This window comes from Pistacia vera, unplaced genomic scaffold (assembly GCF_008641045.1).
Source record: "Pistacia vera cultivar Batoury unplaced genomic scaffold, PisVer_v2 Contig825, whole genome shotgun sequence".
In the NCBI taxonomy this organism is placed as follows: Eukaryota; Viridiplantae; Streptophyta; class Magnoliopsida; order Sapindales; family Anacardiaceae; genus Pistacia; species Pistacia vera.
Window position 1 is genome coordinate 144,874 of NW_022196696.1, and position 72,089 is coordinate 216,962.

Sequence of the window (72,089 nt, forward strand, 5' to 3'; positions counted from 1 at the left end):
AGTAGAATACAATCATTTTGACATGCATGAATCTTCTCATATTCTAATCCTAATGTCGTCATGACCTTTGCCTCGTACATTGACTAGGCATTGAATTCTCATCCGGTAGGACATCATGGAGGGTACATAACAAATCCAAGAAACTTGTGTCTGACCACCGATATTTCCTTTCAAATATTGGAATTTCATCAACCCACTAAGCTTACTATAATTACACCCATTATACAATAGCTTTTCACAATAATCTAGAAGTGTTTTCAATGTATCTGGATCTTCTTTACAATACTTGTGAGCATCATGAACCATATCCTTTGTAAAATCAAAGTCTTAAATGTTGATTCATTGGGATATGATCATTGATGTTCCTAGAGTCATTGTCATCAACCTCTTCTCCATGGAAAACCCAAATCCTATAACTTTCGTCAAAACCAACACAAAACAATGATCACGGACATCCTAAATTGTATGATGAGACATATTTGCACTTTTATGCATGGACATGGAATCTTATATAAATCATGGACCGTGTTTTTGCAAACTCCAAAAAGAAAATCAACACCATCTTCATATCTTTAGACAATCTATCTAAAGTAATCCAAGATTTTTCCATTTGAATACGATGGTAAACCCTGGACAAACCATTATTACATGCTTAAAATTGTCTCGACAAAATTTAATTTCAAAATTTTCATTAAATGGATTGTGAAACATTATTCCTAGATGTTGTTTGACTTGGTTAAAGCTTTAAACACAACTATTTTGAGTTGGAATGTTGAGGCAACTTGTATGATGAATTTTAATTTTAAATTGAGTTTCAATAGGAGGGAAACAGATTCATGTTCAAATCTTCTAATTAGTTTGCAGATGCAGATGCAGATGATTTGAATTATCAAGGAGCTGAACTAATGATTAATGAGTATTAGGTTATGTCTTAAGGATGAAGACCTTTGATTGGCGATTGAACTCTGACAACAACCATTTTTAAGATAACTAGCTACTATCCTAAGTCCTAGCCCTGAAAATGTTGAACCCTTTGGAACATCAGTCATTGTTCTATGGCTAAGGTTACTCTTTGTTTATGTTTCATATAGTTCTTTTTGTGAAATTAAGTACCAATAGTTCAAGAGACATGCAGTGTAATTCTTACTTAAGTAGGAGCTTAGGAATATGGTAGTATTAGATTCAAATGTATTGCACATGAGGGGGAGTTTACACTTGAATACTATTGTTGTAGTTTTACCTAGCTTAATTTGTTTTGGGTCAAGGATAAACTGAACACCATATATTTGTAACCTTGTATGCATCCTGAATCTAGTAATTTTGTGCAATTATATATATTTGTCAATAAATGAAACATATCGACATGAATTAATGCTACAAACATATAATAAACCACCAAAAAATATTACCTTTTAAGTAATTAACTACTACTGCTACTGTAAGGGCTCGACGATGAAGCCTCTTGTCTTGGTTATCTCAGATACCAAAGAAGCGTTTTGGCCCGCAAAAAAAAAACAAAAAAAACAAAGAAAAAAAAAGGCCAACCTAAAATCAACAGTTCATGAAGTGTAAAAAGTCCCTAAATAATCTGCTTTGAGCAGAGATTCCCTTCCTACATCTTCACATGTTCTCACTTATTATTCACTCCCCATTTGCCATATTTTGCACATAGCTAACAAGTGATGCTATACACCTTACTTTTCAACTGTTTATCACATAAGATAAATCACACTGCTCCACCACTTAAAATTTCTCCCTTGAACTGAAAACTTAGAAATGAACTCAATAATACTCTAAACAAACCATTCCCATAGAGCTCAATGAAACAGAATATTGAAGCGCATAAGTTACTAGAAGCTAAATAACTATTAATAAGGTATAGGATCATTTACTCTGTAGCATCAAAACAATTCCACTTATATTCTAACATCAACACAACACACAAAATTCCCTAAATAATCTTTGAGCACAGATTCCCTTCCCTACATCTTCACATGTTCTCACTCTATATTCACTCCCATTTACCATTTTTGCACTAGCTAACAACATCAACGAAATACCTTTAACATCAACAACCAAAGAGCTTTTATTTATGTGTGATAACAATATCAACGAAATACCTGCAAGTGACAGTTTGTGATGGCAGAGGACGAAGAAGACAACTACAGGTGATGGTTTGCAGTGGCTGAGGCAGCAAAGAAGACGACGGATAGTTAATTGGTGCTACCAAGACTGAAGAAACAAGGGATAATGTGTTAATACGGGTTGCAGAAGACAAAGAAGAATTAGGGTTATGAGTCTAATTGGTGGAAGACATTTGGGCAAGAATGGGTTTTTTGTGGAAGAAATGGGATTTCTCTAACCCAGGTTTCACTTAGTTGAAAATGGGTTATGGGCGCGAATGGGTTTTGGGCGGAAAATTTGCGATGGGAAGCCTTAGGGCAAATTTTTTTTTTGTTTTTTTAACTTAATCCTGGACAATTAAACACTATCAAGGATTAATACTATACCCGTAAAGGAATGAAGTTCATCTGTACAAAATGCTTGATAGTCGAAAACTGTCAAAAGATTAAGCCTATAACAGTCAATGAATGAAATTTGTATAACTCATTTTTACCAAATCCTTGACCATTAATAACAGTCAAGGATTTGGTAAACAGTCAAAATATCTCAAATTTTTGACAGTTTATAAACAGACAAGGATTAAAGTTATTGACTCTGTTTTAGAACAGTCAAGAAATTCTGTCAAATTTCCTGTCAAGGAATGCCTTTTTCTTGTAGTGAAACAAACAAATCAGTTTGATTTTAGAGCTCTTATAAGTTCAGACAAATACCCACAATTTCATTTTTATGCATTAAAAAGTAGCACAAATTCTGTGAAGAACCAAAGCTCCCGATTTGATATAAGACTATTTAGTATTTTGTTATTCGTTCCCATCCAATCAAAAAAGAACTCTTTTTGGTTGGATGGGTTAATTTCTTCATTTGATGAATTGTAAAATAAAAAAGACCTTTCTTATAATTTCATCAATTATTTGATAATTATCTGTTCCAATCTTAGTATTTTGATTACTGTTGGTACCAGTATCCATATCAACCAAGATTGAATATCGATCTATTTCTAAGACAAAAATTGAGAATCCTCCAATCAAAATATTTTCTATTCGAAATTTTCTATACTAAGTCTTTCCATGGAAAGTAGGACTATATGCAAATGATGTTGCTCCCTAGTTGCCACATTAGACGAATGGAATATGTCTAGCTTGATGTTGATTTCACTAGGTAAATAAGATATCCAGCTACTTCAGTTTCAATTTGAGCAAGTGGCTATATTCACTTTTTGTATTGCTCTTGCCACTGTTTTTTGCTTCTTGGAACTGTAAGTTAATTAACAAGAATTCTAACTTCACTCAATCAATCAATGTAAATATAATTCAATCAAAATTGACAATATCCCAAAAATAATAGCACATAGATTATGGCATACTAAATTAATTGTATGTGCCATGATTTTTTTTATCTTGAATTCCTTATAGAAGAAGCGACAGGTTTTCAGAAGCGACAAAAAGAGTAAGTATTCCTTTCAATAATGCAAGTTAAAATGATGACTTCCAAAATGGGTTTCAGTTATCGGATGCATTTGGAAATGAGACTTAGCCAATTTAATAATAATTTATTGAGCCTCTCATTAAAGGCCCAATAAACCCTGAAGCCCACACTTTGTCATTAGTCTAGATTAATCAAATGAAGTGAAATGGGCAATATGATCACATTAAGCCAATTAGGATATGTCAGTGGATATACATTTACCCACAATTAGGAAATTTTTTAGCGTTCTCACACTTGGACAACATTTATTATTTACTTTAATTAAGAAAATAAAACAATTTTGACTCCTAGAAAAAAAATAACTTTTTAACTTTAAAGTGACTACTATTTAAGAAAAAACAACACTAAAAAAAAAAAAAAAAAAAAAAAAAAAAAAAACCTCTAATTCTTTACAGTTATTAACCGTCAAGAAAGAGTCTTGACAAATTCTTGATAATTCAAAAAGTGTCAAAGATTTAGCCTAATTTTAACCAAATCCTTGACAGTTTTTAACTGTCAAGTATTTGATTGATTTTTCGAATTTTAACCAAATTCTTGACAATCCTAAAGCTGTCAAGATTTTTTTTTTTTTTTTGTAATTTTTGTAATTAGTTATTTTCCTGATTATTACCAATTAAATTATGGAATATAGTGGTGTGCTTTTGGAAGAGGTGTTCCAGCAATCATTCATCTATGTCAAAAATATTTACATGCTATAATCTGCCCAAAACTGAAGAAATAAAAACAAAATGAAGAACTTTTTCACAAAAAACCCTGCCAGGATTTCTACTTATCTCCACATTCATTAGAGACCCTCTCTTCTTGTGTTCTTTCTAATTACAAAACAAGTTTCTTTCAGCAAGCCACAAACTCTATCATCTTTAAAATTTAAAAAATGTATGTTAGAGGGAATGTAACAGAAAGCTGTCCCTATAGTTGATGAATGTGGCTATAACTTGCTCGAGCTTGGACGAGGATGTGTGCTGCAATTAGGGGGATTCACTTTCCAGCTTGCTTTCCAGGTCCCTACTTCTGAAGAAGAAAAGTTCCGTATATAATTGTAAAAAAGCCGCATAATTGTGTCACAATCTGTGATGCATTTTGTGAGTCCCAATCTGTATTTGAAATCAAACATAGCGGCAACAAAACACCAAAAGATGCTGCAACCAGATCTATTGCATCTTCGAGGTATGTTATCAATCAAATTACACACTAACTATGAAAAATAGAGTTTATTTGTATGTTCAAAAATTTCAGCCTTGGAAACATTTCTGTTATGTATCCATATATGGACCAAAAAGTTTGAACTATCAGAGAGGAATGGCGTTGTGACAAGAATTATTAAATACTTTTAAGCATAAGATTAAAAATTCGCGATACAATACTTGAACATGATCATGCTAGCAAGAATGGTAAGTGTTGTAAAGTAACATAGTAAACTGGAGATATAACAGATGTTTTGAAGGTGTACAGAGCCTGCAAATTAATTGATAATAATAACATCTAGATTAAGTATTTGTCAAAGAACAGTCTGGAGAGAAGCTTTTAGACTATATTGAATGCGTAACATAGTGAGTTCAGCAATACTTGTTATGAGATTCTAGACTTGGAAATGCGATAACATATAGCTATAAGCGATCCTGTCGTAAAGTTTTAGAATGTTGATAGTAGTTTATCGAACAAGCTCTGGCTACAACCGATTTTCTAATAAAACTAAGAAAAAGGGATGTCAAGATTTTTGCAGGAATGGAATATTATTCAAAGAAGAAACTAAACTCTTACACAGCTTGAACAATGGTAGTTAGTAGAGAAGTTCAGCCTCTTAATCTTCTGAAAAAGCATGATTTAAGTTGCAACATTTACAATCACATGTCCTAATTTACTCCACTAAGTTGAGAATCCATTTCAGCTAGGTAGATGGTGGGCTGAGTTGAGAGCTATTGCTCTATATTATTTTAAATAAATAAATAAATTGCGTACTGAAATAGCTTCAAATACAAATAATACTCACATTTCAGAATGAAAGTGTGTATCTTGTCTTGTATGTCAAAATTTTTTACCCGTCAAGTAGTTGATTTGCATTACACAGCAAACAGCCACAACCACAGTAAAAAGCCAAGTCTGGAAGTAGATAAATTGATTCATTCCAGAAAATGGTAACTTCAAAGCAATTCCAGTGCTTTTACACTCATAAAGAATTTAAAAATAGTAGCACAATTAATGTTTTCATCACAAAAACAAGTTGAAAGATAAGATACAGACCATAGAGAGCCCTGAGAGAGCAAATTCCAACATATACTATCATATGCTGTTAACCGTAACAAGCTTCAGCTCAAGCAGGTGAAATTGTTCAGATGTCAACACGTTTTTTTATTTCATTTTCAACAAGCTACAAGTGGACGGAAAATTAGTTGAGCAAGTTGACAAGTTGCGGTGGAAGGGGAGCAAGTTGACAAGTTGCAGAATTTTGTTATGCAAATTGACAAGTTGCATACAAATTGCATCAAGAAAAATAATCCAATGGTTAGAATGAAGGCTTCTATACTTGAGCGGTTGAGATGATTGTATACAAGTATCAATCCTGATTCATTTTTCTATAAATTGTAAAAGTAGGGACAGTTGACAAGTTGTGAAAAAACATTACTTTCACAACTTTTTTTTTTTTTTTTTTTTTTTTGCCTGCTCTTGCTCTCTATTTTTCTGAAATTTTCATGGTATCAGAGCTGAATTTGACAAACGTCAAATGGCTGATCCTAAGTCTCCTACTTCAACTTACATCAATGCTGATGGAAAAATTTCAAGCTCGGTTTCATCCTTTCCTCTGGCAAATGCTCTTCCAAACATTACTGTCAAATTGGGAGAGAAGAACTATGCCTACTAGAAATCGCAAGTGCTTCATGAGTTGGAACTTGAAGGATTTGTTACTGGTGATAAACCATCTCCTCCAACTCTCATAATCTCTACTGATGATAACTCTAGGAAGATTGTCAATATAGAACATACTATGTGGAAGAAATTAGATCAATTCTTGTTTGGCTGGTTGATATCCTCTATTTCTAAAACAATGTTTAGACTTGTAGCAAATTGTGAAAAAACCTTTGATATTTGGAAACCCCTAGAAATGCATTTTCTCTCTAATTCAAAGGCCAGAATATTGCATCTGCAAAACCTTCTACAGACCACTAGAAAAGAAAATTTAAGCATCAATGATTATGTACTAAAAATGAAAGAAGTTGTTGGATCTTTAATTGCCGGTGGAGTGGTTGTTAATGATGAAGAACAGCTTATGTATATTCTTGATGGCCTGGGAACTGAATATGACGTGGTAGTAGCAAATTTAACCTCTCGAAGTGGAGATGTTTCTCTACAAGAAGCGCAATTCCTGTTACACAAGCATGAGATGAGATTGGAGAAACAACAGTCTGCTTATATAGGATTTCAAGAAGTGGCAGCTTTTCTTGCAAATAAGCCGTGTAAATTCTCAACCACATCAACCAAACTTCAATGCATCAGCTTTTTAATCAAACCAACTTGTGCATGCATTATCTCAAGGGTAGATAGAGTCACGAAATTTCTACTCAACTGGTCAGGATGTACACTTAATAAATTGAGGTTTTGGAAGAGGCCGTGGCAGAGGTCGAAATTTCCGTAAGCCAAGAATGATATGTCAACTAAGTGGGAAAACAGGCCACATGGCACTTCAATGCTATCACAAGTTTGATACAAACTTCCAAGGTGCTCAAAACCATAGGTATCAACCTGCACCAAACAATAACACTTCTACACCAAACTTCACTTCCGCACAAGCTTACTTTGCAAATACATATTATGCACCTTGTTATACAAACCAATCCACTATGGTTCCCATGAGTATAATAAGTTGTAACAACTACTGTAAACTAGTAAAATGCTTGCATAATAATAATAAAAAAATGGGCCCGAAACTTTTCTTTCTATTATAAGTAATAAGTCTTTTATACACAAAGAGTATTATTTTACAAAATGCCATTTAAAAGACAAAAACAGGGGAAACAGTGTAGCTATTGCTCCTCGCTTGCCGACGCCCCTCCGACTGCATCATCACCTAGATCTTGCATCCACAAAGGAAAAATAACGGGGTGAGCACAAAATAATGCTCAGTAAGTAAACCCTCTATTTGCTTATCCCCGTAACTATTTTTCGTAATTCCTTCCTCACACTTTCTTTCTATTGTTTTCTACTAACGTTATGGCCTCATCTTACCGGAGGTACGGCCGGATGGTGTTCACACAACACCATCTCACTCTTCATGACTGTCGGGTAGAGTTCACATAGCACCAACCTGCTCTTAGTGACTACCGAGTGGGGAGCACAAAGCATCTACCCGGTTTTCATAACTATAGGGTGGAGACCACAAAGCACCTACCCGTTCTCATGACTTTTGGGTGACGATCACAAAGCATCAACCCGTTTCTAATGACTATCGGGAGACGATCACAAAGCATCAACCCGTTTCTAATGACTATCGGGTGACGATCACAAATCATCAACCCGTTTCTACTAAATATCGGGTGACGATCACAAAGCATCAACCCGTTTCTAATGACTTTCTCTACTCTAGCACTTCTCATTCTCTCCACCCGTAGAGTAGTTGCATTCACAAAGTTCTCTACTCATAAAGCAAGTGCATACACAAAGTTTTCTACTCTTCTTAAGTCACTTCGCAATGCACAAATAATGCATATGGATGGTTCATCTCCACTAATGCACTTATGAAATGCCAACATGCAATGTTGCAAGAATTAAGGTTCACTACTCATACTCAAACCTCTATCAGGCATTTCATCAAACAACTCAAGTGCATAACAAGACTCTACTATAACAATAATTTTATGTCTTTCTCTAGCCATCCAAAATGGGAGAAAACTCCCCCACATAGCCATAAATCCTGCCATAGAATAACGCTGCCAAAAAGGATTTCTCAATATCCTTCAATTCCATCTCAAACTACATTCTCAACCCACATCTCACTTCTCATAATTGAAGTGTATGAACAACCATAAAGCAATAATTATCTCCATTTAAATCTTAATAACATAGCATATCACATGTATATATATACACACATAATTGCTATTAACTCTCTATTCAAGAAAGTTCTCAAATCTCTACTTGGGTTGGCGTTTACTTACCTTGTGATTGAGAGATCTCACTAGCTCTTCCTTTCTCTTGGTTTGCTTGATTTTTCTCTACCCTTTAAACAATTAAAAAATTCAACCAAAAGACCTCAATATTCAAATATACATAAAATCTCACAAAACTTCACATCCAAAGCAAGAATCCTTACCTTAGGATGCCTTAGATTGATTTTCTACCCCAAAATCACTCCAAAAGCCCTCTAAAAATCCTTGAATAATTGGAAGAGAAATTGAGAGGAAGTAAAAAGGAGAGTGGCGGTGGAGAAGAAGAATAAAGGGTTTGCAATGACTTAATTCCTTTTAATACAATTTATGCACAAGCATTCCCATTTTGCCCTTACTCTTCCTTAAGAATTCCATCTATATCCTTTGATTCATTACCAACACATCCCCATATTAACATATTCTCCAAGCAAAATCCTTACATTTTACTCCCTACTTTTCCTACTAATTAGGGGTAGAATGGTCAAATTGCCCTTAGGGAAGAAAATATCTAAAACTTAACAAATATTTTGGTCGGCCCGTCGCAGTGGCTAAGAAGCTTCTGTCGCCGCGGCGAAACTGTCTAGCAGCTTCCCCGGCTTCAACACCTCTTCGCCCCGGCGAAGCCTGAAACACTAAACTTCTTCTATTTTCAACCAATTTCAAGGCAAGTATTCAACATACCACTCAATCAAAGGCCAACCAAACAATAATACTAATAAACCGACTCAAATAAGAGCAAAAGAAGAAACATTAGCTACGTACCTCAAGTGGGGCGTTACATAAGTGATCAACCTTCATCCCTGAAGTATCAATCAAATGCGTTAAATTCACAGCAGCAGCACTCTTCAGGATCAGTTACACATGGTTTTGAAACAGTCTTTGATAATCATCAGAAAGAAAGTTCTGCAACAAATTGTTCTTCACAAGTGACTTCACCTCTCATAGTCACGGATCCAAATTGGTTCATTGATTCAAGAGCAACTCACCACATCACCCTGACTTACAAAATCTGTCCCTCAAAAGTCAGTACAACGGCCCAAAAACTCTACAAGTTGGAAATGGACAATGCCTTGGCATCTCTCATACAGGTTTGACTACTTTTCCCTCAAATTGTCTTAATAAGTCCATTTATCTTCGAAACATACTTTGTGTGCCTCATGTAACAAAGAATCTTCTTAGTATTTCTAAAATTACAAAAGACAATAATGTTGTTGTGGAGTTCTCTACTGATGGATATATTATTAAGGACAAGCTATCTCAAGAAATTATGTTTCAAGGATTTCTGAATAATGGACTATACTAGCTTGCAATGCCAACTACTGGATGTGTTGCAACTAAATCCTATAGAGCCTCTCTGCACATCTCTCTCTGTCAACATTCTTATCAGTCTATTGGAATGTTTCCTTAGCCATCCTTGCATGTTAGCTCTTGTAGTTTAGGTAAGAATAACTTTGAAAATAACGCCACTAAACTAGCAGAAAGTTCTCCAACTGTAATGGTTGATAATGCTATTTTACTGTGGCATAGAAGATTAGGCCACCCGCATTATTCTGTTCTTAGAACTGTTGTGAATAATATGAATGTAAAACATCATGCTGAAATCAATAAAGTTCACTTTTGTGAAGCTTACCAATATGGAAGACTTCATCTGAATATTCAGCCTTCGTCTTCTTCTCAATCTCTTAAACCTTTCAAATTGGTGTTTGCGGATGTTTGGGAACTAGCTCCAATTGCTTCAGCTTCTGGATTTAAATATTATTTACTGTTTGTGGATGACTATACAAAATATACCTGGATCTACCCTCTAAAGTTTAAGTCTGAAGTTTGTGCCACTGTCATTCATTTTATCAAATTAGTAGATCAATAATTTGGCAAGAAAGTTAGATCCTTTCAATCTGATTGGGGTGGTGAGTTCAGATCCCTGGCTGCTTAGTTTACTCAATAAGGCATTCATTTTCGCCATCTATGTCCCCACATTCACCATCAAAATGGCAAGGTAGAACGCAAGCATCGCCATGTTACTGAAATTAGACTTACACTACTAGCTCAAGCTTCCATGCCACTTCGCTACTGGTGGTTCGCATTTCATACAACAATTTATTTGATTAATTGACTTCCCTTAGCTACCTTGATGCATATCAATCCATTCCAGATGTTATTCAATAAAGCACCTGATTACACAACTCTTAGAACCTTTGGGTGTCAATGTTTTCCTTTTATCAGGCCTTATCAGAAGCAGAAATTTTCTTTTCATTTTGAGGAATGTGTCTTGTTGGGTTATAGCTCAAATCACAAGGGCTATCTATGCTTAAACAATCATGGTAAAGTTTACACTATACAAAGTATGAAATTCAATGAGAGTTGTTTTCCTTTTGCTCACAATTTTTCTGACACAACTTCTATCCCTTCAGATGCATCACAATCAAATCCCACACACACATCTTCCTCTTGGCAACTTTCTATACTCTCTACCTTCTCTAAAACCTTTTCCAAACTACCTCAGAATGATACCATTCCCATATCTTCTACTGATAACCTTTTACCAGATTCCACCTCCAATTTAACATCAGTTTCCTCTTCCACACACTACTCCTCTATATGTTTGGAGGTTGATCTTCGTCCAAAAAAAAAATTTCAACTTCTGCACACCCTACAACACTAGTAGCAATTCTTGAACTTACTGTTCCAAAAGTTCAAAACTTTCACCCTATGATTACAAGAGCAAAGGTTGCTACTCTTCTCAGCTCTACTATAACCGAAACACTTATAGAACCCTCATCAGTTTCAACAACCTTACAAGATCTTCTTTGGCATGCAACAATGACATCTGAATATGAAGCTTTACAGAATAACACCACCCGGTTTCTTGTTCCCTACTCTCCTGATATGACATTGGTTGGCAACAAATGAGTATTTTGAACAAACACAATGCTAATGGCAGCTTCCAAAGATGTAAAGCACGGTTTGTTGCTTAGGGATTTCATCAAACCCCTGGTGTTGACTACTTTGAGAACTTCTCCCCTGTTGTCAAGGCCTACACCATAAGAGTTATTCTTACCTTAGTAGTTCATCATGGCTGGAATGTGTAGCAAATGGATGTAAACAATGCCCTTTTTAATGGAAATCTCTTTGAATCTGTTTACATGACACGGCTTGAAGGCTTTGTCAACAAAAATAATCCCACCTATGTTTGCAAATTACATAAGGCTCTATATGGATTAAAGTAGGCACCTAGAGCATTGTTTGATAAACTCAAGGCTGCCTTACTGCCTCACAGCTTCCACAACTCCACTTCTGATTCCAGTCTCTTTTTCTACCATCAAGGTACAACTAAACTCTACATTTTAGTATATGTGGACGACATAGTACTAACTGGCAGTGATCCAAAGTTAATGCAACAAGTTGTTCATGATCTTGACAACACCTCTAGTCTTAAAATTCTGGGTAAGTTACACTACTTCTTAGGCATTGCTATTCATCACACTTCGTATGGCTTACTCTTAAATCAAAGCACATATGCTCAAGATCTATTAGTCAAATATGGAATGGAAAATTGCAATTCTTGCTCCACCTCAATGATACTTGGTTCTAAATTGGCATTTGAAGATAGTCCACTTTTTGATCACCCTTCAACCTATAGGAGTCTTATTGGTGCACTCTAGTACCTTACACTCACACGTCTTGACCTGTCTTTTGTGGTCAACAAACTCAGTCAATTTCTTAAAGGTCCAACAGTGAATCATTGGCAAGCTTGCAAGCATATTCTTCGGTATGTTCAAGGCACCCTTCATCATGGTTTAACCTTCAGCAAGAGTGACACCATGCAACTGGAAGGTTACGATGATGCTGACTGGGCAAGCAACATTTCTGATCGCAAATCCACCACCAAATATTTTATCTTCCTTGGTTCCAACCTCGTTCAATGGAGTTCCAAAAAACAATCAGTTGTGGCCTAGTCCTCCACTGAAGCCGAATATAGAGCTCTTGCCCAAGCCTCCACTGAAATTGCTTGGCTTCAAAATTTGTTTCAAGAGCTGTGTATTTCTCTCCCGGGAATTCCTGTTCTATGGTGCGATAACACCAGTGCGGGAGCTTTTGCTTCAAATCCTATTTTCCATGCTCGCACACAGCACATCGAAATCGATGTTCACTTTGTTCATGAGATGGTCTGTTCTAAACGACTTGTTGTCCAGTATGTTGCTACTGCTTTTCAAGTGGCTGACATTCTGGCTAAACCTCTTCTAAGTTCTCATTTTTGTGCTCTTCGTGATCAACTTCACTTAGCTTCCTCTATTCCCTCTTCTTGGTTTTTGTTTGAGAGACAGTCAGAATTAAGGCAAGCTACAAACTTCGAATTAAGGGATGATCAGGAAGATAACAATTGATGTTAGGCTAGCCAATTTTTAAACTACTTGAAATACACCTTTAATGAATTCCTCCCTTGATTTTTTATTTTATTTTATTGTTTTGCTTGAACTTCATCTTGAGGGACAATGTTAACTGTAACAAACTTCAGCTTAGGCATATGAAATTGTTCATATGTCAACACACTTTTTATTTCATTTTTAACAAACTACAAGTGGATGAAAAATCAGTTGAGCAAGTTGACAAGTTGCGGTGGAAGCTGTTACGCAAGTCGACAAGTTGCAAAATTTTGTTATGCAAATTGACAAGTTGCAATGCAACTTGCATCAAGAAAAATAATCCAATGGTTAGAATGAAGGCTCTGCTATACTGATTGAGCAGTTGAGATGATTGTATACAAGTATCAATCCTGATTCATTTTTCTATAAATTGTAAACGTAGGGACAGTTGACAAGTTGTGAAAAATACAATACTTTTAAACTTTTTTTTTCCCTGCCTGTTTTTCTAAAATTTTCATATGCGTATGCCCATGGCTTGCTTCAAATCGAAACATTAGGATACAAACCACTATCAAAACTATCCCACCATATACAAGAAAACCTGCCATAACCAAATATTTCATAATCAGCTTTGAAGAATATCAACTTTTAAATGTGTTTACCAAACACTTTTTGCTTATTATCTTAAGTTACAGTAATCTAAAATTGAGCCTAAAATTAAAACCCATATGAAAGATAGCTTATACTCATAAGCTCTAACTTATGAAAACTCTGTACAATATTACAGTAGAACTCAGCATACTTGTGGCCTGAAATTCTATTTTGATGATGTTAGAGTTGTCAACTACTTCAGCATTAATGGGTTACGTAGACGCATTCAAGGTGGTTTGGACCTTTTCCATGTATAACCGCTGTAGGATTGCTTTAAGTCATTAATTCCTTATTGGGTTTGACCTTAGGAATATGAATCCTTATAAAACTAGGTTTTGTCACTTTAAACCTAGTATATAAACATATTTTTCTCAGTTGGACGTGATAGCAATCATAGGGCAATTCATTCATTGTAAACGAGAGAGGTGAGGAAGTATTGCAATAACATTGACTCAGCTAGACGTAGCCCATATTGGGTGAACTAGAGTAGATCGCACGTGCTATATTCTCTTTGTTTACTGTCCGTGATTTGTTTTATTGTTGTATTGGTTTCTTTGTTGTCTCTATTTCGTTCATATGAAACATATATATGAAAATACAAATTAGACAATCACCTTCACTTTTTCTTCTTGTATACCTAGGTGTGTAGTAAGGTGCCATACTTCTTTAACAGATTCAATACTTCTTTCATGTAGAGCATGTAAAATTGAAAGTTTTAATTCCTTTACCAAATGAATTAAACTTAAGCGGAAAGGGTTGCTAAGTTGAATTTAAGAGTCCTTTTAACATAAACATAGAGCAATCAAAATGAACCAAAGTAAACAACTCCAGGTTTTTCCATGGTTCGGCAAAATGCCTACATCCATGGGACCAAGTCCAAAATGAAGCTAATCCACTAGGTGTCTTTTCAGTTTAATTACAAAGCCAAAGATTAAGCCTCAATTGCAAGAACACCCCTGTTTTACAACGCTTCAATCTCTACCCTTTGGTCAAACAATGTACTACCATAGCTAGCTCCAAGTACACAAAACCACCTAGCCAGGCTTGAACTCCTCTCAAAGTAAAACAATGAAGATGCACTTTGGTTGAAGAAGCTCAGCAAGCTTCATACATCCTCTATGTAACCAAACGTAGAGATCAAGGATGAGTTCTAGGAACTTTAAAAAAGGTATTTTAAAGCTTACCTAAGCATAGAAACCTGACAAAAACAAAGGAAAACTTTAGAGAATTTCATAGTACTTTTCAAGGATAATATCAGGCTTAAAAACAATTGCATTGGAGAAGAGTTTACACAAGCAAAAACCAGCTAATGCAAAGGACAAGTGGCTAACAAGAACTTTATGATTTAACTTTATAAAAAGTTGATTCCATTATCTTGGGACCACTGATCAAAGAGAATAAACTTCCAGCACATTGAATAACAATTTGACAAGTGTTATGGACCACACAAATATCTCATAAGAGAATAATGATAGCTCATTGGAATTTAGAAATACAATATGTGTTAACCAAAATATTTGCCAGATGCATTGTGACAACTTTGACTCAGAGGTGCTCACATGATGTAACAAGCAAACAACTTAATAGAAGGTAGTCACTTTAACACAAGGTGGTCGCACTGGAAATTTAAACAAAACAATTGTGCTAAAGACAAAGTGAGGTGTCATACCATGACTTAGTGTTGCCACACTAGATTCATAAATTGGAAATAACTTTTTTGGATTGTTTGTTTTTGTTGAATTTTTTACTTAAACGAGTGATCACTTTAAGTTGTGAAATTTTCATTAGATGAGATACTCCAATGCATTTCTTTCATAGGTTGAGAAATGATTTTTGTGTCTTCTAATTAGATCAGTGTCACTTGTCTCTTTAAATCTCATGAAATTTTTGTCTAATCTCATTACCATTTTTTCTTTTTTATCTTTTTAGTCTGCTGTCTTTGTGTTTGTGTCACCACTTTAAGTATTCATGTGTTAACCTGCTTGCTTCATGGTGATCACATTAGTCTTTTCAGTCACCACCCTTTGTTACGTTGTTCTAAATTGTAAAATTGAATCTTGAATGTTCACCTTGACATTTGTGTCACCACCTAATGGTTGAAATTGCTTATCTTCTTATAATGTGTGACCACTCCTCAAGTGAGGACATCTCCTTGACATAGGTGTTGCTAGAGTGTCCACTTTGCGTTTAAGGTGCTCACCATGTTATAAGTGACAGGTTGAATTAAAACCCTGATTTTCTCTAGTGTTTTACCTTATAAAGAGTTACCACTCTAGCTCTTTCTCATTCACTGAAACCTTTGTGCCATCAATCTTTTTCTCTCAAAATTCCTCCATTTTATTTTCCCTCATTGAAAAATCTAACTTGTATGATTTTTCATTCAATGGATCATCAAAAGGCATTCATTACTGATATTCAAAGTGCGGTTGAATCAAAGAAGAGAGCAAGAACAGGCCAGACCTCACGAGCCACCGATGGTGATCACTACGCGTCGTCAGGTGATAACGCTCCAACAGCAACGTAATATGTGTCTAGCTCGTCAACCATGAACACGTCATCCTTTGACAAACAACCAATCAAGCGATTGAAGCAAACAAAGGCATCTCATTCAAAATCAAAGGGCAAATAGCCTCTATCGAAAGCATCAAAAGGCAAGAAGAAAGCAAAAGTTTCTCCTCAATTTGAGGGCATGGCTATATGCAAAACTTTTAGCTCTCCCATTGTTGAATCTAGGTTTAGAAATAACATTCTTTTTAGGTCTATAGCTTGTGAATCTCATGTTGAGTTGTTTGATTTTCCTGAAATGGCCCATTTTATGTCTAAGAGAAAATGAGAAGGAACTGTTGTTCATCCTGTCACTCCATGCCAAGGTTTTGTCCAAGAATTTTATTCCAATTTTAGGAAAGACCTGGACGAACTGAATTTTAAGAAAAATGAAATATGTGTTAGGGGAACTTGGATAGAATTCACTCCTAATGTAATTAGGACTCATTTGAATTCGCCTGTTGTTGAAATGGTTGATGATTTGATTGTCCCTGCTGAGGATTTAGGGAATTTAGCTAGTGAACTCACTAGTGGAGCTATGACCACCTGACCCAAGTATGGTTATATTTAGAGGTGGAACAAATGGGCTGAGTTAGGTGGGTCAACCTTAAACAGACCTGCCTCAACTCAGGTATACCGCACTAGGCAGGCTAGGCCTTCATAGGCCAACCCGACGACCTAGCAGGTTATTTTGTTTTTTTCAAAACTCGTCCAACCTGCTGGGTTAGGGATTTTCAACCCGCTGGGTTGGACAAAATAAATTAAAAAAATTAAATTAAAATTTTTTAGTGTCAGTAGAAACAGACTTAGCATTTATTGGTAAAGGGCAGAATGATGACACAATCGAATTTTGCTGATCACATGCAGGCAAAGGTGTGGGAAAAATAAAGGCAGGAGAAGAGGTATAGGAAGGACATGTTGGTGATAACAAAGAAAAGCTTTTCTACGATGGTAAAAAGGTATTTTGAGCAAAAGGGAATGTAGATTCATCAAATGTAGCACTTAGACAGACATAAATCTTACCATTTGAATCCATACACTTGTATCCCTTGTAATGCATACTAAAGCCAATAAAGGTGCATTGTGTTGTATGAAATGCAAACTTATGAGAGTTGTAGGGTCGAATAAACGGATAGACTGCACAACCAAAAATTTTTATGACTGAATAATCTGAATTTCGTTTGAATAAAACTTGAAAATGGCAGGAATTAGACAACACAGGGGTGGGTAATCTATTTGTGAGAAAGGTTGTTGTTTGGAAGGCATGCCACCAATATTTTAAGGGCATGCTGGCTTGAGCTAGTAAGGTCAACCCCTGCTCAACTATTTGCCTATGTTTGCGCTCAACCCTACCATTTTGCTGATGTGTATAAAGACAAGGATGTCTTACAACAATTCCATGACTAGAAAAGTAAGATGTTAGACTCCTAAACTCACCTCCCCAATCTGTTTGAACACTTTTCAAGGGCTTATTGAACTGTCTCTCTACAAGTTTATGAAACTGTTGAAAAACTAGATTTGTTTCAGACTTGGTTTTTAAAGGGAAAATCCAGGTAAATCTACTATAATCATCCAGAAATTGGATGTAATATTTAAAACCTTCAGGAGAGGAAATGGATGCTGGTCCCCAAAGGTCTGAATGAACCAACTCTAAAGGTTGAGAAGCTCTAGAAGCTGATTTAGGAAATGTAGATTGGTGAAGTTTTCCAAACTGGCAGGCTGTGCAGAATTCTAAAGAGCCTTGAACTAAGCTATTAAGATTCAAGGAATTCATGACTTTAGTAAGGACAGTAGCATTGGGGTGTCCTAATTGTTTATGCCACAACAATTGGTTTTTTTCTACCGGAAATGATTGAAAAACGTTGTCTTTATTAGTATTAGTAGCATCATTACAAGCAGATACAAGATTGGATTGACTAGATAGAGCTGAACTAGAATTAACAGACACTGAACTAGTATTAACAAGAATTGAATCAATAGAATGTTTGACATCATACAAAGAACTAGCAGTATTATTTTGACATGACTGTGAATCTATAGATGGTAAATGTTGCTCAGGTTGTAATGAGCTTGAAGTCTTGGCTGTTGTGTTGAAAGCTGAAGATGAAGAAGAAGGCTGACCAGGAGACAAATTTGAATTTGAAGAGGAAGTTTGGAGTTGATATAGACCAGCTTTAAGCTTTCCTTGAAGAAGAATAGCTTTGGAGTGCTTGTCCTTAACCACACAATGATCAGCAAAAAAATTCAACAATGACATTATTATCTCTTGTGAATTTAGAAATACTTAATAGATTTTTTGTAATAGAAGGCATACATAATACATTTTTCAAATAAAGAGATCTAGACTGACATGAAAAGGAAGTAAACCAGTGTGAGAGATAGGAAGAAGCTCACCATTTCCAACCTGAAGCTGCTCATTGCCAGTGTAGTTTGAGTTCAGTGTGAGTTGAGATACATCAGAGGTCACATGGTCTATTGCTCCAGAATCCATGTACCATGAGACATCTTGAACTATGGCTGGAGTGGCAGTGTAATGTGCTACTGGATTAGAAGCAGGAGGTACATGTGTTTGAGACAAGAAAGCTTGATTCTGAGGATTGTGCTTAGGTGATTGAGTCTGCACTGGAGCTGATTGAGAGCTGTTTAGAAATCCAGCTAAATTAGCACTTGAATAGTTGGAGAAGTCAGGCTGTGAACTCACAGGATTGGGGGTACTGGGATTGTAAGGAACATGTGAAGGATAAAATTGTGACTGTTGTGGCTGAAAATTCTCTAGTGATCTGAGATAATTCTTAGGAAAATGGCTTCTGCTTGGCATATTACTTATTCCAGTAAAGTTAGCATCAAATCGGTGATAACAGTTTAATGCTAAGTGGCCAGTTTTTCCACAGACTTGACACACCAGCCTATTTCTTTCGAAACCTCTGCCTCTACCTCGGCCACCACCAAATTGTGGATAGTAAGATGGGTTAAAACTTGATGAGTTGATAGGGTGATTTGGGTTAATGGGGTGGTTAAGGTTGGGAATGAACTGTGGAGATATGTATGGTTGAGGTGGGAAGCTATGTGTTTGAAAGGCTGGACTGGGAATTTGAGACTGTCCAAAGCTAGACTGCTCAGAGCTAGTTTGTCTTCCAAAATTAAACTTAGGCTGTGATTCATTCTGATACCTTTTATCAGGTTCATTTGTAGATACATTCGCTAGATGCACTGACCCTCCATTAAACTCAGTGTTGATAACAGCACTCATAGCTAAATTTGCTTTCTCTAACCTAAATTCATATTTCTGCAGAATGATTTGTGCTTCCTGAATTGTTAACGGATCTAAGTGGGATTCTAGTCTGGTAGTTATATTCACTACGGCAGGATCATATTCAGAATTTAATCCTTCAAGAATATAGTTCAAAAGCTCCTCATCAGTGACAACAATTCCACTACCAGATAAGACCTCTGCATATCCTTTCATTCTAGCGAAATACTCATGAATATTTAGGTTGTCCTTTTTAGTATTTTTTAACAGATTCTTAACATGCAGAGTTTGGTTCTTGACTCAGTAAGAAACTCTTTTTCTAAGGTAATCCACATATCAGCAGAAAATTGACATTTTGATACCACATTAAACATAGATTCAGAGATTGAGCTAAGAAGCCAGCTTACAAGTAGTTTATCGGTTTTCTTCCACTGGCTGTACTTCGGATTAGTTCTTTTCTCCATGGCTCCCTCCAAGTTTTCAGCTTGAATCTTGACGAACGGAGTTGGGCATGAGACTAATCCTGTGAGGTGTTCTTCCAAATCGTGAGATCCAACTGCGAACAAGACTTGGGATTTCCAAAATCTGTAATTGTCCCTAGTTAATTTGGGGGAAATTACTGGAAGTGCAGAGTAAGACATTGACAAGGAGTTTGCGCAGTCAATTGAACCAGTGGGTACTTTGTAAGCTGAATTAGCTGAATTAAGCGAAGGATTTGTCAGATCAACCATTTTTGACACTAGTCGATGGCTCTGATACCATGTGAATCTTTGAGTAAAAAGAGTAAAGAAAACAGAGAGAGAATGAAGTAAACACGAGTGAAAGAGTAAAGCTGAAATACTTCTTTGTTTTTTTTTCTTAATTTCTTTTTGCTGCACTGTACACCTTTATAGTGTGTTTACATGAGTAAAACTAATCTCTAACTGACCCTGTTACAACTTAACAAATGTCTAACAGAAACATAACCATCTAACAATAATAACCACCAATATTAACAGATTACACTTTCACCCCTTTACTAACACAATTAGACAATAAGAGAAATGAAATAATCATGAGAATGACAGTAGGGAAATACAAAAATTTTTGTGCTAATAAGCTCTAAACATGTTTGAGAAGCTAGAAATATTTTGGTTTCAATAAGAAGATGTTCATGCTAGTAGGTAATGTACCCACAAGTTAAAAGATATGATAACAACTCTAAAACATAAATTATTCTTCCAAACAACTTTAGATAAATATTTTATTTTATCTTAAACATTTAATGTAAGGTATCATACTTTTTTTTTTCAATATACAGATAATTATTACTATATAGAGGCAACTTTTCTTAAGGCGGGAATTAAAAAAAATTATAACTTATTACAATGTGGAGTTTATTCTTATTTATAACTATCCCAAATTGGGAATAAAATTTTTTTATGACTATGTAGAATTTATTCTTATATAGAGTATCACTATAGAGAGGTTTTACTATATAAAATTCCTAAAATTCTATGTGACATCATACATGAAATCCACGTGACGATCAATAGGAAGGGTGAGCTTCAAAATTATATAGATATATAGATGGTTCAAAGGTCAAATAAGTAATGATCCAATATGCTAGCTTTATATGAGTAGTACTGGTTTATCAATTATCATTAAGACAAATATTTCTTGTTTCTTTAAAAAGATTTTAACAAAAGATCGACTCCTAGCAATGGCATGAATCAGTTCATTTTATATTAATATCATTAGTAATTTACAATTCTGGGAGACAGTAGAATAAAAAAAGAAAAGAAAACTATATATATACAGAGGATTATACAATAAGTAACTCAACTCAACTCACACCATAATACTAAGCAATTCCATGAAACGTGCACACCAATGACATTTATTATTAAATTCAATCTAAAGATACGCATTCCTTAACTCCAAAAGTCTTCCCCATCTTTTATCAACGGAAGCAGTATTTTGTGCACCAATATCTGCAAACAAAAGTATTTTAGTGACTATATATATATAAATCTAATAATAATGGTTGGTACATTATAAAATTGAGATCAAAAGCATGTGCTCACATTGAATTTTAGGATCAGATTTTTCACATGACTCTGAACAAGTATCCTGAAGCAACACAGAAAAGCTAATTAGTAAGCATAAGAACTAGAATTATTTCATAGCACTGGGAAAGTTTGATCGAGGTCTTCACCTTAACTGTGGTGGTAAGGCGGATGGTGTCCTGTACCAGTGAATCGAGTTCAGCTTGATATCCTGGTTTAACGTAGATAACCTGCACAATTATCACCTATAATATTGTTAAAACAAAAAGAAAAAGCGTGAACGGAGATTCTAAAAATAAATGAGAGATAGTTTGGAGACTTAATGATGGATCATCGCCACCAATTTCAGGCAGCTGAATATTATTGTTGCGCTTGTTGTCTCTACTTGATAGTAAAACCCAAACGTTAAAGCTTGTATCTATCTGTTACATGAACAATAATTGAACCAAGCAACCATTAGTCTTGACAAAATTCATAATCTTAGTTGCATATTGCTCACTAGCTACCCCATTTAAAAACAGATAAAATTTAAAGAAAAAAAATATTTCTATATATGATAAGAATAGCCAAGAGGTAAAACGTATTTTTTAGTTAAAAAATGCGTACCTCTCTGCAATATGGGGAAGAACAGTTACTACATTTTCGAGTGAAGGAAGAGATGATCCTTCCATCTACTGAGAAGCCAAAGCTGGCATGCTGGAAGAAGAAGACCGAAGAAGAAGAAGAAGAAGAAGAAGAAGAAGATATCAATAAATTAATGATTAATATATATATATATATATATATATATATGATCAGTTTTAGAGTCTCATAATGAATGAGAAAAATATAACCCATTTCGTACGTCAAGAAAACATCTAAGAAATAAAAAGGATAATTAATATTACTTAGAATTGGCCTGAATGAGGTGATGCATCTACAATTACAAATATGTTGCATGAGTGCATGGAACAATTAAATCGACAGAATACAGACAGATCTTAGCTTCCAACACTTGCTCTAAATCTTTGTTAAATAATTAACAAAACTAGATGTTTACTATTTTTTTTTTTTTTCTTTTTAATACAACAGACTTAAAATGGAGGAGTGCTACTCTTGACTCTACAATCATTATTAGTCGCAGAACCATAAACTAAACTAAAATATTGATACGACAAAAATTGCGTCAGTTAACCGAATTGTCTTAATAATAAATGTTAAACTTAGATGAATTTGCTATCAGCTATGACATAATTTTAATTGATTTGTATGAAAGAAAAAAGGAGAAATGACCTTTTGGATGGTGAGGTTGATGGAAACATTTGCATCCTTGTGTTCATCTTCAACCAGATCTTCCAATTGCAAATCCTGCAGAGATACAAGGTACTCAGTACTCCAATTTGTATGCCATCTTCCATCCGATGTTGATATTGTGATCAAACGCCGCGGACTCTTGCTACTCTTTTTCGTAATCTGTCAGCAAAACAAATTGCTCTATATGCATAAGTTCAAAAAATAACGAATTTGATAAGAGTTAAGTAAGTAATACCAGTGAGAAGTCGTTTTTCTTGAAAGCAGCTGGGCAGATTTTGGATGTCTGAAGCTTCGGTGATTTCGTTGGCCATTGTTTGAAAACTTGATTTATATGCCTTGCTGACATAAAATGGATGGTTTCTGCCATTTCTCTCTCACGATGTAATTTATCTTATCTTCTTCAGCTGTTGGCACTTTGAAGATATATGCATTCGGCCCATTAATATATGTGGGTTGTGGAAATATTATTTTTGCTGAGTCCAGTAGAATGTTAGAATAACACTATGGTCCCTATTATTAGTATTAGAGTACCATTGTTGCTTCTCATTAAACTGTAGTCTTCTTATATTAAAATAAAAAAGGGATATATGTATTAAACCTTTATATGTATGACGATTTAGTTGAAACCATCTGCAATTTTCGAAAAAAGGAGGTTTACCCTATCCATTAAATTTGGTCATTAAGTTTGACAGATAAAAAAGTACTTTTGATATTCCTTAATCTAACGAAGGGCATTTTTTACATACACACTAAATATTTCCTCTCTTTTTTTTCTCCTATTTCTTTCCCTGTTCACTTCCTCTTTCCTTGTCCATTGCCTTCATTCTTCTCCTTTTTCTTTGTCTCTTTCTCTTTCCTTCCTCTCCTCCCTTTTCCCACAACTGAAAAAAACCAACGCATTTCAAGGTCGTTGTGCTAGAAAATTTTCTAACTATGGCTAACATTAATTATATTTTGATTTAATCAAATTAGGTAAACATGTAGTCCAATGAGATATCTTGATGGGCTACATATGATATTTCAAGATTGCTCAATACACTTCATTATTGAATAATTTGAGTTGACAACAAGTATAGGCTTCGACCTGTAATACGCTTTAGAGTTTATTGTGCCTTTAATAAAAAGGCCCAATAAATTGTTATTAAATTTGTTAGGTCCTTTTCCAAAGGTAAGAGAACAAATGATCCCCATTTTGAGTCATCATTCGATGCTTTACTGGAAAGAAGGACATGTCGCTTCTATCAGGATTTCAAGAATTCGGGAATCACAGCACAAACAAGTTTTTCTATAATCCTTGACTATGAAATCAGTATTTTATAATCTATACATTGAATTTTGGGAATTGAGATTGAGATTGAATTTTGTGGTTTGTTGATTGTTCATTATTGATTGAGAATTCATTATGAAAATCTTTGACATGTGGTATCAAAGCGTAGGCGTACTAAGTTATAAGATCTGAATTATGGAATTGAAATCAAGATTTGATAATCTTGAATTAGGGATTGAAAATCTAAAATTAGGGCTTGTTTCAAAATTAGGGTTCCTGGTCTAATATTGATAATTTCAATTTTTGGGTTTTTAAATTGAAACCCTATATAGTTAAAATTGAGAATCCTATGTGTGAATTTTTTGTTTTTCGACTAAAATAGTCCTTGATTGCCGCTGATCAACTGATTCTTTCTTTGTTGCGTTTGCGGCGCAACTCTAGGCAGTGGCAAATGGCGCTTTCACTGTCGCAGTGTGAGCCGTGTGCTCACGCCCATTGAACAAAACACATTATCCCAACAATTAGAGCACAGAACTAGGTTGTTTTTAGCCACCGACGGAATCACGATGGCAATAGCCTTTCTAAATCACGAGTCAAAGCCTGGTATTCCCAACCTGGAAACCCGCAAAGTATGAAACCCTAAATCGGTCAAAATTGGTCTAACTAGTCAAAACCGGTCTAACCCAATCAATCCGGTTTGTGTTAGTGTTTGTTATTGTACGCCCTAGAAACCATTTGTGTTGTCAGTTTCAGAGCATTTTGTCTTGTATCAATATATCATAAATAATAGAAGAAAGAGTTCTTCCATTCATATATATAAATTGCTTCCTTTATTCAGTCATGCATTTAAATAAAATATGTATATGAATTGTCTAGATGATTCATTTAATTGGTAAATGAATTTATCAAATAGGTTCCCTATGGAAGCAATATTATTTGGGCAACTATATTGCATAGTAGGCATGTTAGATGCTTTCGAAAGATATCATGAATTGATATAAGTATGGATGACAATGATAGTCATGTCACTGGGGCATTAGTATGGATTAGCAGTTGGTGAATTATTTTTCGAATGTGACCAAATAACGACAAATCACTTAGAAAAGCATGTAGTCAATAATTTATCATTTGGTTATATCAATGCACGATGTAGTCCTTTAACCTGAGACATCGTGGTCAGATCCGATACAAATGCGTATAGTTCATATGGTGTATAAGTATGAGACTACTCATGTTTGAAAGATGGAATGCATGTAGAATGATGCATGTGTATGGTTCATATGGTGTATAAGTATATTCTTATTTTGCAAAAAAATTCAATCAAATTGAAAACAAGTAAGGTATAACTTGTTACCTTAAGTCCTTAGCAACCTTGGAGACTTTTAATTTCAAGAGAAATTAAACAAAAGAGTATCCACACTAAGGTAAAAGAAGAATTAGGCTAAGAGAGACATTTAGGGTTCTTAGCAATTTTGATTTCTATCTCAAAATTGATATATCATTTTCTGTATGTAGCCCTGTAAACAATTCAATAATTATTTTGGAGTTGTAAATAATTCCATAATTATTATGAAATTATTAAACTTCTTTAAATAATAACATTGGATTAACATTTAATCACAATTAACAATTTAACTCTTAAATTGTTTACATAACAATTTAAACCTTAAATTGTTCATATGTTTACAATTACAACCCATTGTTAAATTCAGTTTAATATAAAGAAAATGATTAATTATGAATTGGAATCCCATTTAATTCCAATTAGCAACTTAACTCTTAAATTATACATAAGAACTAACATAACCCTCCATTGAATCTAATTCAATGATAATAATATAAATAACTTTATTACCCTTGGTAGGTGCTAGCCAACCTTGGATAATCAACTCTCTTTGGCTATTTCTTAATTCTTCTTAGTTTTTATGTGTGACCTCTTAAGTTCACTGTAGCCTAGCCGTGGGCCCAATATTACAATCTATTTCGTTATGTTTTGTCATAATTCTTTATGAACAAAACTCCCACCGATTATGGTAGGCATCTAATAATGCTCTATAACCCCTAAGCCACAATGAAGATATACTCCAACGAACCCTTTTATAATCATACGCGCTATATAATCAAATCATTCTGTTGTCTAATCCCAATTAAGAATGAATTCATGGTATGTCAAAATCTTTATCTTAATTTTATATCAAATTGACAATCAATAAATATGAAACGTGTCACCATGAAACAACCTTTCAAGTAACATTTTATATACCCCGGCCGGAGATTTCCCTTTTCCAATATATCTTGACATTTGTCTAGGAACTTGATATCAATCTATACCAAGTCAACGGATCCCATCTTGTCTATCACTTGTCCTCACACATAAACAACACATGGCCAAATCGACTTATTAACACATGACATGATTAGCCTCGTGTTTATACACCATATGAACCATATGCGTTTATACAAAATCCAACCGTGATATCTCAGGTATAAGGATTAATAATACACTAGTACGATCTTATGATGCATCATTGACTACATTTTACATGTCCATGTGATTCATCATAAATGGTCATATTCGATAAACAGTTCACTAATTGCTTATTCATGCTAATGCCCTAGTGATATAACTTTTATAATCGCCCACACTAATACCATCACATGATATTCTACGGAGGCATTCAGCATACCTACTATGTAATATTATTGCCCAATTAATATTACCTATGTAGGGAATACTTTGATGATTTTGATCTTCTAAAGATTTGTATCATCCGGACATTTCACATGTAATACATATAGATAAATGAAGCAATATACCACATGTGAAATAAGAACACTTTCTTCTATTGATTAGATAAAAATGTATATACAAAATATATACATTAACACACACACACACACACACACATATACACAAAACATAATACCTTGGAATCGACGACACGATTGGTTCCTAGGCATTCACTAACAATGTTTCATATGATAAAGCTTATTTGGTCATACGTTGTTCATATGCAGAAACGAACAATGGTCTAGACGGGATCCATTGACTTGGATATATATGAATATGAATACCGCTGACTCCATCTGGATACGAATTCCTAGACGAACGTCGATAAATGTCAAAAACCAAAACCTCTAGCCAAAGTATGTTATTAGTCACACAAAAGTAAGTTCGTGATGACAAGTTCCGAACATGTTGATCGACGATTCGGTAGAAGATCTAGTTTAGGATTTTGACGTTCCATGAATCCATACTCGATCAGGATATATCAATGAAGGGACTTTACCTACATGGTACATATGATCTGAAAAAGGGTTTGATGGAGCTATTCCTTCATCGTGGTTTAGGGGCTATGGCACATTACTAGATGTTTATCATAGTCGTTGGGCCTCCGGACAGGTTTCCGGATTCATCCAGAACCGGCTCACGGCTAATCCACGGTGGACCTACCTGGTCACACCAATAGCCTTGTGGAGTTAAAGAAGGTTGAGAGAGAAATGATTATCTGAAGAGAGCTAGCACCTTCCAAGGGTAATAATGGAATTTCTATGTAAACTTTTACAAGGAAATTGTTCAAGACATTTTAAAGGGTTAAAATGGTTGAATCATAATTAATTGGATTAATTATAATATCTTAAAGTGTTAGGATGAATTATATGGGTTAAAGAGTAACCTTTAAGAGTTAAAGGGTTTTAAATTAATATTGCGGGTCATTAGTGTAACCTAGTGTAGTTTACATGGGTTTTTCAATAATAATGATTATTCAAGGGACATTGTATAAATGAGCCTTCACATGTGGCAACCATGAAGAACATGTAATTATAAAATGACCCTAGCCTATATAAATGAAATGATAGTTCATCTTTGTGAGAGAATTTCATTTTTCATCAAAAAAATCTTTGACATGTGGTATCAAAGCGTAGGCGTATTAAGTTATAAGATCTGAATTATGGACTTGAAATCAAGATTTGATAATCTTGAATTAGGGATTGAAAATCTAAAATTAGGGCTTGTTTCAAAATTAGGGTTCCTGGTCTAATATTGATAATTTCAATTTTTGGGTTTTTAAATTGAAACCCTATATAGTTAAAATTGAGAATCCTATGTGTGAATTTTTTGTTTTTCGACTAAAATAGTCCTTGATCGCTGCCGATCAACTGATTCTTTCTTTGTTGCGTTAGCGGCGCAACTCTAGGCGGTGGCAAATGGCGCTTTCATTGTCGCAGTGTGAGCTGTGTGCTCACGCCCATTGAACAAAACACGCTATTCCAATCATTAGAGCACAGAACTAGGTTGTTTTTAGCCACTGACGGAATCACGGTGGCAATAGCCTTTCTAAATCACAGGTCAAAACCTGGTATTCCCAACCTGGAAACCCGCAAAGTATGAAACCCTAAACCAATCAAAATCGGTCTAACTAGTCAAAACCAGTCTAACCCAATCAATCCGGCTTATGTTAGTGTTTGTTAGTGTATGTCCTAGAAACCATTCGTGTTGTCGATTTCAGAGCATTTTATCTTGTATCAATATATCATAAATAATAGAAGAAAGAGTTCTTCAATTCATATATATAAATTGCTTCCTTTATTCAGTCATGCATTTAAATAAAGTATGTATATGAATTGTCTATATGATTCATTTAATTGGTAAATGAATTTATCAAATAGGTTCCTTATGGAAGCAATATTATTTGGGAAACTATATTGCATAGTAGGCATGCTAGATGCTTCCGAAAGATATCATGAGTTGATATAAGTATGGATGACGATGATAGTCATGTCACTAGGGCATTAGTATAGATTAGCAGTTGGTGAATTATATTTCGAACGTGACCAAATAACGACAAATCACTTGGAAAAACATGTAGTCAATAATTTATCGTTTAATTATATCAGCACACGATGTAGTCCTTTGACCTGAGACATCGTGGTCGGATCCGATATAGATGCGTATGGTTCATATGGTGTATAAGTATGAGACTAGCCATGTTTGAAAATGGAATGCATGGAGAATGATGCATGTGATACTATAACATGTATATTCTTATTTTGCAAAAAAAAAATTCAATCAAATTGAAAACAAGTAAGGTATAACTTGTTACCTTAAGTCTTTAGCAACCTTGGAGACTTTTAATTTCAAGAGAAATTAAACAAAAGAGTATCCACACTAAGGTAAAAAAAGAACTAGGCCAAGAGAGACATTTAAGGTTCTTAGAAATTTTGATCTCTATCTTAAAATTGATATATCATTTTCTTTATATATGTAGCATTGTAAACAATTCAATAATTGTTTTGGACTTCCTTAAACAATTCCATAATTGTTTTGGAGTTGTAAATAATTCCATAATTATTTGAAGTTATTAAACTTCTTTAAATAATGACATTGGATTAACATTTAATCAGAATTAACAATTTAACTCTTAAATTGTTTACATAACAATTTTAACCCTTAAATTGTTCATATGTTTACAATTGCAACCCATTGTTAAATTCAATTTAATATAAAGAAATTTATTAATTGTGAATTGGAATCTCAATTAATTCCAATTACCAATTTAACTCTTAAATTATACATAATAATTAATAACTAATATAACCCTCCATTGAATCTAATTCAATGATAATAATATAAATAACTTTATTACCCTTAGTAGGTGCTAGCCAACCTTGGATAATCAACTCTCTTTGGCTATTTCTCAATTCTCCTTAGTTTTTATGTGTGACCTATTAGGTTCACTGTGGCCTGGCTGTAGGCCCAATATCACAGTCTATTCCGATATGTTTTGTCATAACTCTTTATGAACAAAACTCCCACCAATTATGGTAGGCATCTAATAATGCTCCATAATCCCTAAGTCACAATGAAGATATACTCCAACGAACTCTTATAATCATACGCGCTGTATAATCAAATCATTCCGTTGTCTAATCCCAATTAAGAATGAATTCATGGTATGTCAAAATCCTTATCTTAATTTTATATCAAATTGACAATCAATACATATGAAACATGTCACCATGAAACAACCTTTTAGGTAACATTTTACATACCCCGGCCAGAGATTTCCCTTTTCCAGTGTATCTTGACATTTGTCTAGGAACTTGATATCAATCTATACCAAGTCAACGGATCCCATCTTGACTATCACTTGTCCTCACACATAAACAACACATAGCCAAATCGGCTTATTAACACATAACATGATTAGTCTCATGTTTATACACCATATGAACAATATGCGTTTATACAAAATCCAACCATGATATCTCAGGTCTAAGGGTTAATAATACACTAGTACGATCTTATGATGCATCATTAACTACATTTTACATGTCCATGTGATTCATCATAAATGGTCATATTCGATAAACAGCTCACTAATCGCTTATCCATGCTAATGCCCTAGTGATATAACTTTTATAATCACCCACACTAATACCATCACATGATATTCTACGGAGGCATTCAACATGCCTACTATGTAACATTATTGCCCAATTAATATTACCTATGTAGGGAATACTTTGATGATTTTGATCTTCTAAAGATTTGTATCATCTGGACATTTCACAAATAATATATATATATATATTATATATATATATAAATGAAGCAATAAATCACATGTGAAATAAGAACATTTTCTTCTATTGATTAGATAAAAATGCATATACAAAATATATACATTAACACACACACACACACACACACATATATATATATACAAAACATAATACCTTGGAACCGACAACACGATTGGTTCCTTGGCATACACTAACAATGTTTCGTATGATAAAGTCTATTTGGTCATACGTTGTTCATATGCAGACGAACAATGGTCAAGACGGGATCCATTGACTTGGATATATAAGAATAGGAGTACCGCTGACTCCATCTGGATCCGAATTCCTAAACAAACATCGATAAATGTCGAAAACCAAAACATCTGGCCAAAGTATATTATTAGTCACACAAAAGTAAGTTCGTGATGACAAGTTCCGGATATGTTGATCGACGATTCGGTAGAAGATCGAGTTTAGGATTTTGACGTTCCATGAATTCATACTCAATCATGATATATCAATGGAGGGACTTTACCTACATGGTACATATGATCTGAAAAAGGGTTTGATGGAGCTATTCCTTCATCGTGGTTTAGGGGCTATGGCACATTGCTAGATGTTTACCATAGTCATTGGGCCTTTGGACGAGTTTCCTGATTGATCCAGAACCGGCTCACGGCTAACCCACGATGGACCTACATGATCACATCAATAGCCTTGTGGAGTTAAAGAAGGTTGAGAGAGATGATTATCCGAAGAGGGCTAGCACCTTCCAAGGGTAATAATGGAATTTCTATGTAAATTGTTACAAGGAAATTGTTCAAGACATTTTAAAGGGTTAAAATGGTTGAATGATAATTAATTGGATTAATTATAATATCTTAAAGTGTTAGGATGAATTATATGGGTTAAACAGTAACCTTTAAGAGTTAAAGGGTTTTAAATTAATATTACGGGTCATTAGTGTAAACTAGTGTAGTTTACATGGGTTTTTCAATAATAATGATTATTCAAGGGACATTGTATAAATGAGCCTTCACATGTGGCAACCATGAAGAACATGTAATTATAAAATGACCCTAGCCTATATAAATGAAATGATAGTTCATCTTTGGGAGAGAATTTCATTTTTCATCAAAAAACACAAAGCTCTCACTCTCTCTTAAATCGGCCAAGCTTTCTCTCTCACTAGGTGGTGTTAAAGTGTAGAGAACTCATTCCTTTGGGGTTTGGTTTCATCAAACGAGGCACTTGGAGAAGGTATAATACACCAAACTTAATTCATTTTAAGTTGTTTAATGTTTAAATGTTCCATAACCAACATGCATGTTCCTTTTATGTTTTTCTTGTTTCCACCATGTGTTATTCATCAATCTTTCAGTTTGAACCAGTCAAATCGATCAAATTGAGTCAACTTGATCAACACAGGTCAAAACCAAGTTTTCCCAACCCAAAAACCCGACCCATGTTTCTAACCTAACCCGTTCCAAGTCAAAATCAGGTCAACCTAACCTAACCATTGCGGGTCAACCTAACTCGTGGACCCGACTTGATACTCCAACCAAAGTCCAAACACGCGTGTGGTGCTTAGTGGCAAACGAGATCACTTCAGAGCAAGTGATGGCGCGGGGAGGTCATATAAATTTCATATTTTGTAATTTTGGTACTCTTGCTGTATTAGTATTAAATTTATACTCTTAATTTTGTCATTTGTGTTATGTATGCACATGGTGAGAGTATAGATTCTAAGGATATATTATTGTTCACTAGGTTGAAATGCGAAAATTATTGAATTAAGATTGTTGGAGATAATTAACTATGTATCTCATGAAATCTTAATTATGGTAATGTTATTTTGTATCATTAGAATAATTTTGTGAGTTGTTAGAATGTTTAATTGCCAAAGCAGTGCATTCATTGAAGCTTGCAAAATTTTTCATTTGACAAATGATAAATTCTTTGATTTTAATGCACATAATTTCCTACCCAAAGATGGTTATTATTTGTGTTAAAATTGATGGTAGAGTAACGTAAGTTGAGGAAATACATTGGTCCTGAAAATTCAATACACTTAAAAGTGGTTGATTTTTCAATTGATATGTATTTTTCTATGTGGAGGATGAACAATGGCCTTATTTGCCCAAAGGAGATAGTCTTTCTCGAATGTCATATGTTCACATTTATTATTATTATATAACCTTTTGTTTGGGATCCTAATAGCATGTCATTTTCTCTACCCAAAGGGGAGTTAAAGGTGATGCACCTAGTGTCTCTATGTAAAGTAGCTTATGAGGTTTTAAAGCTATTTTGATTATTTATTACCTATAATACTGATTAGTTGCATTGTTTTGTTTTAATCAGTCTCCATTAGAGTGAATAATAATAATGCCACTGTTGAGGTCCTGACTAGTAGTAACTATAAGAGATGGAAGCAAGATATCGAGTTTGCACTAGGGATTGCAGACTTTGATATGGCCCTACGAGTGAATGAACCACCTAAGCCCACTGAGGAAAGTAGTGCTGCACAAAAAGAATTATATGCCTGATGGGAGAAGTCAAACAAGCTAAGTTTGATTACAATAAAGAAAACCATTGCTAATTATCTCATGAGTGGTTTGCCTGAGACCACTAATGCTAAAGAGTTTCTCACTACTGTTGGTCAAAGGTTTCAGGTTTCTAATAATGCTAAAATTGCTCACTTGATGATTGAATTGATTGGAGCCAGATATGATAGTTACAAGGGAGTCAAGGAGAAATAGTTGATATTCAAGCAAAGTTGAAAAACCATGAGATCCCAATCAACAATAACTTCGTTGCTTATCATACTCTAAACTCTCTACCTATAGAATTCGGTCAGATCAAGATAGCCTACATTGCTCAGAGTCAGACTTGAAGTATTGATGTTATGATATCCAAGTATGCAGTTGAAGAGGAAAAGATGAAAAAAAGGAGAGGATTGAGACTACTAATGAGACTTGGAGTGTTAATGCTATGATTTCCAAGTTGCATAGTCAAAGACCCGCAGTGAGGGAAACTAAAAGAACAAGAAGTTTAAGTCTCATGGCCCAAGGAAATATTAGAGTTTTAAGAAACAGGAATCTGATCAGACTAAAAAGAAAGCAGATATGAAGAATAATTGTTATTTCTATAAGAAGAAAGGTCACATGAATGCTGATTGTCTTAAGTACAGAGGCTGAATAGAGAAAAAGAATAAGGAACAAGGGGTTAATCAATAGAAGTGATCCAAGTGAAAGGGAGTCCAAACTAAAAGTGGGGAATGATGCTGACATTGAAGTTTGTTGTATATGCACAATCAAGTTGATATTAGACTCATGATCAGTTTTTTATTTGGAGAATACATTTTATGTTCCCTATTTTAGAAGAAACTTAATTTATGTTTCATTACTTGATAAGACTAGATACATACTTGTTTTTGGAAATGGAAAAGTTGATTTGTGTTTCAATTTTGAGGTTATTGGATGTTGTGGGTTATCTGATGATTTATATAGAATGTGTTTGGCTCCCAATTAGTTTAATTATTCCCTTAATGTTGAGAATGTTGACCATAAAAGATCTATGATTAAAGAAATGTCTTCACTGTCATGGCAGAAGAGGTTAGGTCACATATGTTTCTAGAGAAAGAGTTAACAGACTGACAAAAGAAGATATTCTTCCTCTGGATTTTCAATATATGGGAACTTTTGTTGACTATATCAAAGCCAAGTTGACCAAGACTAAGAAGAAAGGTTCAACTCAGAGTCAAGAAATTCTTGAGATCATTGACATAGATATTAGTGGACCCTATTCAACCACCTTATGTGGTAGCAGATATTTCAACATTTTATTGATGATTTTTCTTGATATGGCTATGTTTTTTATTATTATTATTATTATTATTAAGGAGAAGTCTAATGCTCTTGAAAAATTCAAAATTTTCAAGATTGAAATAGAAAAACAAACGGGAAAATTCATCAAGGTTGTTAGATTTGATCAAGGTGGAGAGTATTATGGTAGATATGATGATGCAAGACAACAAATGGGGTATATTTCCAAGATTTTACAGGATCGTGGAATTGTCCCTCAGTATACAATGTCTAGAAATCCTAAGTAGAATGGTGTAGTTGAAAGATGCAATCGCTTTCTCAAGGATATGATGAGAAGTATGTAAGCAAGTCTAATTTAACTAAGGTTTTATGAGATGAAGCAATTAAGAGTGCACTATATATCCTAAATAGGGTCCTTAGTAAATATATGCCAAAGACTCCATTTGAACTTTGGTCAGGAAGAAAGCCTAGCTTAAGACACTTTCGAGTTTAGGGATACCCTACTGAAGTGATGGTTTATAATCCCACTGAGAAGAAATTGGATCCTAAAACCATTCGAGGCTATTTCATTGGTCATTCCAAGCATTTTAATGGATATAGATTTTGTTGCCCTTATCGAGGTACCAAAGTGGTTGAATCCATGACTACCAAATTCTTGGAACTTGATGTAACTAAAGGAAGCAGTATTCAACCCATAGAGAACTGTGAAGCAGGTTCGTCAGACATTGTTCCCTTATTCGTTGGGCATTATTGTATTGTTTCGAAAGCTACTATAGAGATGAGCCAACAAGTTCCAGAGACTTTTTCAGAACATGAGACTATGCAGAATGATGTTAATACTGAAGAACCTGTAGTAGATTGTATAGTGGAAGAGATGCATGTGACAAAGACTAATGTTGATGAACCAATTGTTGAGATTCATGTCAAGAGATCAACCAGAGAAAGTTGTTCTGCTATCTCTGATGATTATTATGTCTATCTTGGTGAGGCAGATTATGATATTGGTCAAGTTGTAGACCCAATAAGCCCATAGGGTGCAAATGGATTTACAAGACTAAGAGAGACTGTAAGGGAAGGATTGATAGTTTCAAGGTAAGATTGGTTACTAAGGGCTTCAATCAGAGAGAAGGTATTGATTTCAATGAGACATTTTCTCTTTTATCTACCAAAGATTCATTTAGAATTATAATGGCCTTTGTAGCCCATTTTGATTTGGAGCTATACCAGATGGATGTCAAAACAACCTTTCTGAATGGAAATCTTTATGAGGAAGTCTATATGAAGCAACTAGATGGTTTTGTAGTTAAAGAAAAGCAGCACATGGTATGCAAACTAAAGAAGTCAATTTATGGTTTAAAGCAAGCTTCTCGGTAGTGGTATCTCAAGTTTGATGAGCTTATGACTTCATATGGCTTCACTAGGAACAAGTTTGGTCAATGTGTGTATATGAAGTTCAATGTGAGTAAGTTTAAAGTTTATTTTCCTAGTACTCTATGTTGATGACATCCTACTTGCCAACAGAGATGTTGATTTGCTACATGAGACAAAATTGTTCTTATCTAAGGCTTTTGATATGAAAGATCTTAGGGATACATCATTTTTTCTTGGTCTTGAGATCCTATGTGACAAAGGTTGTGGATTGCTTGGCTTGTCTCATAAGGCTTATATTGAGCATGTACTAAAGAGATTCAACATGTAAAATTGCAAGCCTGGAGATGTACCTATTGTGAAAGGAGATAAACTCAACATCAAGCAATGTCCTCAGAGTGATATAGAAAGGGCAGCAATGCAGGGTATTCTTTATGCTAGTGCCATTGGGAACTTGATGTATGAAAAAGTATGTAAGTGACCAGACATAGCCTTTGCTATAAATGTTCTTAGCCGATATCACTCAAATACGGGTTCTAATCATTAGGTTGCAACTAAGAAAGTTATAAGGTACTTCCAGAGGACGAAATACTTCATGCTTGTGTACAAAAGAGTGGAAAATCTTGAAGTAGTAGGATATTCTAATTCAAATTTTGGTGGTTGTCTAGATGAAATAAAATCCACTTCAGGATACATTTTCATGCTCGCATGTGGGGCCATATCATGTAAAAGTGTTAAGCAGACATTAATAGCATCTCCGACCATGTATTCATAATTCATTGCATGTTATAGGGCAACCACTTAGGCTATATGGTTGAAGAATTACATTTCTAAGCTTCGTGTGGTTAATTCCATCTTGAGACCACTGATGATCTATTGTGATAATAATGCAATTGTGTTTTTCTCTAAGAATAATAAAATTAGTAGCAAGTCTAAGCTGTGGAGATAAACTACCTTACAGTTAGGGACCTGATTAAAAAGGGAGGCAATATTGTAGAGTACATTAGTACAAACTGTATGTTGGCTGATCTACTAGCTGAATGACTTAGACCCGTTACTTTTAAAGGTTTATGAACATGGGTATTTTAGAGTCTTTGATACTCTAGGTTAGTGGGAGTAATGCTAGATGTACAAACAAATCTTACAAAAATTTGCGTTCAAATTGATGTGATAGAAAATGAGTGGAAGAGTAAATACAAAAAGTCAAACTCATCATATTCATTCTTCCATTCATTTTTTGCCACATCAGTGTTCCATTTATTTTTTTGCACATCAGTTTGTACATACATCTAGCATTACTCAATTAAAAATTATCAAATTAAAAATAATAAAAGGTTTAAATTATCCTTTTTTTTTTTTTACAAAATTAATAGTATTTTTTTAGTATTTTTATTTTATTAATTTTTCTTTTAGTTTTAATTTTTTTTTTTTTTTTCCAATTTCCTTTGATCACGTCCATACAAAATATCTCATTCGTCCAAGCTTGGAATTCGATGATTTTTGTTTCCATAAATTTTTATGTCTTGGATTTCATAGAAAAATATCAAAATATTGAATGAAAAATTGGACAGGTTACTGTTTCTAGGTTTTCGACATTGTTTTTAGGTAACAGAAATGCATGAGGTTCATAAAATCATATCTCATTCATCCAAACTCGGAATTGGATGTTTTTTATGCCTTGGATTTAATGGAAATATATTGTAAAAGCAAAAGAAAATCTAGATGGGTTAAGATTTCTGGGTTCTCCACACTATACTTTGTGTTTTTAAGTAACAAAAGGCTAGGGTGTGTATTACTCAGGGTTCTACCTCTCTAGAACGTGATCAAGAGGTGTTTGGTGATTGTTGTGAGGAATGACGATTAACAATGGGGTGAGATATGACAATTGAGGATGATGTGTTTTGTTCTTTCACTACGCTCTCAATCTGAACATGGAAAATAAGCGTTGTGGATTTTTACATGATGGAGTGAAAAGGCTGCCCTTTATATAGGGAAGGCTTGGGTAGGAGATAATTATTAAAGAAAATAATTTTTTTTTTAAAATAAATAAGAAAAGGTAGTGAGATAAATCTTTATTTTTATTATAAATAAATAAGAAAAGGTTATAATGGGCATTTCCCTATTCAAATATTAAATAAAACGTTTTTTTAATAAATGACAAGATGATAATGCAGTTTAAGCAAAGATTGGGGACCTTTTAAATAGCAAAAGATATAAAATAATTACAGTCGACCTCCAGGAAAATAATATGATCTGAAGGGGTTTTAATGTAAATAAAAGAACTTGGACGTCCTCTAAAAATGAATTTGAAAATACCAAGCGGAAATTTGGCATTGTGTACTGAAACTTACCAAAGGGAGAATTTCATTGGACTGAAAGATGCAAAAAATACTGAAGTCAATCAATAATAGTATATTCTTTATTGAACTGAAGTTTTTTTAATTTTAATTTCAGTGATTAAGACTTACTCTTTTGCAGTCCTGAGTGGTAAAAAATAGTAGTATAGTTTTAAGAGTAATTTCTTAGATTTTTTTGTAAAAAGAGTTTTTATGCTTATTAAAATTGAGATGTTCAATTAGGGTCCCCCAACTAAAGTTAATTCAAAGAAATATTTCAATTTTAATAAGCTCTATTAAACCATCTTACCTGTCACACCATAATCCACCAATAATGTCTCATTGAAGTGGTTTGTGGTGCCTTATGTAATCAATCTCACATTGAAAACGTATTAGGGAAGTCTTTGGCTTATAAATAGAGAAAGTAACTCCACATAATAGGTTAACCTTTTGGATATAAAACTCTCAACCCATGACACTTGGAAAAAGAAAAAGATACTTAATTTTGTTTACCTTAGCATGTTGTTGTAGGTTGTTGATTGTGGAATATGTCGAATCCTTGGGGAAGGATTGTTTTGTGTTGAAACAAGTTGATTGTTGTGTTGGAAAAAGACTTGTGAGAGAATGTCCTGAGTCTAGGATTATAATAGACCTTTAAGGGTGTCATGCGCTTTCATCAAAGAACGTTATGAGCTTACCTTTGAGAGTGTCATGGACTCATGGGTTTACATTAGAAAATGTCATGGGCTTTATCAAGATCCCAAAAAGTAGTCATTTGGGCCTAAAGGGAGCTTTAGAGTTTGATTTGCGGTACCGAACCCTAATTGGGTCTTGATTATAACATTGTGTCTCCTTGACAAAAGTGGCCATCAACACTTAAAACATTTACTTATTTAAAATATTTTATAATATCTTGAATAATATAGTGGCCATAATGGGGTGTAGGAAACCGGTTACCGACATTGGAATTCAATGGCTGTAAAATTTTCCATCATGCTATTGTAATAATATTGGTATCAAAAAGTTCGTCTTTGAAAGCTCTATCTGTTTATATAATTTTTAAGATAATAAAGTTTTAGTTTTTCCAGAAACTAAAGGAGAAAGTTCGGCAACAAAACTTTCTCCATCATATCCAAGACAAAATACACCCTTATTGTCTTTAAAAGATGTATGGATAGCTAGATCGTGCAAAGACGATCATTTTGATAACAATTTTGCATCCTAATCTTGCCAAAAGAAATTTTGGTCATTGGAATCTGATGTCGACGACAAGATCCCAATGACCTATTAACCATTTTTTTAAATTAAAATTTTTATATAATTAATTATACTAACCTACCAATAATATTAGTAATTAACATAATTTAAGGGTATAATTATAGTTTAAAATTAATGTACTTAATATAAGGATAAATAAGTTATATAATTTAGAAATTTTATTTAGACATCATTAATTAAAAAAAAAAAAATATCTAAGCACTTTATATATTAAATGACACTTTAAGTGCAAAAACAAACACAACCTCACTCACCAAAGAGAAGTATTCTCCAAAAACCCTAACTCTTTCTACTTTGCTATATAAAGGAGGCTAAAAGAATTGGATGATTATGTTATTCAATCTTATAAAAACTTCATACTTAAGCATTCCAAATTGATCTTCACTGTAACCTATTTAGCATCCCATATTACTTCTATATTTAGCAAACAAATAAGTCTTTGATATTCAGTTAAGAGCCAAAAATTTTATTTCTTTATTATTATAAGAGTTGACTCCTTAACAAGCCTGTAACTCTGAGAAACTCCTTAGACCCCTTAATTATGAGAAACTACTAAAGAAACCCTTTGTCGTCTATTTTGTCTGCTAAGTCTAACTTGGTGAAGGGTAAAATAGACATTTATTATTAAAATTATTAAATTATATACTACATTTGTATTAAAATCTAAAAAGAAAACTAAAATATCTCAGAAAATAAAAAACCTAAAAAAATTGAGAAAAAAAAAACTCTAAAGATTTATCAAAATAAATAAATCTAAAAACTTTATGTAAAAATTTGAAAAAAAAAAAAAAATTGAAAGCTAAATTGAAATAATCTACGTAAAAAGTAAAGAGCCCACCCTACAATTTTGGAAAGTCATATTTACGAGTAACTTTGACGATTTTAATTAAATTGTCCTCAGTAGTTTCTAAAATGCATCAAGTACTCTCAAATTGGTCACGATGTTAATAGACGGATAGGTGAAGAAGGGAAAAATCGTCTGACCAAGTAAATCTAACTAGTAATCCATTCTTCTCCACTTTATTATTGGCACATGAAAACCCCAACAACTCTTAAGGATACATTTGGTTCAGAAAATATTGGATTATTAGGAATGTTGGATTACTAGAATCTTCTATTACCTTGAAGATTACTGGGAATCTTTAGAAAAATGTGTTTGGTTAGTTGGAATAAATGGGTCAGTATGTTATATTAATATATTTTGCTATGAGGAATAAATTGGTGGGTATGTTATTTGCCCTCTTTTAAAATATTAATATAATATTATTTTTATTATTAATTTTTAAATAATTTTTTTAACCCCCAATATTTTAAATTTAGCTCAAACACTCCGCTTATATAAAACTTTAATTTATAACAAAATCACCCCCAACAACCTGTTGTCATCTCTACCGCCACCGCAAACCGCCACCGAAAATCATCAGAATTCGCCTGTAGTCGCCATGAGCAGCCCATTGTGACCGGGAGACCCTGATATGGTCGTTTCTGGCCATATTGATGGCCGAAAACGGTCAGATCAATGGATCTGGCCATTCTATTCTGGCCAAAATAGATCTAGTTGTTAACGACCAAATCCATGGCTGTTAACAACAATATCTCATTTAGATATGGCCGCTAAAGGCCTTAATGGCCAAACCCATTAATCTGGCTGGGAATTGCCAAAATAGATTTGACCATTTTCGGCCAGATCTGCTCTTGATATGGCCTTTTCAGCCATCAATATGGCCAGAAACGGCCATATCAAAGCCTCCCGGTGATGGTGGGCTACTCTCGACAACTCTAGGTGACTTCCTATGATTTCTCGCAACAACCGGCGGTGGTTTGGTTGGTGGCAGGCGACAACAGGTGAGTGGGGGTGGTGGCTTGGGTAAACTAAAATTTGTTTTGATTTTAAGGGTAATTTTGTCCAAAATGTTAATTAATTGGGGTGAAATGGTAAAAGCAAGATTCATGTAAATAACTTTAAAAATAAGGGTATTATTGTCCTAAAATTTTATTAATAAGGGATAGAATTGTAACAAAAAAAAAAAAAGATTACTCTGATAATCTTACAATATCTAAGAAAATTGAGGTAATCAAATTACCTCTAATATTACCAACACGAACTACTATTAGTATTTGAAGATTACCGAAATCTTATATTACTTGACAATCAAACATGGTAATCAAGTAATATAAGATGACATAACTTCAGTAATCGCACATACCCCCTCGACCAAACAGCCCCTAAGCACTTTCCTAGAGTACACGACAATGGCTTTATTGCAAAAGCTAGTCTCCACCTTCAATTTGATTTTCTACCAAATCAACAAATAAAACGCACACCAAAAAAAGAGCAATTCCAATGACCAATCAATAATGTTCGTGTCCGATGATAAACATGGCAAAAAGGATTCATTACCCACTTTGCCTCATTCCTTTAATACCATCAACATTAGAAAACTATTACTCACATCATCACAATACCAGTTAACGACATTCACTATTAAAATTTCATTAAACAAGAAATAGCAAAAATAATAATAAAAGAATACCTAGTTAAACCAACTCGTGGAGGCAATAAGTGTCGTAAGAGGTTTGCTGGTTTCAGGCAGAGACAAAGAATTTTGAAGATTGAGAATCGAAAGGGTTCTATTTTGTAAATTTTACTCAAAAGTTTGTCAATTTTGGTTCAAGAATTGTCGAGAGAGAGTTCTGCAGATTGAGAAATAAACCCTAAACCTAAAATCTCAACATCAAATCTCAAACTCAAGAATCAAACCCTAAACCTAAAATCTCAAACTGAAAATTATATACGATTTATAATAATTAGCAATACATATTTCTTAAAAGATTCATTTATAAACTTTTGACATGAATTTAACGGTGTGTATGTCTAATCTTATAAGCTGGTCAAACTAGTTTATAAACTCTAAAATTAAGCTGACTTATAAGTTTTTTGAGCTTATAAGTTGAGCTTATAAGCTAAAATAAATAAATTGGGAGCGAGGTACTTTTTTTTTTTTTTTTCTTATAAACTAATTTGACCAAGTATATTATCACATTATCCTTGTTTAATTTTAAAATTCCATAGTATACCCTTGTTTAATATAGTACTTTTTTTTAGTCATTTTATAATAAAATGTACTTATAAGCCACATTTTACCAAACACGTCAATTACTTATCAATCACTTATAAGTACTTTAACCAAATACGTAATTGCTTAAAATTTCAAATGCTTATAAACTAAAATTAGTTTATAAGCACTTCTTACTTATAAGTTAATTTTCATAAGCTCAGACAAACACCCTTAAATTGAAAGAATATCATATACTACCTTTAAGGTTTCTTAAAAGAAAAAAGTTATTATATTTAGATCATAACTTTTGCATTTTTTATCATAGACTACTAAGTTTCAAATTGTATCACAGATACCCACTAGTCCTAACTTTGTTAGGTTGTCATTTGTAATAGATGAGTGAAATAGAAACTTTAGTCTTATAAAAAAAAATGTTAGGGTAAAATAGTAAACGCAAACAAAGTTAGTGCAAATGAGTATCTATGATAAAAACAATTAAACTTGAGGGTCCCTTTGTAAATCATCCGAGTAATAAATATTAAAACTTTACATAGTCTATGATAATATCCCACTTAAATTCATATTTTAGTTAGTTTTTTACTATTGAAAGAATTAAAAAATTGAAGATAAGGAACAAAACAAATATTTCCAAAGGGAGTCTAACATCCACTTTTGCGTTAAATTCTAAGTGTTGGGGTCTGTTGTAGCTTCTAATAATTAAGGGGTCTAAATAAATATCTGTTTAGTTTTAGCGGTGCTAATAATAATTATTATCATTTTAACCTGAAGCCTTGAAAACATGTCACCGAATCTTCGACCTCACCCGAGGCATTAAAAATATTAACTTGCTTTGCAGGAGCCGAGGGGATTTAAAAGGGTATCGAGTTTGGAGTGGGAGCAGCATTGAACAATCGCCTAACTAGGCTCCCTAAGCTTAGATACCCACTATTTTCATAAAACATCACAAATAGTCTTGAGTGATGAATTTAATCATCAAAAACCCATTGTTTTAAAAACCGGACTGGACACGTGTCTGGTTCGAGTCAACACTAAACCTACTATTATATAATAACCTGCTTTAAACTGTTTAAAAATAGGATAAAATATATGAATTGCCGACCCAACCGGACCGGCGGATAAACTGGTCGAAAGTTGCAAAAATCTCTAACTCTACGGAATCGCAAGCCCATTCCATTCTGATTTCATTTCATTGTTTCTCAGATTTCTCAGCTTCTTCTCTACGCAAATTCCTCTCTGAAATCCCACTCAAATTCCAATGAACTCCATTCCCTAAAGTCTGAAATCGCAACCATTCACCAAATCACAACTGAACTCTCTGAAATCGACGACGACAACTCCATTCCCTGCTGGAAATCGATGACGACTGTTCCATTCCTCGCTAGAAATCGACGGCAGCTCCATTCCTGGACGACGACAACTCCATTCCTCGCTGGAAATCGACAGCGACAGCTCCATTCGTCGACGACAACTTCATTCCTTAACGACAGCTCAATTGATGTTCAATACCAAAGCCCCTATCTCTGCCCACAAACTTCATCTTTTGTGATAACAATAAAACCCTGCTTCTTTATCGAAACCTTGAAAATATTTCCTCAATTATGTGGAGAAACGTTACTAGGCAAGCAATTTTGAGATCTTCTTCCCTTGATTGTAAAAAACCCTTTTCACGTGCTTACAGCTTTTTGGGGTTTTCTCAAGACTCGATTTTTTGTGGACAGTGCAAATTTGGATGTTTGGAGCTGGGTTCTGGCAGAAATCATGAATTGGGTTCTCGTTCGGTTGGTGAGATTTTTAGTCATGAGGATTATTTGGGGAGGCCATGTTTTGGAGTTTTGAATAATGGTAATTGGGGTAATGGGTTGTGTTTGAGAGGGTATGCTAGTGTAGCTGAGGTTGTTTCTTCAACTGATGTTGAAGAAGATGTGTCAGTTGTTGACGAAGTTTGACGATTGTTGCAAGAAATGAAGAGAGAATAGCATAAAGAGGGAGTGAATACTCAAAAGAAAAAGTAAAAAAATTGGGCATGGAATAAGGTCTAAGAAGTATCATATGCTTGAGAGAAGGCAAGTGAAGATTGAGACTGAGGCATGGAACAAGCAGCCAAAGAATATAAGGAGCTTTTGAGGGATATGTGTGAGCAAAAACTTGCACCAAATTTGCCAAAACTAAATGTTGGATAGTTGACGATGAAGAAGAGGTCAGTGAACTTAATTATGAGGAGTTGAACAAATGTTATATTGAGAATGATCTATTCCTACTGGAGTTAGAGTTGCTGATCACGCCTCTTTATATGATTCAACCGATAATTCAGAAGGTTGGTTTCAAATATTTAAGCAACTTAATATCTATTTTAAATTAAATTACAAGTTTTAACTTATGCTTTCTATTTTTTACTAAAATTTATGTAGATGATGGTGATGATTATGATCATGACGATAGTGATGAATTTTGATGCTAGTGTTTGAAACCAACCTTCTGAACTATCGATTGAATCATAAAAAAATGGGTGATCAGCAACTTAATATTTATTTTAAATTAAATTACAAGTTTTAACTTATGTTTTCTGTTTTTTACCGAAATTTATGCAGATGATGGTGATGATTATGATTCTGATGATAGTGATGAATTTTGATGCTAGTGTGTAAAGCTCAATCAATATAAAGACGGATCAAAGAAAAAACACTTACACCAAATGTTTTGTTATTAATTATTATGAATTTTGTCATTTAAATTCAATATGTAATGGATGAAGATGAACACAACATTATGTTTGGATTTAAATTTTAGATTGTTATTAAATACTTAAATTATGCTAGGATTGTTATTGAATATGAATTTTGAATTATGTTAGACAATAATTAAGTTGTTATTGTCTTATTAAAAAATGAAAATGCTAAAATACAAAATACAAAATAAAAAACAGGTTTTTTTTTTTTTTTCTGTGCTAATGTCACCGGTCCAACTGGGTTGGACTGATTGACCCGTGAACCAGACAACAGGTTGCCCTCCGATCAGGGTTTTAAAACAATGCAAAAGCCTCCCCAAAATTGTTAAAAACCAATTTAATAAAGGGAGCAAGTGAGATTTTTTGAGGATGCTAAAATTAAATGATCATACAACAAGGGTAGAAGGGTTATTTATCTTTCTCTTATGTGTAACAGCAATCCAATGGGTTAGTGCAGGAAACTCACTTTCAAAATCTCACAACACTTGCAAATATTGAATAATAATGCTGAATTTATCTTAGCTATATATTTTGACTGGATCCAAGATCGTTGCAGCAACTACCACTAAACAACATTTTTAAATTTTCATATTTTATATACAGCAACAACCTGGTGATGAACACCAACCGTGTTCAAAAAGTACATGGAAAAAAGAGTAACAATGAATTACCATTTTTATTGGACATAAATGTTTATCTCAAAATGAAGCTGTCTCCAATGCTATGCTGAAGTGATCCTGCATCATGTTATATTAAATACGGTTAATATAACATGCATTTTCATGTTAATATAAAAGCTTTAGAAGTGAAATATAAAAATAAATAAATGAAACGAGGTCTTTAGCAATGCCATGGGTATTTGTGTAAGATCCTGCCCCGTGAACACTCGTATATATCATGTATTTTCATTCTCGTCCTAAAATTTTCTCAGCAATGTAGCAGACCATAAAGACTTCTCACTCTAATGCTAAATTAATCACAATATCAGAATAGAAATATACAGCAGTAGCAATAGGTAAAAACACATTAATCAAATGAGTCTATATGCTTGCTGCCCAAAACCTAGCACGCACACACACTTGAACATTCAATTTCATATAAAGAAAAGATTTACAATTCAAACCTTGAGAATACTCTTTGCTGGTGGCCAAAATTATTGGTACCCACTTTCTGAATATTATCTGCAGCTTTCTGACTGACAGTTTCAGATACACAATCTGTAATTTCCTGAAGTCCCTGAAATAGAGTAGTACAAAATATTCATGCCATACCGGAGAATATAAATATCTGATAAAAACCAAAGTGTTTGAAATTTAAAAAAGTGAGCTAGACCTTACATGTAAGGCCTCTAACAGCCACTAGCAAAAATTATAGAGGTTATATTAACAGTTGGGGCAACACTATATAAGGCTTTGAATTCAATGTCAAAAGCTCTCATCAAGAGGATTAATCCATGGCAGTTAACTATGGAAGTACTTACCTATGGTTTATGTCATATATCAATCTCCTTAAAAGCTTGTAGCATTCATTTTTTATTGAATTAAGAAAACCATTGCCGATATACTAGCTAAAGTTTCAGTTATTGTCTAAAATTCCTCTATATCCCCGTCTCAAAACCATGAACCTAGAACTGTTAAAGCAATAAAATTCTTATATTCAAATAAGAATTAAATGAATTCTTTAAATTTCAATACATACCATGGAACCTGGAGCTTTGAGTAAATGACGAGCCTTTTCACCGAGTTTAAACTTATCCTGCAAGAAAAAGCCAATCAAACAGTTTAAATGCACAGAAGTTGTGGCAGACAGGATTTGCTATTTGGTTCGCTGAGAAACAGTACATGATGCAAGTTTTAATGCGACCATACCCTGTTTCATAGAAGAAATCATCCAATATCTCCTAAAAGATGTATGCTTGGGTAGATTCATCACATACCCTTACTGAACATCTATAAAACCTAAATTCTAGTTCTAGATCCAACTTTTGGGGAATTTTTACTAAAAAGGTTGACATTTCTATTATAGAGTTTTGTTATGGAGCTCTTGGAAAGTATAATTTTTAATTATGATTGTATGGGAAACATTTCATCTTATTCTGGACACTCTTGATTAGATTGAGAACCATTTTTCTGATCAGAAGAATCAGTAACCAAATTGTATAAATGCAGAACCACTGCTCTACCCAATTAACATGATTTCACAGTTTCTCAAATGTACACTCAGAGACACTTGACCCACCAGATAAAATGAATACTTACAGAAGATGGATTGTAAAACCTAGGGGGGAACAAAAAAACCATGAAACTGTATGGTTGGGTACAGCACAGTACAGTTTTTTTGCCCAAAAAAAAAAAAAACATTTGGTTCTTTTTTCTAAAAACCGTACCATACCATACGGTTTTCGGTTCTTGATTTAATCAAACTGAACCATACCGTACTGAACTGTTTATCTTTTTTTTTCTCTAATTGTTTTTCAAAATACCCCAGAAATGACCAAAAAATCCCACAAAATATCATAAACCCCCTACAAAATATCAAAGAGCCCCCCAATTAAAACAGATCCGTACCATACAATTTTTTTCAGTTCAGTATGGTTCATTTATATTACTCATATGGTATGGTATGGTATGGTAAAGTTTTTTTTACAAACTGTTTTGGTAAATATACGGTTCAGTTCAGTTCAGCCAAAAACCGTACTGCATTTGTCCACCCCTAGCAGAACCCACCCAAGATATGATGCTTTTATTTCAATAGGCATGCATAACTTTAACCAGATCTAGCCAATTAGCAATCTTAAGGTGCACACTAATGAAATAAATAAATAAATAAATAAAGTCAACAAACTTAAAATTAATATAACTATAGATCAAACCTGTATACTTTCAGGCATTTTCCCTTCTTTCCCATCAACGAGGCTACAAAGGTAGTACATGCCAACATTCGTTACATCCTGTCACCAAAGGAATTATGTAAGTACATCCTCAAGCACACAGATAGGCTATCCAAACACAAGCAACAGCCAATGCAATTTGGAAACATAAACAGAAAATTCAAGATTTATACTGACGGTAATATGGACCAGCAACCAATAATCCCCATCAACATAAATTACCACAACCAACCTAAGAAAATTTTCATAATCATCTCGCAAAATAAAAACAGTAGCATACTTCACCAGTTTGCAAACAAAAAACTAAACCCACTATTAGTTATTTTCAAAATCAAACTGATTGTAACTGGTAAATTATTTAAACTTCCATGCATGATAACTTTCCGTTAGAAAGTATCTGATACTAAGAATATAATAGTGATATTCTTTAATTATTTGGACAGGACCAGGGAATGGATACCTAAAATTAAAAACTTAAAGTAGATTGCTAAAAGAATATGCTACTCTGGAACAAACTCATTCCCTGTGTCAACATCTAAGCAAAATGTGGCTTTCCTTCTTTTTTCTCTTCCTTTTTTTGGGATTCGCGTTTACTTCATTGCTGTAGCATTACATATTAGTGAAACTTCATCCATTTTCATGCCCTATAAGAAGGTTTGGGACGATTCATTCAGCATAAAAAGGTAATTTAGTTATTTAATTGAATATGAACTATTTGTCAAGGAACAGTGGTTTAGTATTTGGTCCCCTATTGACAAAATAGCCAAATTCCGAAATCCTTAAACAACGGATGTCAATTTGGAAAATAGAAATCAATAAACAAGAATAAATGACCAAACTCAGCATTTATTTTTATGAAAAGTTACAGCGAAAAAAAAAAAAAGGGACTAAGCAAACTAATGATAATGTGAAACAAGTTTCTACTTATCAAGCTGCTAGTCAGATAGATACTAAAGTAGACCATGCTCTATATAGTACATTAAAGATGGCCATCTATGTCACTACATTATGACCCAGATAAATTCATTATAACCAATATTAATACTTTGGGAAAATTAAAACTTAGAGCTATAGGTAGATACGTTTTCCTGCATCAACAGATTGAATTAGCTTTTAACATACAAACACAAAAAATCAACAAAAATTTTCACCTGCTTATATCCCAATGAATCTATTTTCCCATCCTGCAACATGAAAAAAATAATTGAATTCAGAAAAGCGAATATGGTATATGATTACAAGCATGTAAGGAATTGCTTAGCAGCAATCACATATTGTTGGCTGAAATCTAATGAAAAACAGATGTCTAACCTCCTCTCTTTTTCTTTTTCTTTAAAGAATAGTTGCAGAAAATGTGAAAAAATCAGGAACAGGAATCTGAAATGTGGAGACTGAATCAAAAGACACAGCATGGCAGATTACGATATTTTCCTGAAATTTGTAGTTTGGATAACAGTAAGATTATAAAACTCACCAAACAGAAAATCAAGCTTTGTAAGTCCTTCAAACTATGTTCAACCTGAAAAAGATCATCACAAGCCTCCTTGACCTGTATCACAACATTCAAGGAATGCATAGTGTTACCTCACACACCTGTCCAAAACACAATGATACAAATACAAAGCATGTGCAATCTCACATGTTTTAAGTACATGAGAAATGTATTGAAAGAAAATCTCACATTCTTTTGAATATCCTTTGAGATCTCATTCTGCTTTTCCACTTTATCATTCAGAGCCTGAATTCGCTGTGTCAAATGCCTCTTTGCCACCTGTTCAACAAAAGAACACAATAAAAACCTGTGAGCATATTCAAGTGTGTTAATAAGGTACTAGACAAGTTCCCCTTAGAATATGTGGATTGCCCGCTCAAAATAAACGTGGCACCACCATAAGAATAGACCTTATATATTTCTTCTGAATATTTTAAAATCCAATTTAACAATGCTGATATTACTAAAAACCTTTCATGCCAGAAGAAGAATAGACCATGGGCATAGCTATGACAGTTACCAACCTTTTTAGTTTTTACATAAAGATTGTAGTAATTTTTTCTTCCGTCTCAGCTGAATGAATCTTTCTTTTTTTATTTTTCATATTGAACAAATCACACGGAGTATTTTGGTAAGTATCCCTGCCATTTTGCTGTGGAACCTGGTTGCCACCATTAAACTATTAATGTCTCTTAATTCTCCTTAACATACTTCTGTTCCCATTAAAATATATATTTTCTGTGTGTTCATATCTACTGCTCATGTTATTCTTTCAATTTTCTACAAAGTATCACTGTTTTTATTGATTTCAATAGGATATAACTGTGATTATTAGTTTTAGTTTCTGAATTTGAGGTTAGGTTTAGGTTTAATATGTAAGATTTAATTGACTTCTCAAGCTAAAGTAGAAATTCAAAGAACATTCATTGACATTTAAAATAGTATATGTCATCAATGAAATTCCCATAACATAGAAGTTTATTATAAAAAAGGGAAAAAAATCTACCCAATATTATGAATAAGCCTTTTATTTAGAAAACATTTTGTTAGCCCAGTCTAGTATGAAAGCTGACAATGCCCATACATATGACAATGGGCAAATTGAATCCACAAGAAGAAATCATTTTTTTTCTTTTTTATTTATTAAATAAGAAACAAAGAGCCCCAAATAAAATCATTGAAGCACATAAATAGAGAGTTCAAAAATCCTAAATTCCAACCATTGCTTGGACAAGATGGTGCAGTTACCAAGAACTGAACAGACTCACTATCAATAGATCAAATGGTAAAGAGCTTAGCAATAGAAAACTTTTTTTTAAGGTAATTACAACAAACAACCAATCGGGAACTTCCGATCAATGGATCTATTTGCAAATGAAAAATGCTCTGAATGAATCACTAGTGTGTATTTTTCATGATTACCTACTTATGTTATCACAAATGCCCTTCAAAGCAAACTTAACCACATAAAAACTCTAGCCAAAATATATGAAAATGGCAGGAATGAAACTGAACTTACAGAAAGAGCTTCTGTAACATTTTCCAGATGGTTTGTCAAGTTTGAAACAGCAGCCGTCATACTTTTTTTGGTTACCCACATAAGATCAGAGAATGAAATACCCTGACAACAAACCAGAATGAACAAAATCAGTCTCGTCAAAGTACATAGACAGATCAAAAATCAGCAAAATGAAAAACGATGTGTAACTCCTAAGGATTAAAAATAAATAAATAAATCTTTAAAGTTCACAGAAGCACTGAGAACCAGATTAACCATAGCCTAAAGTAGATACCTTCCACCACATGTAACCATAACCTAACGCCCCCAAAGTAGCAGCTGGAATCATAAGGGAAGTTGCACTACCTAGAAAAACACAAGTTGAGGGAAAAAGACATCAATTAAGCAAGTTTAAAACCAAAGAGCAACAATACAACCAATCAAAAAGCACTTGATTGGTATTATGCAAAAGCAGAATGCAATTAGATTTAATTTATGGTGAACCCCTTTTCTAATATCTACTTACAATCACATTTAAGCTTTTTGGTACATCAATCAATTTATTGTTTAACCCCATTTTTCATAAACCAAAAGACACAAACAAAAGTAGCCCAAATTAGAAAATTTTAACACAAATCGACATATAAAATAACGTAAAATATCTTGATATAATAGACAAAAAGACATATCAGACAATACCACCAGAAGTCCCATTAAGCACAGTTATCGGTCTACTTGAGGCTATCTGCCGCATCTCCATAGCCATACGTCGTAACTGTTATTGAATTTCAAAATAAATTGAATTATTACTCAGTTTGCATATAAAACATACTGAACAAAGAAATGAAAAAAAGAAAATATAAATTTTGTTCACGATTCAAGCAAACTCTCTGTCGTTATTACCTGGGCGACAGCATCAGAAGTGTGGTCAGAATCACCATCATGTTCACCAGAACTTTCCAATCCCTTCACCAATTCCTGTAAAAAAAAGAAAAAGAACCTAAGACTACCATCGACTGACATTATTCATAATCATAATCAATTCCTGTTAAGGTTTAATTTTTTCCCTATTAAAACGTAGAAAACAGAAATAATACTTTTCAAGATCAAAAATAGAACGTATCCTAACTAACTGAACTAGACAAAAATACATAATTTTGAACCATCGTTAATCCAAATATAACCAATTAATAGAAAGGGTTTCTCACGTCCATGAGACGTAAAATACCCTAATAAATACTAAAAAAATTAAAATAGAAATTCCCAAAAAAAAAAAAAAAAAAAAAAAAATAAAAAAAAAAAAACCCTCAAAGTTCGCCTAATAAGCACAAAATATATTGCAATCAATCAATCAACAAATAAAATTTGAGGGAAAAAAAATCACAGAACAATACCTGCAGTTTGCCCAACAAATCCGATAATTTACCGTTATTAACCAATACAGTTCCCGTGTATCCTACAAATAACTCATAATCAGATCAAAACAGAGATGAGCTGTAACTGAATAAATTAGCGAGAGAGGGAAAGTGATTCATACCTGCACCAGCTAAAATCAGTATTTTAGAGAAACTAACTCCCGTTTGCATAGCCATGGCTCAGCTTGTTTCCTCGAAGGCAGAAACCCTAGACTACAAACTCTGGGCAGCCCGGTTTGAGGAGTTCGTTTTTATTTGTTTTCTCGTCCACTGAAAGCTGGGGTGAACTTTTACACTATGGATGTAATAAAACCCGGCCCGACCGGACATAAATTACACTTAGACCCGAGCCTAGAAAATCAGCCAGGAGTTTTGAAAACTCCTATTACAAATTACTATGGAGTAGATCTGTTCGCACCCTATCATTAAATTAAAAAACCTCATTATTTAATCAATTTTATAATAATAAATTTATCTTTATATTAAATTATTAAAATTGATTCTAATTTTCTATTCTTTTACAAATGTTTTCGACATTCCACTGTTTTTATTAGTTATTCAAATCATTCTATAACAAAACAATAGTTTGATTGATGAAAAAGATTTGTATTGGGATAAATCAAATTACAAAAAATATAAAATTTTTAATTTTTAATTGTTTCACATATAAATTTATTGTTTTTTTTTCAAATATTTTTGTATTGTCTAATTGTATTATGTTCTTCGGTTGCGTTTGATTCGGGGTGATATAAGATTCATCCTATAATCTTTGTTTAATTTTCAAAATTCCTTTGTTTGGTTGTCAAGTAATAAAATATTACATAATCTTTTATTGCAAATAATGTTTACTATTGGTAATATCAGGAGTAATCAGATTACCTTCCCAATGAGTGTTAATATAAGATTACCGAGGTAATCTTAATTTTGACCATATTTTGCTCTTAATCTTTTATCATTTCTGACACATTTGTCCTCATATGTCTACCAAATAACAATTACCCAGACCCCCTACATTTGAAAATATAGCTAAAACACCCGAGTCATAAAAAAAAGTTTAAAAGTTAACAAAATACCCCCAGTCACCCAAGAGCACCGTCGGCCGCTAGCCACCACCGTTGGTCGCTTGCAAAAGTCATCATATAGGGGCAAGACCGACTGGATCTTGTCGGTCATGTGTCAGTAAAGATGTTTCCGGCCATGGATTTGTGATCCATGGTTGAAAAATGACCAAATCTGGCTATGAAATGCCATAGATCTGTCGTGAAATAGTCGCTGTTTCACAGCCAGATCTGTGGTTGTTTCACGACCACATCTTTGGCCATAAAACGGCTATATTCACGATTAGGTCTAGCCGATTTTTCATGGCTGGATTAGGCCTTACTAGAGCACGACCAGCCAGATCTGGCCGGTCGTGCTCCATTATGGCGGCTGTCGACGGTGGTGGCTGGCTGTCGGCAGTGGCTTGGGATGGGTGAGAGTGATTTTGCTACAAATTAAAGTTTTATATGGCTGGGTGTTTTAGCAAAATTTCAAATATAGGGGGTTAAAAGAATAATTAAAAAAATATTATTATTTAAAAGCAAGGGCAATTTAGTAATCTACATAATATATCCACTCATTATCCTTCAAACCAAACATATTATTATAACATACCCACCAATTTATTTCAACTAACCAAACACATTTCTCTAAAGATTCCCTAGTAATCTATCTTTCCAGTAATACAACATTCCCCCGTAATACAACATTCCCTGAACCAAACGCACCCTTAAGATTATTTGTAATCATTTTTTTAAGTTTTAATGTTTTCTAAACTTTCAACTTGATTATCTAATTAGGGTGTGTTTGGTTCAGGGAATATTGGATTACTAGAAATGTTAGATTACTTTGAAGATTATTGGGAATCCTTAGAAAAATGTGTTGGAATAAATTGGTGGGTATGTTAAATTAATATGTTTGGTTGGGAAGAATAAATTGGTGGGTATGTTATTTAAATTACTAAATTGCCGTCTTTTTAAATATTAATATAATATTATTTTTATTTTTAATTTTTGAATAATTTCTTTTAACCCCCAACATTTCAGATTTAGCTAAAACACTGCACTTATATAAAACTTTATATTATAACAAAATCACCCCCACCACAACAAGCCATTGCCCGCCACCGCCATCCGCCGTTGTCAGTGGCCGAAAGAAGCTAGAAAATGCATCGTTTAGATTGAGCAACCTTGGGCTCTTTGTCGATGGTGGAAATGAGATCGGAGACGAGATCGACGCAGAGGAGATGTGATAGAGTGGCGACGGAGATGTTGGAGACCAAAATAGATCTGGCCATTAACGGCCAAATCCATGGCCTTAATAGCCATATCTCATTCAGATATGGCTAGTAAAGGCCATGGATCTGGCCGTTAATGGCCATATCTGCTTCGATGTGGCCTTTTCTAGGTGTCTCTCGGCTATTCAAGGTGATTTCGGGCGATCTCCAACGACTTCACGCGTCGGCCCGCGGTGGTTTGGCTGGCGGCAAGTGGGTGGAGGTGGTGGCTTGGGTAAGCTAAAATTTGTTTTGATTTCAAGGGTAATTTTGTAAAAAAAAATTAATTAATTGGGATGAAATGGTAAAAGCAAGATTTATGTAAATAAATTTAAAAATAAGGGTATTATCGTCCTAAAATTATATTAATAAGAGATAGAATTATAACAAAAAAAGATTACTTCGATAATCTTACAATACCTAAGAAAATAGAGGTTGTAAGATTACCTCTAATATTACCAATAGTAAATACTATTGGTATTTGAAGATTATTGGAATCTTATATTACTTGACAATCAAACGTGGTAATCAAGTAATATAATATGACATAACTTCAATAATCTCACATAACCTCAAACCAAACGCCCCTTATTATTTTTCAAGATTGATGATGGTGGGGTGTATATAACATAAGTTAAGGGAAATTTATGGTGTGTTATAAGAAAAAAAATAACTTTTTTGAAATATTAAAAAAATGAAATGAAGGGCATTTATAGAATTTATAGGGTGCCATAAGAACAAAATTTAATTTAAAACTTTGAAATTAGGTGTTTTAAGAAGTAAGGCTTTTTTAATCCTTCAGTGAAGTACCAACTCTTTTATTTTATGAAAGGTAAATGAATAGTTTAATAAGGATTTTTAAATCTTTTTAGGATTTGTCTATAATTTTTTTAAAGGAATAGATCCACTCATTACTATAATCCTTTTAAAAATCATAAACAGCCCCTAAAAGGCCTGATTAACTATTCATTACCTTTCGTACCATTAAAAAAGTGGATCTATTAGCACCTTACGGATTAAAAATAAATAATAATCTTTAAAGTTCACACAAGCACTGAGAACCATATTAACCATAGCCTAAAGTGAGATACTTCCACCCATGTAACCATAACCTAACGCCCCCAAAGTAGCAGCTGGAATCATGAGGAATTTGCACTACCTAGAAAAACATAAGTTGAGGGAAAAAGACATCAATTAAGCAATTTTAAAACCAAAGAGCAACAATACAACCAATCAAAAAGCACTTGATTGGTATTATGCAAAAGCAGAATGCAATTAATTTAATTTATGGTGAACCCCTTTTCTAATATCTACTTACAATCACATTTAAGCTTTTTGGTACATCAATCATTTATTGTTTAGCCCCATTTTTCATAAACCAAAAGACACAAACAAAAGTAGCCCAAATTAGAAAATTTTAACACAAATCGCCATATAAAATAACGTAAAATATCTTGATATAATAGACAAAAGACATATCAGACAATACCACCAGAAGTCCCATTAAGCACAGTTATCGGTCTACTTGAGGCTACTGCCGCTCTCCATAGCCATACGTCGTAACTGTTTTTGAATTTCAAAATAAATTGAATTATTACTCAGTTTGCATATAAAACATACTGAACAAGAAATGAAAAAAAAGAAAATATAAATTTTGTTCACGATTCAAGCAAACTCTCTGTCGTTATTACCTGGGCGACAGCATCAGAAGTGTGGTCAGAATCACCATCATGTTCACCAGAACTTTCCAACCTTCACCAATTCCGTAAAAAAAGAAAAAGAACCTAAGACTACCATCGACTGACATTATTCATACATACATACTTAACCTGTTAAGGTTAATTTTTCCCTATTAACGTAGAAAACAGAAATAATACTTTTCAAGATCAAAAATAGAACGTATCCTAACTAACTGAACTAGACAAAATACATAATTTGAACCATCGTTAATCCAAATATAACCAATTAATAGAAAGGGTTTCTCACGTCCATGAGACGTAAATGCCCTAATAAATACTAAAAATTAATAGAAATTCCAAAAAAAAAAGTTGGTTAAAAAAATTTAAAAAAAAAAAACCCTCAAAGTTCGCCTAATAGCACAAAATATATTGCAATCAATCAATCAACAAATAAATTTGAGAAAACAAAAATCACAGAACAATACCTGCAGTTTGCCCAAAATCCGATAATTTTACCGTTATTAACCAATACAGTTCCCGTGTATCCTACGAATAACTCATAATCAGATCAAAACAGAGATGATCTGTAACTGAATAAATTACGAGAGGGGAAATTATTCATACCTGCACCAGCTAAAATCATTATTTTAGGAAACTAACTCCCGTTTGCATAGCCATGGCTCAGCTTGTTTCCTCGAAGGCAGAACCCCTAGACTACAAACTCTGGGCAGCCCGGTTTGAGGAGTTCGTTTTTATTTGTTTTCCTCGTCCACTGAGCTGGGGTGAGCTTTTGCACTATGGATTGTACAAACCCGGCCCGACCGGACATATTTACACTTAACCCGAGCCTAGAAAATCAGCCGGGAGTTTTGAAAACTCCTATTACAAATTACTATAGATAGATCTGTCCGCACCCTCCATTAAATTGAAAAACCTCGTATTTAATCAATTATTAAAATTGATTCTAATTTTCTATTCTTTTACAAATGTTTTCGACATTCCACTGTTTTTATTAGTTATTCAAATCATCTATAACAAAACAATAGTTTGATTGATGAAAAGATTTGTATTGGGATAAATCAAATTACAAAAAATATAAATTTTAATTTTTAATTGTTTCACATATAAATTTATTTTTTTTTTTCAAATATTTTGGTATTGTCTAATGTATTATGTTCTTCGGTTGCGTTTGATTCGGGTGATATAAGATTCTCCTATAATCTTTGTTTAATTTTCAAAATTCCTTTGTTTGGTTGTCAAGTAATAAAATTACATAATCTTTTATTGATAATGTGAAACAAGTTTCTACTTATCAAGCTGCTAGTCAGATAGATACTTAAAGTAGACCATGACTCTTATAGATAGTACATTAAAGATGGCAATCTATGTCACTTAACATTATGACCCCAGATAAATTCATTATTAACCAATATTAATACTTTGGGAAAATTAAAACTTAGAGCTATAGGTAGATACGTTTTCCTGCACTCAACAGATTGAATTAGCTTTTAACATACAAACACAAAAAATCAACATAAAATTTTCACCTGCTTATATCCCAATGAATCTATTTTCCCATCCTGCAACATGAAAAAAATCATTGAATTCAGAAAAGCGAATCTGGATATATGATTACAAGCATGTAAGGAATTGCTTAGCAGCAATCACATATTGTTGGCTGAAATCTAATGAAAAACATGATGTCTAACCCTCTCTCTCTTTTTCTTTTTCTTTAAAGAATAGTTGCCAGGAAATAGAGAAAAATTTCAGGAACAGGAATCTGAAATGTGGGGACTGAATCAAAAGACACAGCATGGCAGATTACGATATTTTCCTGAAATTTGTAGTTTGGATAACAGTAAGATTATAAAACTCACCAAACAGAAAATCAAGCTTTGTAAGTCCTTCAAACTATGTTCAACCTGAAAAAGATCATCACAAGCCTCCTTGACCTGTATCACAACATTCAAGGAATGCATAGTGTTACCTCACACACCTGTCCAAAACACAATGATACAAATACAAAGCATGTGCAATCTCACATGTTTTAAGTACATGAGAAATGTATTGAAAGAAAATCTCACATTCTTTTGAATATCCTTTGAGATCTCATTCTGCTTTTCCACTTTATCATTCAGAGCCTGAATTCGCTGTGTCAAATGCCTCTTTGCCACCTGTTCAACAAAAGAACACAATAAAAACCTGTGAGCATATTCAAGTGTGTTAATAAGGTACTAGACAAGTTCCCCTTAGAATATGTGGATTGCCCGCTCAAAATAAACGTGGCACCACCATAAGAATAGACCTTATATATTTCTTCTGAATATTTTAAAATCCAATTTAACAATGCTGATATTACTAAAAACCTTTCATGCCAGAAGAAGAATAGACCATGGGCATAGCTATGACAGTTACCAACCTTTTTAGTTTTTACATAAAGATTGTAGTAATTTTTTCTTCCGTCTCAGCTGAATGAATCTTTCTTTTTTTATTTTTCATATTGAACAAATCACACGGAGTATTTTGGTAAGTATCCCTGCCATTTTGCTGTGGAACCTGGTTGCCACCATTAAACTATTAATGTCTCTTAATTCTCCTTAACATACTTCTGTTCCCATTAAAATATATATTTTCTGTGTGTTCATATCTACTGCTCATGTTATTCTTTCAATTTTCTACAAAGTATCACTGTTTTTATTGATTTCAATAGGATATAACTGTGATTATTAGTTTTAGTTTCTGAATTTGAGGTTAGGTTTAGGTTTAATATGTAAGATTTAATTGACTTCTCAAGCTAAAGTAGAAATTCAAAGAACATTCATTGACATTTAAAATAGTATATGTCATCAATGAAATTCCCATAACATAGAAGTTTATTATAAAAAAGGGAAAAAAATCTACCCAATATTATGAATAAGCCTTTTATTTAGAAAACATTTTGTTAGCCCAGTCTAGTATGAAAGCTGACAATGCCCATACATATGACAATGGGCAAATTGAATCCACAAGAAGAAATCATTTTTTTTCTTTTTTATTTATTAAATAAGAAACAAAGAGCCCCAAATAAAATCATTGAAGCACATAAATAGAGAGTTCAAAAATCCTAAATTCCAACCATTGCTTGGACAAGATGGTGCAGTTACCAAGAACTGAACAGACTCACTATCAATAGATCAAATGGTAAAGAGCTTAGCAATAGAAAACTTTTTTTTAAGGTAATTACAACAAACAACCAATCGGGAACTTCCGATCAATGGATCTATTTGCAAATGAAAAATGCTCTGAATGAATCACTAGTGTGTATTTTTCATGATTACCTACTTATGTTATCACAAATGCCCTTCAAAGCAAACTTAACCACATAAAAACTCTAGCCAAAATATATGAAAATGGCAGGAATGAAACTGAACTTACAGAAAGAGCTTCTGTAACATTTTCCAGATGGTTTGTCAAGTTTGAAACAGCAGCCGTCATACTTTTTTTGGTTACCCACATAAGATCAGAGAATGAAATACCCTGACAACAAACCAGAATGAACAAAATCAGTCTTGTCAAAGTACACAGACAGATCAAAAATCAACAAAATGAAAAACGATGTGTAACTCCAAANTGGAAGGGCACCCTGTAGATTTACAACAAACAATCCCAGCAAAATGCTGTTAAGCCTTAATTTAATATTGTGATGAGGTTGTTAAATTAGAATAGAAATGGCCACGGTACTTAATTTCAACTACTTAGATCAGCATCATTGACCTCAATTAAAGTACCCATTGCCATTTGTGTACATTCAATTTCTTTATTCAGCTGATAATGTTTATAAAGCGTTACAAGCTAGAATTTAATACACATCCTAAGTTAGGCGATAAAATATGATACGAAAGAAACAGTTCAAATAGATCAACGTTGCATTAATTTTAATTACTCCTCATTTAACATTTATAAATTCCTAGACTTGGAGCCTATACAAGTGCTGTGGTTAAATAATGACCAGCCTTTTCGAAATGTTTAACATCCTTTAACAGTAGATATATAAAATAAGAAAGAGTAAGAAAATAATTAAATAACCATTTTTTTGGAACTAAATTAAAAAATAGTCTGTTTGTGAAAGAATATCGGAAAATAGTTCTAAAGTGATCCATACCAACCGATAAATATCTAGACACAGTTTATTTTGTTTTTAAAATTCTTTCAGAGTAAACTGAAACAAACTCTATCTGATTTATAAGTTGACCGATAGAAACCTTATCGGTTGATAAAGGTGACTTTGGGTTTTTACTTTTTAGTTGAACAAGGGTAATTTGGTCTAATCGATGCTGGAATTTCAAAATAGAATTATTTTTCAGAGAGACTTTTACAAATAAACTCTTTGTCAACTCATCCACAAAAAGGGTTATATCATTTAATTTCCCGAATATTTTTAAAGCCAAATACATATTACACTTCTTGTAAATGGAAATATCAAGAATACCCATTGATCAATTAAATTAACGGGAAAAAAACGGAGTAAGGATTAGAGTCTTATTTTTTGGGTAAACAATAACAGTCTTATATTAGAAAGCAGCCCTGCGAGTTTATGTTAACTACACCTTTTTATAATAATATTTTCAAAGTATGGATTTATATAGGCAGGACAAAATATATTAGTTGCTTAAGTTTATTTTAGAGAACAAAAATTAAAGGGCCATCAAGATTGTTAACTATTACAAATCAAAAAGTCCTCTCTAGAGTAAGGTGTTTCTCTCTGTTCTGACAGAGAGCTTGTCTTTTTACGTTCCCTGTGGAGTGCATGCATGGCTGATTCTACGCTAATGTCGTTATGGGAAAGCTTCTCCTTAACAGAAGAAGAAGAAAATGATGTTGTCGTTTCCAACAAGACTATCGAAGATGCTGCCGCCAAAGACAAACACTGCCTTCTGGCTTTCCTTGTCATGGAGAAAAATTATAGCAGAGAAGCATTTCGATCCACCGTGTCTCAAGTTTGGAAACTGGATGGATGGATCCATTTTACAGATGCTAGTGAGAAATTATTTTTGCTAGAATTTCAAAATGTCTCTGATCTGCAGAAAGTCCTCAACGGACGACCTTGGACATTCGATAGGGCTTTGATCGCTATGCAACGAGTTGATAGTAGCACTCCTTCTAATGCTAGCTGTTTTACTCATGAACCTTTCTAGGTTCAATTACATAATATGCCTTTTACGGCTATGAATAACGATTATGGAGTCCAACTAGCGTCTGCAATTGGCAAAGTTCTTGAAGTGGAAGTTGGCGAGAATGGTTTGGGCTGGGGAAGTTTTCTGAGGGTGAAAGTAGAGGTTGAACTTACCAAACCTCTGGTTCGAGGAAGGATATTAAGGATTGGGGAGCAAAAGCAGGGCCGACTTAAGGGGTAGGCAGGTGAGGCACCTGCCTACGGCCCCAAAAAAATGGGGGCCCAAATTTTTTATAAATTTTTTTTTTTTTTTTTGAATACCTTACAAAAATGAAAATGGTTATAATTTCTTATCTAAGCCAGGGCCCCCCCCCCCCAAAAAAAAAAAAAAAAAACCAAAAAAGCCCAAAATTATTATAAAATTTTTACATATATTCCCACCCAAAGTTTAACAAAGTAGCAAGTTTGTACCTCTAGTTTTAATATTCTAGTTATCCCCTAAATTAACATATTGAATCTCTTTTAACAATGGAGACTAAATAGTCATTTACAAACTCCAAATTACTCACCCCCAGTCAATCCCAAAATTTGACATTCACATAAATCATCTTCAGCCCTCTTCTGCCGCCAATGGTTTGGAGTTGATTTCGGTCAATTTTGGTTCCGATTGATTTTCTCACCAAAATCATCATTTTAATTTCCCAACCTTGATAGCCCCGATTTGACTAATTTTGATGAATCTCGCAACCCCACTCACCACACGACAACCATTCTAGCCTTTTGGCATGTACCCGACCTTATTGGCCTTCCTCGACACCACCATCTTCCTCCTCAGCCCTCTCACCAAAACCCCTATCATACCTTATCCGTTTACTCTGCCAATCGTCGGCTATCGATACTTTGGGCCGTGACTTCTCAAGCCTTTTCTTATCAATCTTGGCATTGGAAATCACCCATTTACCACCCATCACTTCCCAACATCTACTCTCCAAAACCCCCATCAACCTAAACTGTTAGCTTGCCGATGTTGTCTACCTCTCCTAGTGTTTTTCATCTCAAAAGGCCAAAAAAAAAAAAAAAAAAAATGAAATAATTTTTTTAATATATGCTTATATTATTAGAGGGCCCCAAAGTAACTCTTGCCTAGGGTCACAAATATTCTAGAGACGGTCCTGAGCAAAAGCACTGGATTGCTTTCAAATATGAACATTTATAGAATTTTTGTTTTAAATGTGGAGTTCTTAAACACAAGAATAGAGGTTGCTCTTTCATTAGACAGACTGAAGAATCCAATACTCAATTGGGCCTTGGTTGCGAGCCAGTATATCAAAGTTATATTCTAAGGAATCTAAACGCTATGGTGATTCAACAGATCGAAGCACAGAGCATTTTCATTCACCTCCCATGGCTGCTGCTGGTGATACAAGGGGCACAGATGTAAATTCAGATCAGAAAGATTCGGAGGCTGATTTTCAGGTAATAGTAAAGGAAGGTAGTAATAGCATTCAAACTGACTCTGCAACGGATACGTTATATGGTAAGGATTGCCTGCCAGGTCAACTTTCCAAGAAAGATGTGGAGAATATTTCATCCATTAATTCTCCAATTATCTCTGCCAATAACGGATCAACCCAAGATTCTCTCCCAGAAACAAATGCTTTAATTGAGGATGTCATGGCTCAAGATTGGCAAGAAGCTCCTCCTCATCAGGATGTGACAACATCTCCTCAAATTTCTGAAATCTCCTCCCAAGCTATACATCTGGGTGCTCTAAGAGGCCCACTTGGAAACGAAAAGCTAGAGGCATTAATCACATCAATGTGGAGGAAGGTTCTATTCAAACAAAAAAAAGGAATATACGATTAACAGTAGAAGGCTCTACTGAGATACATAGTCCCAAGAAACAGAAAGTATCAAATGACTCTGCTCCTACAACTTTCATGGTGGAGGCTACTGCGCAGCCCCACCATACCCAATGATTTGCATTAGCTGGAATTGTCGTGGGCTTGGGAACCCACAGATAGTTCATGAACTTCATCATTGGGTGAAGACTAAGTGTCCCGACTTTGTTTTCCTTATGGAGACAAAGTGTAACAGGAATAAATTAGAGCTCATAAGAAACAAGATTGGATTTTCATGCAACTTTGTTGTTGAAAGTAGAGGGGCTAGTGGAGGTATTGCAATGTTATGGAAGGATGATAAGGAAGTGGACTTGGTGTCCTATACTCAACATCACATCTCTATTATCGTTAATCAGCCAACAACAAACCAAAAATTCATTTTAACTGGTTTTTATGGACACCTGAATGCTTCTAAAAGAACAGAGAGCTGGAACTTGTTAAGAGAATTAAAAGCTCAATTGAATATGGCATGGCTGTGTATTGGTGACTTTAATGAAATTTGCCACTAATATGAGAAGTTCGGAGCTGCAGATAGACCTTACAGGCAAATGAAAAATTTTCGAGAAGCACTTTTAGATTGTGATCTCAGTGAAATTTCTTTTAATGGAGATTTCTTCACCTGGAATAATGGCAGAGAGGGATGGTATTTCACAAAGGAAAATTAGATAAAGGCTTTGGAAACAAGGCATGGTTTGAACTGTTTTCAGATTGCATAGTGAATTCCTTAAGTGTTTCTTCTTCTGACCATAAACTAATTTTCATCCAAATTAGAGGAGAATTGGAAACTGAAATCAAAAAGCATAGGCCTTTCCGATATGAAGCTGCCTGGGATAATGGAGCTGAATGTGGGGAGCTGATCCAAAGAGAATGGCTTTGCATTTTAAATCCGAACTCTAGTCTGCCAGGTGCTATGGAAGGACTCCAAAGGTGCAAAGAAAAACTGTCCACCTGGAGCAAAAGCACTTTCCGAAACCAAAGGAATACTGTGACAGACAAGTTATCTCAGCTGAAGCATCTGGAAGACACAAACAGAGGCGATAAGAAGGAAGAATTGCAGCAGCTCAAACAAGAAATTGATGGACTTCTGGAAGAAGATGATATCAAATGGAAGCAAAGAGCTAAACAACAATGGTTAAAAGATGGTGATCGTAATACAAAATTCTTTCACTTGTGTGCTAACCAATGCAGGAAGTCTAATGTTATCAAGCAAATTTCAAGTGATGATGTCAGGTTTGCTAATAAACCTGAACAGGTTAGCAACCTTTTTCAATTATTCTTTCAATCATTATTTTCTTCGTCAATGCCTGAGAGAATAGAGGACTATATCAGTGTGGTAAAGCCTGTTATAACTCCTGAAATGAACAGTGATTTGGTTAAGCAAATTTCTAATGGTTAAGTAGAAACAACTATTTTCAATATGAATGGTTTAAGATCTCTAGGACCTGATGGATTTCTTGCAATCTTCTATCAGAAACATTGGAAGATCATTGGACCTAGCGTGTGTGCTGCTGTGAGAGATGCCTTCTGTTTTGGGAGCTGGCCTCAGGACTTTAATGCTACTCTTATTGCATTAATTCCCAAGGTTAAAACTCCTTCTAAAGTGTCAGAGTTTAGGCCAATATCTTTATGCAACGTCCTTTATAAAATTTTGGCCAAGGTCCTTGCTAATAGACTGCAAAAAATCCTACCACAGATTATATCTCCATCACAAAGTGCTTTCATACCAGACCGGTTGATTACTGATAATGCTATAGTGGCATTTGAAGTCTTGCATACTATGAATACCAGTCTAAAAGGGAAGGATGGTTATATGGCACTTAAGCTTGATATGAGCAAGGCTTATGACAGGCATGAGAGGTCTTTCCTGCAAGCAGTCATGCTTAAGATGGGTTTTAACCCAACCTGGATCAAAGTCATCATGAATTGCCTCTCATCAGTTACTTACTCAGTTCTCATCAATGGGATTCCTCAAAAACCATTCAAACCTTCTCGTGGGATTAGACAAGGTGACCCTTTGTCACCTTATCTATTCATTATTGGAGCTGAAGCTCTTAGTAGGCTCATCCAAGATGCTGAAGACAGAAGAGTTATCAAAGGGGTTCCAATGGGGCATTCTAAAATGAATATTAGCCACCTCTTTTATGCTGATGACTGTCTTCTCTTCTGTAAGGCTAATCATTATGAATGGAATAGGTTGTTTAAGCTACTAGACACCTATGAAAAGAGTTTCGGGCAAAGACTAAATAAGGAAAAAACTTCTATATTTTTCAGCAAAAATACTAGAGGAGATGTCAAACAGCAAATTATCCAAGTGGTTGGGGTAAAATCCTCTCATCCTTATGATAGATACTTTGGCCTTCCAACGTTGATTGGGAGGGACAGACCAAGAGGTTTTAAGCACATCCTGGATCGAGTACGAGGCAAACTTAGTAATTGGAAGATGAAGTATCTATCACAAGCTGGGAAAGAAACTCTACTTAAGGCTGTTATTCAAGCTCTTCCAACATATAGCATGAGTGTTTTTAAAATCCCAAAAACCATCTTACAAGAGCTGAATAGATTGACTAAAAATTACTAGTGGGGCCAAAAGAATGACGAAAGCAGGATTCACTGGTGTTCATGGGATAAAATGAAGCTGTCCAAGTCCAATGGTGGCTTAGGCTTCAGAGATTTAGAACTCTTTAACTTGGCTATGCTTGCCAAGCAGGGTTAGAGACTTCTTCATTATCCTAATTCATTTGCTGCGAGAGTTTTATCTGCTAAATACTATCCTGAAGGTTATTTCTTAGAAGCTAAAGTTAAAAGAACATCATCCTTTATTTGGAGAAGTGTAATGGCAGCAAGGCCAGTTTTGGAATCTGGTTTAATGTGGCGCATTGGTGATGGTTCCAAGGCCCGGATTTGGCAAGACAAATGGCTTCCTTCTCCATCTTTATTTAAGATTCAAAGTCAATGCCTTGGTATGGATCTGGAGGCTAAGGTGTCTACTTTCATAAATCCCCAATCAAAATCCTGGAAGTTGGATTTGCTCAAAGACTTGTTCTCTGAATCAGAAGTTATCACCATCTGTCAAATTCCCATTAGTGTCTTCAATAGACCAGATAAACTTGTCTGGAGATGCACTCAAAATGGTATATTCTCGGTAAGGAGTGCATATCACCTGCAAGTGGAGTCTCAACTCTCATCCCGAGGCCAATCCTCTTCTACAGCCAATGAGAATAAAAAGTGGAAGAAGTTATGGAAGCTTCCCATCACTAATGCAGAGAAGTTATTTTTGTTGAAAGCTTGGCAAGACATTCTACCTACCAAGTGTAACCTTGTCAAGAAAAGGGTGATTGGGGATCCTTTTGCCCCCTTCTGTTGCTCAGAAGAAAAAGATGTCTTGCATGCTTTATGGGGCTGCGCTGCTGCCAAGGATATTTGGTCAAGTTGTTCTCTAACCTTCCAAAAGATGAATGACAATTTCATCGACTTCAGAGAGCTAGTTATGTTTTTTCTATCTGAATTAGAGGAAAAGCATTTAGCTGAATTTGGAGTGGTGGTCTCAAAAATCTGGCAAAGAAGGAATGAGCTTACTTTCAAACAACATCTCTCTACTCCATCCCAGATCATTCACCATGCAACTCAAGAACTGGACATGTTAAACTCCTTGCACCAATCGAGGACCTCTCCTAATGCTCATCCTCAGATTCCTGATCCCAACTCACCAAGATGGCAGCCACCACCTGAAGGTATCTACAAGATAAACTGGGATGCAAGTGTGAGAAAAGAAGACTGCACAATTGGTGTTGGAATTGCAATTTGGGACTGGCAAGGCAGGTTTATGGCAACTATGAGAATGAAGAAACCCATGTTCCCAGATGCATACTTGGCTGAGTCTTTCACAGCTCTTCAAGCAGTCATTCTAGCAGCAAATAGTGGTATTAACCAAATTATCCTGGAAGGGGACGCACTTCAAGTAGTCAATGATCTCCTTAGGGATGTAGAGAATTGGGGCCAAGCTGGTCTAATCTATATGGATACTAAAGCGGTTTCTAGGAATTTTCAAACTTTTTTGGTTCATCATGTTAATAGAGCATCCAATATGATTGCTTATACTCTAGCTAAAGATGCTCTAACCATAGATGATGCATTGGTAGAGCTTGAAGATGTTCCAAATTGTATTGGATCCTTAGTCGATCCTATTGAATGAATATAAAGCTCATTTGATTCAAAAAAAAAAAAAAAAATCTATTACAAATCAAAATTTTCCTTTTATAGTTTTGGAAATTCAATTTTTCTGTAAAACTATTCCATTTTTTTAATCAAATTGTCCCCCATTGTTTCAAAAACTAATAAAAAAAAATGACCAAAACCCTAGCATCGTTAAAGCTTTGGTAGGGTACGAAGGATAAAATAATTATTCCTATTTTTTTTCATATATTTTAATAACCCTAAAATCTTTTTTTCCTCCCCTCTCTCTTCTTATATTTTTTGATAACCGGGGTGTCTGTGTGTACACCTCAGTTAATCTTCCCTCCCACTTCTGTTGCTTTTCTCCTCTTCCCTTCCTTCCACCCACCCACCCACCCCCCCCCAATTTTCTTTTTTTTCACTTTTCTCCCCCAACTCTTTCTCCTTCCTTCCCCACCTTCTACTGTCTCCCAACTGCAGATGTTTTAACCTTTGATTATATATTTTCTCGATAGGTCTGTAATAATAATGAATCAGAAATTAACCTCTATTTTGTTTTGTACGTTATGATGATGTCATCGTCTTTTAGGGAGGACGTGTGAAGCTGCAGGGAAAGGATGTACCCATCGAGAGAGGTAAAGAAACTGAATCCAACAGAGAAGAATGTTTAGATGTCATACGGGTCAAGGGTGAACTTCTATCGTTTCTTTTACACACCCTTAAAAACAGAGCCTACGACTAAATGTCTTATCAGAATAATTATATTGCATCTGAAAAATNGAGAGTTGAGATTCTTGAAACTTGAGATGAGAATGAATCCCTAATTGCCGTAAGGTAAATCCCTTTCACCCGGGGGGGAATGTTTTTTGAACAAAATCGGAGGATATTTACGGGCGTTAATTATGTTGACCCGTACCGCAAATATTACACAGGTACCCGTGGATCCGCGGGTACGGGTCTTAATTTGCCAGGTCTAGGCTAGATAATCAAGAGAAGTTTAGTTTGTCAATAAACTTATTGGGTGCGTTTGGTTTATTGTTTTTATTTATATTTTCAATCCTATTTTTCAAATGTTGTTTGGCACGTTATTCTTAAATATTAGTCTATTTTTTTAATTACATTGAGACCCTATAAGTTTATTAATTTCATTAAATAGTCCCCAGAAAAAAGTTTAAAAACTAACAAAAACACCTCCACCCACCAATACCTACCAGATTCCGACAATCACCGCTAGTGATAGCCGAAATCTATCACAATAGTCACACAGCCACCGAAAATAGTCGGTAATGGCTGGATCTGGCCGGAGAAGGCCAGATCTGCTGTCAACGACGGTCAAAAATGGTCGTCGTTTCAGACTTTTCCGACCGTCGCAGCCACAGTAGTTCGTAGATTTGGCCTTTTCCGGATTTGGCCGGAAAAGGCCATAACGATGCGTTACGGCACAGATCCGACCGGTCTGTGTCGTAACGAAATTTTTCGGGCAGATTCCGGCGGTGGTGGCCTGAATCTGGCACTGCAGGTGGTGGGGGTGTTTTTGTCATTTTATATATTAGGGTCTTCAATTAAATTAGTAAACCTAAGAGCTTTTCATAAATTTTTAAAGTTTACCTCGTAATACTCCCTTATATAACAACCCAATACTATCCCCAAAATCCTATCCAAAATAATAAACCAAACGCACCCATTATTATTATTTATTTATTTTTTATGAAATCTAATACAATATTTGAACACAATTTTTAAGATTTCATCAAAAACAAATGTCGGCTTATTATTACGAATCCATTCTAAGAAGACAAATTAAAATACAATTAGTTCTTTGTCAAACTTATTTTCCTAATTACTAGCAACACATAGCCCAATCAATAGATAAGCCAAATCAAAATCAAAATCAAAATTAAATTTAAACAAACTGGGCAGTTGAAGGAAAGGCACACNCAACCGTAGTGATCGGGATGGCTAGTATCTCTCGAGCCATCATAGACAATATAGGAAACTTGGTTGAATTTTCCTTCTACCACTGTAAGGCATCGAATGAGTCATGATCCCCCACACACTTATGACATCCCTCTCCCAAATAACAGTCCAACTCAGACTGACTAGGTTCAACAGTTTCAACCACGTCTAGAAAAGTGCTAAAATCATCCCAGGCCTCGGCTCTGTCAACCGCAACCACCTCACCAATGGGTCTATGTCCATCCCCTTGTGATGTAGAAGCACATGCGATAGTCACACCTTGGTTAGCTTGAACATACTCCCCATATAACTCATACAATGCATCCCGGACCATCATCATATTTGTCTGTCCTTCTACCTCAGAATATATCTTAGGGAATGCCCACTGAATAACCCTCATTTTCAACCGAAGATCCAATACAGCAGCCATAGACATCAACACATTACATTCCCCCCAATATTTATCAAACTTCTGTTTCATTTTCCTAACCATTACTCTTATAAAATCATCTTCAGATTCACTTTTACTATCCAACATATATTTCACTGCACACACCTCCTTCAAGAATAAATTAGACGTCGGATAATCACTTCCTGAAATGAGTTTGGTTGAACCACTAAATACTTTTAAAACTTCATAGACTTTCTCCACTTTCTCCCAATCCTCGTCACTCGGATTATTATGATAATTGATATCCCTCTCTTTCACTCTTGGAAAAACCTTTTTGAACTTAATTGCCATTGCCAAAATTTCATAGGTAGAATTCCACCTTGTTTACAATGAAGAATAAGTTTCCGATACGGCAATTTAAGTTGTTGAACAATCTCAGAAAATACCTTGAGCCTATTTTCTGAACTGTTAATATACAACACACTCTCATAGATGTCGTCAATGATGTGCCTAATTTGATGAAGTCCATCTTGAAAAATCAGGTTCAAGATGTGTGCGCAACATCTCACATGAAACAGTTTACCTCCACAAAGGAGTTTCCCCGAAACTTCAAAATTTTCCTTCAAAACCTTAATTGCATACTTAAAGCATTATCCACAGAAATAGTATATACCTTATTTTCAATTCCTCATCCCATTAGGCACTTGAAAATGTCGTTTGCAATCGCAATACCAGTCCGGGGAGGAGGTAGACAAACAAAGTTGAGGATACGTCTATTCAGCCTCCAAGTACTATCTATCCAATGCCTGGTCAACACCATATACTCCATCTTTTGATTCCCTGAATTCCATAAGTCTGTAGTCAAACTGATTTTTGCCACAGTCTTCAACAAAGTCTTCAATTTGACCTTCTCACTTTCATATACCTTCAGACAATCTTTTTTACAAGTATGGCGGGAAACCGGAGTCCATCTAGGAATCCCGTACTTCATCATATTGTTCAAGCCCTCTTCCTTCACAACTGTAAATGGATGCTCATGCATAAGCACCCAATGGGCGATCAATTCCCTCATTTTCGACATGTCAAACTTCCCACTTAAAGCTGGCAAAATAGTAGTTAGAACATCATTACCGACACTCGGAAAACTAATATGTTGTTGTCTCATGGAAGCTTTTCTCCTTAAACGTCTATTGAATTGGGTGGTGTTTCCGGTGGCATTAATACACAACTTGACTTTGCGATGGATACACTCAGCCTTTTCGGTACCATTAGGGAGTACCACCTCCTTGAACTCCGTCCATACCACTGATGTCTTCGCTCTTTTTTGCTTCTAAATCAGCTTTTGATTTTCATCACCATTATCCAGGCTACTAATACTTTGCTCTGTATTTATTGTGATTGCATTCAAGTTAAGGTTACCGTCAGATGTATCGGTAATTGTATCTTGTATTGCAGGGGTACTTGAGGAATTACCCTATATTTACAAACCTATAAATGGAAAAAAAAAAAAACAACAATTTAATGCAAAACCAATATGAAATAATGTCAAACTATTACATTGCACACACATCAAACCAATACATTATACATTGCACACCAATATTAATTGTCACCAATACATCCCAACATTCATTTATTCTTTAATTAGAGATATTGGTTGAAGAATTAAATGCTCTATTTATTCACCCTAAACCCATTTTTTTTTCTTTTTATATATAATTTTTGCAGTTTTTAATTAATTATATCCTTGTTTAATTACTTGCATATAAGATGCTGAAGGAAATGATTAATTCTTGTACACTCTACACAGTACATTTATGTCATATATTTATCCATTATACGACATAAAATCTTAAAAACAGATTACAGATCTATACCACAAG

The 72,089-nt window shown here is 34.3% G+C and overlaps 2 protein-coding genes across 2 annotated transcripts; both read right to left on the bottom strand.

Annotated features, from left to right (window-relative positions):
• Nucleotides 1–21,316: 21,316 nt before the first annotated feature.
• Nucleotides 21,317–23,301, bottom strand: LOC116117921 (large ribosomal RNA subunit accumulation protein YCED homolog 2, chloroplastic). Its single transcript, XM_031403916.1, has 7 exons — nt 23,136–23,301; nt 22,880–23,059; nt 22,214–22,303; nt 21,931–22,029; nt 21,757–21,837; nt 21,626–21,671; nt 21,317–21,532 (listed from the first exon to the last, which is right to left on the bottom strand). The coding sequence occupies exons 1-7, from the start codon at nt 23,265–23,267 to the stop codon at nt 21,456–21,458; spliced, it is 705 nt and encodes a 234-aa protein (XP_031259776.1). The 5' UTR covers nt 23,268–23,301; the 3' UTR covers nt 21,317–21,455.
• Nucleotides 23,302–45,837: 22,536 nt separating this feature from the next.
• On the bottom strand, nt 45,838–52,914 carry LOC116117916. Its single transcript, XM_031403910.1, has 13 exons — nt 52,763–52,914; nt 52,620–52,681; nt 52,129–52,203; nt 51,925–52,000; nt 51,521–51,591; nt 51,247–51,348; nt 49,917–50,006; nt 49,710–49,784; nt 49,387–49,419; nt 48,218–48,295; nt 47,044–47,100; nt 46,469–46,581; nt 45,838–46,082 (listed from the first exon to the last, which is right to left on the bottom strand). Exons 1-13 carry the CDS (start codon nt 52,815–52,817, stop codon nt 46,067–46,069), a joined length of 903 nt encoding a protein of 300 aa, XP_031259770.1. The 5' UTR covers nt 52,818–52,914; the 3' UTR covers nt 45,838–46,066.
• Nucleotides 52,915–72,089: the final 19,175 nt, after the last annotated feature.

Bases quoted from the DNA above. Each gene is read 5' to 3' on its own strand.
- LOC116117921 (XM_031403916.1), bottom strand. From the start codon at position 23,267: ATGGCAGAAACCATCCATTTTATGTCAGCAAGGCATATAAATCAAGTT. The intron at 22,030-22,213 runs GTACGCATTTTT...TTCATGTAACAG, and splicing joins CTTCCCCATATTGCAGAGAG to ATAGATACAAGCTTTAACGT. The intron at 21,533-21,625 runs GTGAGCACATGC...TTTTGTTTGCAG, and splicing joins ATCTGATCCTAAAATTCAAT to ATATTGGTGCACAAAATACT.
- LOC116117916 (XM_031403910.1), bottom strand. From the start codon at position 52,817: ATGGCTATGCAAACGGGAGTTAGTTTCTCTAAAATACTGATTTTAGCT. The intron at 51,592-51,924 runs GTATTGTCTGAT...GTGTTTTTCTAG, and splicing joins GCTTAATGGGACTTCTGGTG to GTAGTGCAACTTCCCTTATG. The intron at 47,101-48,217 runs GTTTGATCTATA...TTTTTCTTGCAG, and splicing joins AAATGCCTGAAAGTATACAG to GATAAGTTTAAACTCGGTGA.